Source organism: Cricetulus griseus, chromosome 7 (genome assembly GCF_003668045.3).
Source record: "Cricetulus griseus strain 17A/GY chromosome 7, alternate assembly CriGri-PICRH-1.0, whole genome shotgun sequence".
Lineage (NCBI taxonomy): Eukaryota > Metazoa > Chordata > Mammalia > Rodentia > Cricetidae > Cricetulus > Cricetulus griseus.
The window spans coordinates 77,142,120-77,214,208 of NC_048600.1; the positions used below are offsets into that span (position 1 = coordinate 77,142,120).

Below are 72,089 nucleotides of genomic sequence, written 5' to 3' on the forward strand. Positions count from 1 at the left end.
CAATGCTTTATTTGTGGGAGTTTTATAGAATATCAAGTAAATATTTGGATGATCCCAAGAAATCAAATAATTCCACTGGGCCACCAATAAATGATTATTAGAAAAGAAGAAATATTTTGATGACATCTGTGAGCCAAGAAGGAAAGAGAGCCCTTGTGTTGGCCTTCAAGAGAGCAGATATACAAGGGAAGAATCCTTCTGTTCACATTCTAGGTGGCCTAGTGGCTTTCTGTTGCTTCAATAAAATACCATGACCAAAAGCCACCAAAAGCTTGTCTTACAGCTTACAGGCCGTCACTGAGGGAGTAAGGGCAGGAACTCAAGTCAGGAACCGAAGCAGAGGCTGTGGGAGAATGCAACCTATTGGCTTGATCCTCCTGCTTTGCTCACTTTGCTTTTTTATACACCCAAGGCCATCTGTCCAGGGTTGGTACCACCCACAATGGGCTGGACCTGTCCATATCAATCATCAATCAAGGAAATGTCCCACAGGCTTGCATCTGATCACGTGTATTTTCTCGGCTGAGCTCCCCTGTTCCCAGGTAACACTAGCTGTGTCAAGTTGACACAACACTAACCAACACACAGGTGTGACCCCTGATGCTGTACAACATGTCCTGCTCTGCCGCTGTGCTTGACAAGCATGCCTTTGATCACTACAGGGTCAAAGTACTTGACACACATGGGAAATCCCACTCATGCACCTCTAGGTCTTAGGGTTTAGTGGGAGTGATTCTAAATAATGAGTCTGAATACATCCAGTTACTAAGAATTCATGACATACTGGATTAAAATTCAGTCCCTTTTAACCTGAGTATTAGTTAGAGTCCCAATGGGTAGGATGTATGCTGTGTGCTGACACCAGTGCTCATAGGTGCTCAGGTAAGACATTTGGACTCTAGTGGGCAGCAGAAAGCTAGAGAAGCTTTGGATGAACAGTAAATAGGAAGGAAGAATCTTCTAGTGGAGTTACAGTGGAAAGAAGGAAGGAGCTCACACAAGTCAGGGTGCTGGGGACAATGGTGGCCTCACAATGCAAAGGAGAGGAACTGTTTGTAAGTCCCCAGGAAGGTAGGTGATTGATTTCAGACTGGGAGGATGTTGATTTGCAGCAGGCACAGCTGTGAAAAATGTTCTGAAGATTCTTGATGACATGGGCTGTCAGATAGGTGACCTCTCCCTTGTGTGCTGAAGATCTGGAGAGAGGAAGGCTAAGTCCTGTGTGCAGGGCTCCCCCGTCACATTCCAGGGGTGAAGAGTGTACAGTAGGCATGGGCTCATGAAGAGCAAAGAGCAAAAGACAGAATCTGCCACCAGCTAAAACATCCAAGGTCCAAGGTAATAGTGGAAGGAGGGGCAAGGTGGGTCCAGGCAGTGCTGGGACAAGGTATCACATTCTGCAAGGGTCACAGGAAGTTGAAAATCAGAGACAGACATGAAAGACATGAAGAAGGTCCCTGATAATGCCTAATTGTTTTCTTTGGGAAGTGCAGAGCAACCAGATTACAGAACTTCAGGGCAGGAGAAGACTGTTGTGCAGGTGATGGATTGATGGACTGTAAAAGAAAGGAAAGAGCCAGAAAACACAGCGAGGTCTGTGGAAATTTTTCAACAAGGGGAAGTCCTGTCCTTACAAACACAGACTTAGAAGTTAAGTATATTGCAGGAGTGGGTTTGTTATAAAGGTAAGCCCCACCCTTTCTCTTGTGCTCTGCCTTCACCTGCACTACACTTTTGGACTTTAGTCTAAAAAGTCATAAGCTACAACCAACAGACCCAGGCCCCAGCAGATCTGTGATGCATAGCCCTAGCACAATCCCTGAGCACTCCACTCTGAACCCAGAGCCAGTGAAAGAAGCCCTTCCCCTACAATGAGATTGATGACTACCTTAAATGCCATCCTAGAGCCTTCACCCAGGAGCTGGTGGAAGCAGAAGCAGAGATCCACAGCTAAGCACTGAGCCAAACTCCTGGAATCCAGTTGTAGAGAGGGAGGAGTGATGAGCAAAGGGGTCAAGACCATGCTGGGGAAACCCACAGAAAAAGCTGACCTGAGCAAGTGGGAACTCATGTACTCCAGTCTGACAGCTGGGGAACCAGCATAGGGCCGAACCAGAACCCCCCCCCCCCCGAACGTGGGTGTCATCTAGGAGGCCTGGGCAGTCTATAGGGCCTCTGGCAGTGGAACCAGTATTTATCCTCAGTGCATGAACAGACTTTTGGAGCCCATTCCCCCATGGAGAGATACTCTGTTAGCCTAGATACGGGGTGGGGGTGGGGGCTAGGCTCTGCCCCAAATGACTTGACAGACTTTGATGATCCCTCATGGAAGGCCTTACCCTCCCTGGGGAGAGAATGGGGGAATGGGGTGGGGGGTTGGTGGGAGGCAGGGGAGGATAAGAGGGAAAGGGAACTGGGATTGATACGTAAAATAAAATTGTTTCTAATTTAAATAAAATTTATAAAAACAGAAAAAAAAAAGAAAGAAAGAAACACACTCTTGATTTGGGGCCTGAGCCAACAAAAGAAACACTTTATTCCTGAGCCCAGTGCCAGAGAAAAACACCCTGACTCCTAAACCAGAGCCAAAAGAACATATTTTGCCTTTAGAATCAGAACCTGTTAAGTTCTCCCTGGCTCTAAAATTGGAGCCTAAAAGCTAAAAAGGACCAGAGAAAGAAACACAGTTTGGCCCTGATTTCAGGGCCATCTCTGCCCCGACAGCAGGAAAAACCCACCAATCCCTGAGTAGGGAAGTAGTAACCTCTAGTCTAGAGCCATGACTCCCATAGATCTTAAGCCTAGGGAAGTAGTAAACCCAAGCCAGAGATGTAACGTGACATTTTCGGGAATTCTTGGAATTCCCCTCACCCCATGGAAGACAGTCGTTGCTTTTCTGCCATTGATGACTTATCTGGGATGAACAGGTATGTGTATGTCAATAATTCTAACAAATAATGGTGTCAGCTGGCTTAAAGGACAGTGCTAGCATTGAAGGATTGAGAGTGATGGTGTGGGTCATATAAGGGAGATATCAATTTCACACACACACACACACACACACACACACACACACACACACACACACACACACACACGCACACACACACGAACAATTGGACCATGTCAAAGTTAAAAATGTTTGGAAATCAAAGGATAGTATAAAGGCCCATTCCACAGGATTCGGAAAAGTATCTGCAGATAATGTATCTGGTAAGGACCTGATATCAATAATCTATAGTTCTCCTACAACTCACCAGCTACAACAAAAATCCACAACAACCCAATGGAATAAAAATGGTCAAGAGACTTGAGCTGATATTCCTTAAAAAACATGTGAACAACTAATTAGTGAATGAAAAGATACTTAGCATCTCTAATTACTGGAGAAATGCAAAGCAACATTTTAATGCAGTCTGCATCATACATATCAAGACTAAAACAAAAGTAAGTGTTAGTGAGGATATATACATTGTTGGTGGGAAGTAAAATGATGTTGTTATAGAAAGCATTGTATCTTTAAAAATTAAAATACGATTATCATCTGATTTAGCATTTCTTGTCTTGTACATACCTAAAAGAATTGAAAAGAAGGTCTTATGATATTTATACAATGATGCTTAAAGTATTTTCATGATAGCCCAAATGTAGAAGGCAACTCAACTATCAACCAATGGATGAATAAGCAAAATACAATATACACATTCAAGGGAATATTCATCTTTAAAAAGGAGTTTGTAACACCTGCTTCAGCATCAATGAGTTTTGGTGAAGTAAATCATACACAAAAGGCCATATGCTGTGTTATTTGTCCTATAACAATCAATTTAATAGACAGAAAGTAAAATGGTGATTTCCAGAGACTTGGGAGTAGGGGTGGGTACAATTTTTTTATGGTGAAATTGTCTGAGGATGGATGATGGTGACAATATTGATGTGCTTAGTATCACCAAACTTTATATTTAAACCTGGCTAAGAGGGAAACTTTTCTGTTATGTATATTTTAGCACAACTAGAATGAATGAAATAATTAGTACGGTGAGGGGCAGATTGGAGGGAGGGTCCTTGTTTTAATTTACCTGTTGTGATCAAATATTCCAAAAGTAACTTAGAAGAGGAAAGGGTTTGTTTCAGATCACAATTTCTAGCTACAATCTATTATTGCAGGGGAGATCAAGGAAGCAGGAACTTGAAGCAGTTAGTTACATCACATCTGTCTAATGCAGAGAGAGATGAATGCACACATGCTTAGTAGTCAGTTAGCTTCCTCTGTTCTTATATAGTTCAGGGCCCCCAAACAGGGAATTATACCAGCCACGTCTAGATTGGGCCTTCCTATATCAATTAAGGCAATCAAGATAACCCCCCACAGACATGTTCACGGGCTAACCTTATCTCTCAACAATCCCTCATTGAGATTCTTCCCAAATGGTTCTAAGTTATGTTTAGTTGACACTTAAAACCAACCATTACAGAAGGAAAACGTCACCAGCAATCTTATCCAATGGAAGACTTTGCATGCTACAATTACAACCTGCCAGACAGCAATACCCACTGGAACAACAATGGCATGACTATTATGGGGGTAGCCAGGTACTTTCTGGTTGGATTTGAGGCCTGTCTACAAGAGTGTATTCATGCTTAGTACTATAAACCTGGATAAGAGCCCATGGCCGAGGAGATCATAGTCCCTAAGGGGGGAACCTTCTAATTTCACTTTGCTATATGGACACATTGTCAAAGTGCCTTCCAAACACACATTTATACCCATAGATTAGTGCTGCTCCAAGCCTTCTCTAGAGAAGCTGCTTACTGCAGTGGATGGTAGGTAATGCAGAGAATCATAACTTGGTAAAGTGTGGAGAATAAACGATAGTAGAGTGATCAGCCCTAAGTGGGACATCTATAGCAACTACTCTAAAGTCCAGGGCATCACAGAAAAGGGGCAGGAAAAACTGTGAGAGCCAGAGGATAATGAGATATGTCACAGAGGGCATCACCTATACATGACTCTCATGAACTCACTGACATCCAAGCACATCCCTGCAGCCTTGATTATCCACACAAGACTGGGCTCATCAGCATTTCATCATGGACCAGGGAAGGCCCTCAAGTCCTAACCCTTGCTGTTGCCAGTAAAACGTTTTTGGGGAAGGAGGTGTCACTTTCTTCAGTGATGTAGACACTGGTAAGTTGTCCGTCTACAGTAAATGACCTCAAGTCACTCTGTTGAAACCCAGTGGGGTGTGTGCCCCCAACATGAAAGGAGGAGGGGATTTGTTGAGAAAAAGGAATTTTTTCAGTGGAAGAGGAGAAAGGTAGAACGAGAGAGGGTAAGAGGTGAAAATGATTAAAATTCATTATATGCATACATGAAACTGTCAAATAATAAAAATAAATTAAGCAAAGAGAAAGATAAGTCACAAAACAACAACCATAAATTTGAAAGGACAACAATTCTACTGAGCTTAACTTATATTTCCTTAATTTTATATAATCTTGTATTTGCCTTAAAGTCTAGACCTTATCCTGGGTGCTTGGCAATAGGACAAAGAGGAAACAGGGCTGCCCTGTGCTCGTGAGGTCATGGAAGCAACAGCGTAGAAGACCAGAAAGGAAGTGTGTCATTCAAGAAAGGAGAAACAAATTGTGTTGGGAGGGAGAACAAATGACTAAACCCAAGTGCAAGCCATTCTGAGGGGTGTGCACTCTAGGTTTTTGAGTCAGACAGTTTAAATTGGGATCTGGCAGTCAAAGGACACAGAAAATTAGTACAGTGAGAAGGCTATGGGAATAGTATGAGGGACCGAAGGTTGAGACTCCAACTTAAGAACTTTGGCCAACACAATTCATCCCACAGCCCATCCTTGCTTAGAGGAGGTGGGTAGAACCTTGGCAACTCATGAGGGACCACCAAGGGAAGAAAGTTTGGGAGAATCCGATTCCTCTTCTCCAAAGCCATCTGCTAGTGAAGCAGCTTTGGAGTTTCCGGTGGACTTCCTAGATGCCTGGAATTAAGAGTTTGGGGAAGGAAGGGGCGGAGGACATGAGTAGCAGGAACGTGGGAACCATATGGTGGAGTCATCTCAAGTTTATTAATTAGTCTATGAGGAAACATTGGTGGAGCTGACTGTGCTCTGGGGAGATTCTGTGTTGCTACTGGGTCTATGGAAGGAAGGGCTGGGCAGTGGGCTGCAGAGTTAGGGTGGGTGGGTGTGGTTTGGCAGAAAGTGCATTTGACTATAGCATAGGCTACAAGGAAATAGAATTCTTATGAGTAAAGAGGAAACCAGAAAGTAGAAGAAACCAGGCAGGCCACATGGGCTCCATTCTTTCTGGGTAAGTGTGCTTATTGCTGCTGCAATCGCGTGTGGGCATCAGACTGCAGCTTCTTCATCAGACTCCTACCAGTAAGTTTCTATGAGCTTTCAGGTCGTCAGCCTCACAGTGTGGCTGTAGCACTGGTTCTCTCATTCAGAGGCACAGCTCTTGGCCTGAGCAGCCATCAACTTTCCTTGTCTCCAGCATGCAGGCACTCCGTTGACTTTCCAACTTCCAATCCTGTAATGTAAGCCAGTGTAATAAAGCCCCCTTTGGAAGCCACGGGTGTTGCTGAATTTTCTTTTGCTCCAGGGTTTCTTTGGAAGGAGAGTGAGTCACTTTTGGAGAATAGAAGGTGGAGAACACTTGAAACTTCTATTTTCCTTCCAGAATTATGAGAAAAATTCATGTTATTTAAACCATCCTACCCAGTCTGTGGGACAGTGTTATCTGGCACCAGTATATAGACACAGGTATATGGAAAACGACCCTTACTTTGAGGTCTTACAACAGGGCTGATTGAAGCAGGCTTGTAAAGGCTGGGAGGAAGCAAAGGCAATACAAGTCAAAAGCTACATCTCTGAGCTTGTGGCTTAGGCTTCATAAGATGTGAGCTACATACGAAAGGGTCTGCCTGAGGAATCACACTGAATAACTTTGAATCCCCCTGACATCTCTTGCCTATACTGCAGCCACTGCCATGTGCTTCTGTGTGCTGAGACCAGGGCTGGGACACAGAACCACAAGCAGCCTGTGGCTGGAATTTGTGGCTACAGAAGTAGCAGCAGAGGCCAGATGTCACAACCCAGGCTTGTCCAGAAGGCAGGCTGGACATTCACGGAATCCATGTGGTCACAGCATCCTATGCATGTTTGGAGAGAGCTGGGCGATGAATGAAGTGTTTAAAAGCATTTGGGAGAAAGCTGTGTGTTCCCACATTCCCATAGCCCTGACTGCAAGCTTCGAGCTGAACAGCCTCACTCCCACCAGCTGCACATACAGAGTCTAACCAGACTCCTTTTCTGACTTGAGAGGAACATTCTCTGGCAGAGACGAACCCTCCAGAGTGCTCCAGGAAAGCCTTTTCAAGAGCTGGAATGGCCAGGTCTGGATAAACATAGTTCAGTCCCTCAGATGTTTTGAACGTGAAATATTCAGCCACACTGCACTTCATCAGAGGCCTTCAAATAGTTCATATGAAATCTTGGCTGTGATCCAGGCAGGGGCTGGTCAAATGTTAGATTTACTCTTCTAGACACCAAACACCATAGAGTTTAGCCTTACAGGATAAAAGCTAAGGTCCCATGGGGCTGTTTCTGGGCCTGGGGAAGGGGGTTCGCTGTACTTTGAACTTCATTTTCCTGTCTGAAACGGCAATAATAGTAAAGATAAGTTTTCAGTGGATCAACCCTAAATTTTAAAATTGAGAGGCAAAGATGGATCTTTGCTTGGATACTAGGAAGTTCTCCAAGTCCCTGCATCCAGACACATCCAGGAAACACTGGAGATGGTGGTGGGAATGACAGTGATGATGATGACGACCTCTTGACCTATCAATGCTGTATAATTGAAATACCCCTCAGTACTGTGAGGACAGTTACTGCATTCTTTTCTTTCATTCTTCCTTCCCTTTTTATAATATGGTCTATAAATCTAAGCACAAGAACGAATACTAGATGGCTATCATAGCAGAAGTAACGCTGGACTGCTGCAGTATGGTCTTTCTACACATAGGCACACTGCACAATCTGTAGAGGCTTGGAGATGGATTTTTTAAAAAAAAAATTGTACATTCATTTACTCAACAAACACCTATTTTATTTCACACACCCTAACTTGGCATACCCCCAAAACAGTTAAAAGAGGCCTCAGTCATCCATGAACTTTTAACCTAGAAGGGTGGCTATAATAAAGAAATAAGTGCAATATAGTACAGCTAGACCCAGCACTTGTTATTCTGTGTCAGCACTCTGTGAGATGTTCATGGGTCTGTGACATGCAGAGATGCTGATGTTTTGAGATACAACATGAACCGCTTGACTGGGCACAGACTGAAGTGTGAACTCGAGGTTAAGAAGCAGAACAAGTGGCCAGGCATTGGTGGCACACGCCTTTAATCCCAGCACTCGGGAGGCAGAGGCAGGCGGATCTCTGTGAGTTCGAGGCCAACCTGGTCTCCAGAGCAAGTGCCAGGATAGGCTCCAAAGCTACACAGAGAAACCCTGTCTCGAAAAACCAAAAAAAAAAAAAAAAAAAAAAAAAAAAAAAAAAAAAAAAAAAAGAAGAAGAAGAAGCAGAACATGTGACTAGAAAGTTGAGTCCCACTGCCTCCTCATCACCTATGCCCCAGAGAGCTGTGTGACAGATTTTTTCCTTGGGAGAAGCAACACACACGTCTACTCATCCCAGCAAAGGAACCCATGAGAGACCAAAGTATTGATACCACTCAAGTCCAATTTGATGATCCAGTGAGTTTTATTGGAGTTACTTACAAGACTAAATGAGGAGTTCTTTGCAGGAGCAGAAATGACTCAAATATAGCTGCATCACCAAGGCCCACCCAAGCATGGTGACAGCTCACAAAGCTTGGAATCTGGAGCACACTGCACAGCCTACGGCAGCTCAACAGGCTGGAGGGTGTTCTTTCCACATTGTTCTTTCCAGTTGGTTTTGAGCCTCTCTTAGGCAGCGTGGCTGATTTCTTCTTCTTCCAGACTGGTTGGATGGTCCTAGAGTTTTCTTTGTAGCTTTGCTTATCTGACAGTGACTCTCACCAGTCTTTATTATTTACTCTTGGAAGGGAGGGGACTAATTAAGTCAGTTTCAGGGACTTCCTGAAGTTATTTTTAGTTGTTTACTTTCTGTCTTAAGGGGTCTGCCCAGAAGATGGAATGTTTCAACTTGGGGAGAAACTGTTTCATGGCAGAGAAGCTTAGTTTTCTCAGTTCGGTGGTGAAGAACTACTTCAACACAAAGCTAGTAGGAATTTATATTAATAGACATGAGAAGAAACGAAGATCTTGGAGACAGAATTTCCTTCTGTCCAGAAAATGAGAAGCATTTGAGAGAAAGGACAGCATCCATGAGCACCAGCTAGGAAACTCACGTCATGCTCACAAAGCATCTCTCATGAGCATCTAGTCTGTGTGTCACGTGCCATACCAGGTGGAAGATGTCAGGAGGAGACTCACAGAGGGGAGTTTCAAAGCAGATGTATGGGGGAGAGCCATGTGCTGACCCACAATCCCAAAAGCCAGAGGGGAAACTAGCCAAGTTAATAATAGATACAGTGTTTACTCTCTTACTAGACACACCATTTAAACATAGCAGACAAAATATGTAGTATAACTGGAACACTGAGTATTTGTCACCAAATAATGGTTGCCCCCGAGAGATAAGAAACAAACAAGGTGGATGAATCTATGATGGGTTCATACCATTGAATTTCTGGTGCTACAAGAAGCCCATGCAAAACTTCCTGGAGCTGAGAAAAGTCAAGAGCCTGGGGTCACTGTGCTCATGTGGGAGTCTCCATCTCCGTCATGCTAAATCTCTGATGTCTTGGAGCATCTGGGCGGCGGGGCGGGGGGGGGCAATGCTTCTTGAAGCCCAGTCCATGGATATTCCACATTTCCTTGTAAGACCTCACTCAACATCCTTGAAGCAGCTTTCAGGGAAAAACGGAGGCTTGTGGATAGCTGTTAGAGCTGTTTCCTGTTCCAACTTCTAGCTGGCGAAGAACTAAGTGTGGAGACTTCTTGTTCCTATTGTTAAGCACCTTTTCTAAGTGATGATTCTGTTCTTCATCAACCTTTTCCTGTTTGGTTTTCCATAGGACTTGCCATGCAAATTGAAGAACTGTCAGTCGGTTCCATTTTCAAAGACTAGTGTTGACAGTTTAGTGTATGAGATAGATGTAGTGTCCTGACCCTGGGCCTGAGTCTACTACACACATGCAAACTCATCTTCAGATCATTTTCCAGCAAAACTATTCAAGATGCATGCTGTACACAAGACCTGTGAGAGTTCATAGACTGTTTTAGACACCCCCACCACTACAAAGGCAAGCAGAGATACAGAAGAAAGAAGTTAGGCATCACCACCACCACCTCTTCCTCCTCCCATCCTCTCCACTTCTTTAGCATTCTGATGTCTCATGACATTTAGTGGACGTTGCTGTCTCCCACATCCTGCAGGCTCAGGTAACTAATTATGACAAATTAGAAATAACGAACAAGCACACAGTGGCAACGATAGTTCACTGCAAAGTCTTGCTCTCCACTGAGCCCCAGAACACACCACAAACCCTCTCCAGATTCGTAAGATTCACAAGATGCTCCAGAGAATAACTAGACTCTCAGAAATGTCTAAGAGTCTGCAGAAGTCCAGCAATTACCATAGGAACTCAGGAAGCTTCTAGGTCTTTCTGCCACTCTCCATCTTTAGAGAAGCTGCTGAGTCGGCGTTTAAAGTCAATTTTGCTAAGCCTCAGAGACATAGAGCAAGAAGAAATCAGTTTGCTACTACAAGAGACATTGTTTTTGTCCCCATACAGTCCTGATTCTAAATGTAACATGGTTAGCACCTGTCCCCAGATCAAGGATTATTAATATATCGGCTACTTTGTGCTCTGTAACAAACCACCTCCAAAGTTACTGGCCTAAAACAGCACATGATTGGCTCTCAACAATTATCTGGCTTTCACTGGCAATCCCTCTGCTCCAGGCCAGACAGTTAGCAGAAGGGGCTGGGGTTGGGAATCTCTTATCCTGCCGTGTCCTACTCTCCAGAAGCCTGTTTGGCCTTCCTGTTACAGCCTCTACTGTGTTGCACTTTTAATAGCACAAAGCATGGAAGAATAGACTCCATCTTTTGAGGGAGGTGTGCAACGAGAGACGACAAACATCTGTGGCTATTTTTACATCCTAAAGAAGGTGGAGGGGCCCAACAGTGTTGTTTGTTCCTAGCTACAGTTGCTGCTCAATAAATATCTATTGAATGAATATTGTTTTAAGCGGTCTTCAGTCTTCCTTCTTTCCACATAGCTGAGCTGGAGATGTTCAAAGCACACTTGTCCCCAAGCCTGGCTCTTGGAGTGCCGTGGATGCCAGATATACTTAGTCACCATCTGGAAAAAGTCAGATCTATCTCACCCTGGAAGAAGTCACAGAGAGCAGCAACCTTAGTAAGGAGGACCATGTGGCTTTTGTTTCCCTGATGGAAGACAGCACTGGCCTGACAGGAAACTGATACTTCAGTGTGAAGCTTCTAGGAGATGGGCGGTCTGTTTCATCTCCACCTAGGAATTTGCGCACTGTGTGTGAAGGCATAAGGATTGAAGACCAGATGCTAAAGCAGCAGAGTGAAATGGCTCCTCGGATCATGGGGAGGGAGCATGCCTGGGTGTCATCGGGGTGTACTGATCTCATGGACTTCCACCAGCTTATGTACAGGTGTGTGGCCCCTGCTCATTCTTTTCCCATCCTCAGCTTGCTGTAGTGAAGGATCTTCCACTAGAACAAGCCATTAAGCAGTACCCCTCAGTGGTTTTGCTTCAGTTCCTGCTGCCAGATTTATGCCTTGGCTTCTCCCAGTGATGGAGTGTGACCCAAGAATTGTAAGATAAAATAAACCCTTTCCTCCCAAAGCTTTTTTTGCTTAGTGTTTTACCACAGCAACAGAAAGCAAACTAAGGCAGTATTCATTAATTTTTCCAGCATAGCACTGGAGGCAGACACTCTGCTGAATTATTGGAAGGAGCTGTGGGATGATAGCACCCTAATACTCAGTTCCTCTGAGAATTTCCTTAGGACATTGCTGTGCTGTTGTACCAGATCTAAGGATCCTCTGTGTATCACCACCCTATATCCACCACCACCACCCCCTACCTACCATCCCCTAACTACCAACCCTTATCCACAACCCCCTACTGACCACCACCTATCCACCACCCCGTATCCATGTGCAAGACTTCACTCAAAGGAAGTGAACCATTGTAAAATAGGAAATGTATGAGGGCAGATCCAGAAAAACCTGGCAACAGTGTCTTTCTGTGTTGATTAAAGAGGATCCTGTCTAGGCAGGAAGAGAATCATGAAGAGGTGAGAATGAAAACTCGGTTCAGATTGAGTTCATCAACCGGGATCAAGACTTCTAAAGAGCCCAATCTGAGGCGGTTTATTCCCAACAAGTTTAAACAAAGTATAATTTGGAAAAAAAGTTCTCTTGGTGTAATACAATACCCTGTGTACAAATCAAAACTTGACTCAGGGCACATGTCTTTTCTTCCAAGAAGATGGGTTCTGGAGATAGGTTACCAGTACTAGGTTAAGGGCCCAGGGAAGGGTCTGGCCTGGTCTTAGTCATAGAGATAGCTTAGAGGTCATTTGGTCTATTAGCCATCTCTGGTCCTGGTTGTGAGAGTCTGGGGGAGCCTCTGGCTACACAGATAAGGGTCATTAGACTATTGGGTAACTATGGGCCTGGTTGTGGGAGCTTGGGGAGCCCTGGCTGTAAGGGTCATTTAGATTCCTAGGCACCCCTGGTCCTGGTTTTAGGAGCTTGGAATGGCCTGGCCCAATAGATAACACAGATCACCAAGCTATTAACCACCTTCAATTCCCAACCTTCTGGATGGAAGAACTGGTATTTCCTTCTTTGAGGAGACAGCCCTGTGTGATTAACATTCCTGGTTTCTCTGGATGTCTGTGAGTGCAAGGACCTTCATACTCTTAACTTGATCACTATATGATTCCAGACACATCACCCCAATTCCACACCCGGAAATCTGGGACTTCTCAGTGCTATTTATTGATGCTCCATTTCCCATCTTGAGAAAGTTATCTGGTTGAGAGTCTTTAGCCTCCTGCCTTGAAATCTCCCTTTTGTTTTTCTGAGATGACCATAAGAACATAAAGCCTATAACATTAGTGCTAGAGAAGGTCATGTAGGCCAATGTTTTCATCAGTGACATTCAGTGATTTTGAGTCTTGGAGATATTCCTAGAGGATCACGAATGTAGCTCAGTGGTAGAGTACTTGCTTAGTGTGTGAAAGGGCCCTGGTTCAATCCTCAATACCCTAAGGAAATACAAATAAAAACCAAACAAAGCTGTCCATTCGATGGAGTTGAGTGGTCTGCAATGTGGTCTGATGGCCAAAGTTTATATTCAGACACAACTGTTTGCTAATTATGCATGAAATTATATGTTTAGCACCGACACACAGAAAATGCTCAATAAATTATGAATATAACATTGCTTATATTATGCATGTCTCTACATTTCACGATTCTCCCCTTTGTATTACTTTTAAGATTTCTACAATAGCTGATATGGCTGTACCAAAATTTACTAAATATTCATAACATTTTTCATTACATTATTACATTAATACATTTGATAGCCAGTCTTTCACATATCCAAGACTATTTTCAAGTAAACTAAAATTCTGAGCTCAGATTTTTAAAACAATCTCCATATGAGGCCCCAGCTTGCCACTGAAGTCCCATGGATTAGGTATTTCCTGGTCCATAACAATGAAGAGGAAACATGCTTGAAATGCTGCCCAATTTTCCTTTGAACCTGTTGAAAGGGTTTGACCTTTGACCTCTGCCTATGACCTTCCTGGTGTAGCTAAGGTTTCACACTTGAGAAGTAGCTGGAGTATCTTAGATGGAGAAAACATCTGCCCTCAGGTTCATTCTCAGACCAACTGCTGTTCCTCAGGTTCAGAGGTACACACAGAATGAGACACCATGGGAACAGAATGGGGTTGTTTTCCCAGGTTTGCAAATGTTCTTGCTAGAGGTGAATGCCTGACTTAAGCATCCCCTTTGGGATGAGCACCCTTTCCCGTCACCTCTCTATATCTCTTATCAAGACCAGACTGTCTTTCTAAGAACAACAGCTGGTCTGCAGGAGCCTGGATAATGCATCATTGCCCTCTTTCCTCACTTGTAAGTTATGCAGCAAGACCGCTCACTTTCCCCACCTCTAAGTGGCAGAACCCTGCCACTTAGAACTAGAATTATGGAGATACCATAATAGAGGGAGACATTTAGGTTTACAGAGAAATCAGGCACTAGGGAAATGTCTGGAGATCTACAACGATAACACCAGCTAACAATCTAAGCAACAGAGGAAAGGCTACCTTAAATGCCCTCCCCTGATAATGAGATTTATGACTGACTTATATGCCTCCCGATAGCCCTCATCCAGCAGCTGGTCGAAGCAGAAGCAGACACCCACAACTAATCACTGAACTGAACTGGAATCCAGATGCAGAGAAGGACAAGTGAAGAGCAAAGGGGTCCAGACCAGGCTGGTGAAACCCACAGAAACAGCTGACCTGAACATCGGGGAGCTCTTGGTCCCCAGACTGATAGCTGGGATACCAGCATGGGACTGATCCAGACCCCAGGAACATGGGTTTCAGTGAGGAAACCTCGGAAATCTACAGGACCTCCTGTAGTTGTTCAGTACTTATCCCTAGCATAGGTGCGGACTTTGGGAGCCCATTCTACACAGAGGAATACTCCCTGAGCCAAGACACACGGGGGTGGGCCTAGGCCCTATCCCAAAGGATACGATAGACTCTGATGACACCCTATGGAAGGCCTCACCATCCAGGGGGAGCAGAAAGGATATGTGATAGGTAGGGTTTTAGTTGGGGGGGGTGGTAGGGGAGGATGGGAGGGACAAGTGAACTGGGATTGTCATGTAAAACAATCTTGTTTCTAATTCAAATAAAAAAATCTGCAAAAAAAAGGAGAAAATCTTCAGCATTGCAAATACATGTCTGTTTCTGACCTTCTCTTGCTCAAATTGCTCTCTGCCAGCTCATGAGATATCAGAGAAAGGCGGCTTTCTCCCCTCTACTTGCATCTCTGGAATCCAGCTTCCCTAAGCAACAACACATTCGGGGACAAAGAATCTTTTGTACTCTGTAGTTTGTGTGTGTGTGTGTGTGTGTGTGTGTGTGTGTGTGTGTGTGTGTATGCGCGCATGCGCGTGCGAGCGTGCATGTGCACACGTGTGCTCGCGCAAGTGCTCGAGAGTGTCTGCAACATAATTATTCTGTGTTTTCTACCACAGGTGAAAGAGCTGAAGACACACTTTATTCTGAGACAAAACTGTGACTTGCCAGGATAGGTTTTTGTGTGTGTTGTGTATGGGGTACATATGTGTGGCATATATTGATGTGTTGTGTGTGTGTGCCATGGTGTGTGGCATATATGTATGTGGTATGTGGTGTTGTGTGTGTGTGTGTGCATGTGTGTATGTGTGTGTGTGCATGTGTGTATGTGTGTGTGGTATGTGTTGTGTGTGTGTGTGTGTGTGTGTGTGTGTGTGTGTGTGTGTGTGTGTGGCGGGCTGGTTTCTGCCTCCTTCTTTGTTTGTGTAAGACATCTTCCCATCTTCCAGGGGATTGGACATGACATAGTTTAAAACTTGTGCATTGACAGAGGGGTCAATGGAAATCACACTTACTCCTATTCCTTCCTTCCCTCCTCTCCCTTTGCTTGTTCTTCTAATAAGCTGCTCTTGCTCAAGGTCAGAACAGTATCGATGCATCCAGAGCCAGTGAGTCGACTTTTGAAAACGCTTCCAGACCAGCTGCATCCAGGTTGGGCCAAAAAACTCCCACACAGGCTGCTGTGAGGCAGCATGGGCTCCCTTTGCTGTGTGAACACTGTCCAGATAATTATGGGGGATAGATGCTTCAATGACCACTTCATCATCGGGACACATACCAAGTTCAGGCTCACCTCTACTTTGCTCTTGGGGAGTGTGTGGAATGCAAAGCCACAGGTTTGGGAGAAGGGATCTGGCCTTATGTCCCAGCCTGGCCTTTGGGAGCTGATCCCCGGAGAAAAATGTGACTTTTTCATGCCTCAGCGCCTCACATGGAAATAGTTATAATGCTTCCCTCTGGGAAGGATGCAGTAGACAACAGCATTTTATCAGTTGCCAGATGCACAAAGGGCTTCCTCCTACGGGGTCTGCTTGAGTCCTGCTCCACAAGGACGACAGTGACAGTCTTGTGGAATCAACTGTTTCTTCTGGGTGTTGCCCTGGTCCAGGTGTTAGGCAGATGTGTGTGATATGGACTTCCTTCCATGCAGAAGTACCTGTCTTTGCTGTAGAATGAGGTTGGATGCTGGAAATCAGCACCAAAGGGATTGGTATGATCTTCCCTTTAATGGAAAAAGAAGTGTGAGTGACTAGATGCCTAGTGACTAGTGACATGAAGTGTATCTTTCATGAAAAAGGATATTGAATTATAGAAAGTTGATGGAAGTCTAGTGTTAAAGATGTGCTAGGAATATTCCAGATGTAGCACAGAGTAGGATGGAAAGGGTCCTAAGTGTGGGCTCTACCGTAGAGTTTAGAGAAAGTCACTTGGTGTCAGGCTGTGCCCCTTCTTATAAAAGAGGGTGATATTGGTACCCATTTCATAAGTCACTTAAAAGATTAGTGATTTGATTCAGATGAAATGCTCAGAGTGGTCCTTGGTCTTAACAGGCATCTGGTAGATATGAATGGCTAATGTTACCATTTTAGTTCATGACTTCTGGGTAGAGCGATCACTCCTGAGAAACTCAAACTCCGGTGCAGCCGAAACGTTCAGCTGGTAGAATTAGCCAGTCTGGGGGTAAGTTCACTGTCTCCACGGTGAAGTTGCACAAGTCTTATTTTCCCTATGTGTAAAGAGAGGCAGCATCCATAATGATAAATATGACTGGGTGACTATTATAGGTGATTAGGTGACAAATGGTTCAATGGGATCTTCTTCGTGGCTGGGACGACGTCCTATTTGGCTGAGGAGAGGACTGCTTATAGGAGAGTGAGAGAACCAAAAGGACATTTTCCTCAGGTGGCTCTGGGGCTGGAGGGAAGAGTGCAGGCAGACAACACAGTCCTGATGGGTGAAGACAAGTGTGGACGGAGCAGATAGCTAGCAGGACTTTCAGGGCCCTGACTACTGCAACTGGAGGGACCAAAAGAGACAGGCTGAGAGGGTGGATCTAGGGAAGAGTGGCTTATGGAGGGGAAGGGTTAGCTGACCTGATTGGTCCAGATGCAAAAATCTATGCTGTCAGGCCTTGCCCTCACTCTTCCTCAAATTCCAGGCTTCCCTGATGTGACCATTTTGTCCTGGATGGAGGGCCAATAGGCTCTGCCTTGCAATCCACATTTTAATCATGGGAAAACAGGATGTCTGAATGAACTGTTCTCCCTGATTTCCAGAACTCTGTGCAAGCCATGTCAGAGGAGGATTGGGATGGGCTCTCTTGTCAAACCCTGCCCAGTTTCACCTGGTAAGACTATCCCATGTCTTTCATAATAAGGCAGCCCACCCCAAGCTTTGACCCAGTTTGGCCTGAACCACAGAGGGGAGTTAAATGGAAAGGCAAGAGTGCATTAACTACAGAACACCCAGCTGGGCAATGCGACATGCTGGAGAAACAGAATGTGACATGCGACGTGCCCCTGAGTCCCATCCCTTACCACTAATATCAGCATCCCTGCATGGGCCTAGGTGAGGCCATTGGCAAAGTTCTCAGTTGGTTCTAAGCAGTCAGGGCTGAGAACAGGTGCTGGGAAAAATAGATGTGGCTAAGCAAAGGGAGGAAGATATGCTTTGGGGGAACTAGAAGAATGTGACTGTGAGCAGAGCATTTGGACCATTCAGATTTGCTCCTGATGAGGGAGTCCAATGAGATGCAAGGTCGCTATGGAAGACAAGGACTTCCTCAAACTCTTTGAGTTGATTCAGAGTGGGAGTCTATGACATAAGAGGTTGGGGAGTTGCCAGGACTCCAGGAAATCTATTCAATTGAATATCTTCCCTTTATCTTAGATGAGCATCTGCTTCAAAGCAGGTGCTAGTGATGGGGACCCTTCTAATGAGGTGGAAGGGGTGGGGTGAATTAAAAAAAATGTGGGGGGAGAAGGAATGGAGGTGAGGGGAGGGAGAGGGAGAGGGGAATTACATGTGAAACAAGCCTGTTCCCTAACTTGAATTAATAATAATAATAATAATAATAATAATAATAATAATAATAATAATAAGAGAAAAAAATGCGTTGAACATCATTTGCCGAGCTCCCGACTTCCCAATTGCTCTTCCAGTGTAGCCTTCCTGGTAGGTCAGAAACCTTTTCTGTAGGGGATTGTTTACTTGAAATGAATGATCTCACAAAGGTCAATATTTAATAGTGATTAATAGGAAGACACATTTAAAGACAGCTGGAAGACACATTTCCCTAACTTCCATTCAAACACACTGGCAGTGTGGCATGTTATAGTATGTTGTTAAAACAGAGAGAGCAGGTAGCATAGTTAACAGGGCACCCAGGAAAATGGAGCTGACTTGGATAACAGGGACATATATGTTTGATTCCCTGGTGTGATGTGCTGAGGGAGTAATTTGCTGTAAAAGGATGCCAGGTTTCTTGCACTGTTATCAACTGTGTACATATACCCATTATACAGTAGATTTAAGTCCTGCAGAACCTGCAGAGATACAGAGAGCATACTGAGAATGGGCCAGACCTCTTTGCTTATACATTGGCTAGTGATTCCAGTGAGAAGAGCCCTAGGTTCTCAGCTTCAGGAACACCCCAAATTCATTCCGAGTTCTTCATTTCCTGCAGGGCCTCTTGGGATCACTCTCTTCCAGAGGATACACAGTGGACACTGTCTCTTTAAATAGTAGAGGCTGAGAACCTCTCAGGCCACCATGACATATCCCAGCATTGGACCAGCCCCTGAATAAACTGGAAAGACGCCTAGTCCAGCTTCAGTTACAGGGAGCTCCACCAGAGAACATCTCAGGGAGCCTGGCTGCAAGCAGCAGAGCTCAGATCCGTGTCAGCTGTGGGCATCTGCTGTCCTGTGGGGAGGGCTTGCCTTCCATCCTTTGCATTTGACTGCAAAGAAATCTGTGCGGAGGAAGGCGTTACACCGTTGTTCTGGTGAGTTTTATTGGCAAATGATGCCTCTGGGTAGTGTGTACATTATAGGGTGGCTCAATTCCCATCCATTGCAACCTGCAAATGGAAATGACTGTAATGGAAACAGCATGTAGGTACTGAAAATGACAGGAACTCAGGAGTTCTTACGTTCATGCTTAAAATTCAGTTGTGTATTTGTCTGGGGAGGCAAGAGAGTGGTCTGAGAGCATTTAGAATCTGAATACATCAAGATTGGAAGGGAAAGGGGGACCTAGATGCCCCTAGTGTAATACTGGTAGCAGTGTTCACAGAGATGACAAGCAGGGATGGGACATGGCCACTTCCACCTGTGGCCAGCAGGCTCTGGGTGTGGCTAAGCTTGCTCAGCACTTCCTTATTAGCATTTCCTCTCTAGGACTGGGAGATGGACAGGAAGCAAGAAGCAGCAGGGGACAGCTGGGGTCACCTTTCTGGCAGTTTGTGGTGTGGCTATGACCCAGGTGATTATTGACTGAGTGCAAAGGAAGGGGAGGAACAGGCTGTGAATGCACCTACAACCATGCCCCTTTCAAGATTTTATTAGACTACCTTTAGAAGCTCCCTTAACAGAAAGGGAGGGGAATCCAGAGTTAAATATGGTGCCATTGAGAATGCTTAGAGCAAATATGGTTTTAAGTCACTAGGAGTGCAGCAGTGACTTCTAGGACACACCAGACATGAAAATGACCCATCAAATAGAAGACTTATTTTCATTCTCCAGCCGAATACACTCCCATGCAGCTCTATAACTCTGGGTATCCTGATACATTTCAGAAGGAAGGTGGACAGGCCTGACTTGTAGGGTTGTGAACGTTGTATGTGGTATTCTTATAATAGCGGTGCGTTTGTGGCCTGGGCCTGTATTTTGTTCCAGACCCACCACTAAGGGCTTTGAGCATATCTTCTTGAAGGATCGCCACGCCCTTCAGTGCAGGCACCAGTAACTCTTCCCAGTAACACTGAAGACACTGACACTCAGTGAATGCACACAACAGGAGGGAGCTGGCTGATGAGGTGTGCCTGAGTGCAGGGCCCTGACCTCAACCACCACACCACATATCCTCTCATCCCCCTGTGTGCCAAGCCCAGGTAAAACACCTGGCATAGACAGGTCACTGAATAAAATTTTCATGAGTATTCTTTTTAACATGATAAGAAAAATTTAAAAGATCGTTGTCTGAAGAATCCTTCGGATTTATTTTTTATTTAGTGAGCAAGAGTATACAATCAATTAAAAGAGTAGCTACTTTGTAAATGCAAAATGATATGGAACTATCTGAGTCATCTAGGACTTTATGACACACTACTCATAATAGGTAGGGGGGAGTGTGCATGAGCCGGTAGAGACTTTTAACACATTGGCTCCTTGCTCAGTCAGCCAATGCAGGTGACCTGATGGCTACTTGGGCACATCTCCAAGAAGAGCTGGCTAGCCTCTCCCTCTACAACTCTGGGAGGGCCACACTCAGGCGGCTATGAATCAGCTAGTTTCTCTGGCGGCTCTTCCGCACCTCAGATGGCCAGTTCCCTTACCCCCTACCCCTGTGGCCAAGATTCCAGCCAAGGCTGGGAGCCAGGCCAGATTGCCTCAGGCAAACTTCGCCTAGAGTTTATATGCTGTTGTAATCTGGCTCTGCCAAAGCTAGGAGAAGCTGGATCCTAGGGCTCCCTGTGTCTTTTTCAGCTTATCTCCCCACTCGAATTCTGGTCCCAGCAGGATCCTCTGGCTATGCCCCTGGAATCCAAGAAGGCCAGCACACGTTCTAGACGCAAATAAGGATAGCCGGGATGGGTGCTTTGAGAACACGCCCAGTTAAGACCCCAGCGCAGGCAAGCCAGTTGTGCAAGGTCCCAGAGGTCCCGGTTGCTGGTAGGAGAGAGGATCCAGCCTCAGTCCCCGCAAGGACACAGTCCGCTTCAGTGTGCCCGGAAACTCAGCACTGTGCACTTGTGGCACGATGCCTGACAAACTTCACTCATGTAGCCTGGGAATGAGAGGAGAAGGTACGATTTATTGGTCAACAGGGTCCAAGTAGCACAGAGCTAGGGGAGGTGGGTGGTGAGAAGCCCAGGGGCCTCCAGTTTCGAGTAAAAGTTGAGGTTTTGCAGAGATCTGCTTTTTCCGGAGGTGTCTTTAAGTCCAAGTAACTGTCTGGGCAGTCGGCGCCCCGCCCGCCTGCCCCCTCTCCTCGGGGAGGCCCGCCCTCCCGCACACGCTGACCCCGGGACACACCCTTCTGCTGCGACGCAAACAGGGCGTAGTTCCCGTTAAAGGGGAACGTCGGGAGCCTCCCACTGCCCCCTTACTTTGCGCGCGCAACCCCGCAGCACAGCTGTCTTTTGGGGACGCCAGCAACCCAGAGATCGCGCTGGAGTTTGTGCCTGAGGCCACTCTGCTCTGAGACAGCTGTCCCTTTGAACTGCAAGTAAGTTGGTAGGGGAAGTGAAGGAGGGGGATAAACCTGGGCATCACCTGGAGATGGTGCGCCTAGAGTGGTGACCTGGCTCCAGCCCTCCACAGGGCCTCCTTGTGGCAGTGGCGCTGGGACCCTTTTGCCTGCTTCTTTCCTAGCCTACTAGAGGGACACGTTCAGACATCAGGGTAGTGGCGGTGTCTGGATAAAGGGTGGCTGGGGGCAGCCATGCAATTCTTTCCAGAGGATGATGCACTGTTAAAATACCTAGGATGGTATCCCAGACCTCTGGACCTTGAGGTCCTAACCACAGGTCTTATCTGCTCTTGTTCCCTGCTACTGGAAGCCATCCGATGTCATTTTAACTTTCTGGAAAGCATGGGAAAATCCTATTTATATCTTCTGTGCATCCCTGGGGTTTTGTTCTTGATGTGTTCCTTGGGAGGAGAATGGAGGTATATGGGATAGAATACTTGTCAAAACTATTTTGAAGTCTCCTTGGCCCAAGGTTCTGTCCTTAACTGGTCCGCCCAGCTGCAGCCAGGTCTTTCACAGATTCGCTTTCAGATCACCCAAACTTTGGCTTCCTAAAGTCTGTGAAGTGGGGGGATAGGATCTCCAGACCGCAGACCTTGCTAGCCCTGACCTAGGGGAATTCTCAGATTCAACCAGCCCCTTTACATAGTCTCCTTCCGTCAGTCAGCGGCACCCCCGTGATAAGACTCCTGGCGCATCCACTGGGGATGAAAAACTGGACGGGGTACGCGTGGGGGCCCTGAGTGTGGTAGGCTCGGCCTGGCTGTCCGTGGAGCCATCAGGGCGAGGACAGGTCCTAGAGCTAGTGGATCTGAAGGCCCTTAACTCCCTGGGGCGCAGGGAAGGCGCGGAGCCTGGCGCGCGGGAAGCTCGGGAGCCGGGCAGACCTCCAGCCCGCCTGCTCTCCCGATCCCGGAGCTGCCAGCGTCTAGGCCGAGCCCGGGGCGGGGCGGCTCCTCTCCGCTGGCAAAACCCGGTGGAAAGTTGGAGGCAAGTAACGGAATGCGAGGCACAGTGGGGTCTGGGAAACCAGCCTCGGGCGTTGGGCGACCCCAGGCCACTGACTGCAATCCTGGCGCCAACCGCTGAGCCTCCCGCCCCCGGGGGAATCCGCCCTGTGACTCGGGTAGGGATGTGGCCTCTGTGGCCTCCCGAGTCCCACGAGCCCCGAGAGGCGCCCGGACTGGGCGGAGGCTTGCTGTGTCCTCGGCTCATCCTTCTGGAAACTCCTCTCCTCCGCGCGCCTCCCGGGGTGATCGAGACGTGCGTACCACTTGCTTGTTTTGTTCCAAAGGCAAAAGATGTTAGATCGCGGGCGGGCGGGCTGGCGCTGGGCGGGGATAGGGATGGCGGCTGCCGCCCCCTCCCGGCCAGCTGGGCCCCCCGGCCAGGGCCAGCGGCCTCACACACCCCTCCCTCTCCGTACAGGCACCGCTCCACCGATCCCGAGCCCAACTCCCAGCCACCATGCTCCTACTGTTGTTGGGGATCCTGTTCCTCCACGTCGCAGTGCTAGTGTTGCTGTTCGTCTCCACCATCGTCAGTGTGAGTGCGGCGGGCAGGGGAGGCTCCCTGCGGGGCGGCAGCTATCCCTATTCTGGGTTCCAAGGAGCTTTCTCCATGTGCCAAACGGGGATGATATTTGCAGACAGCTGAACATCTTAGAGGCCCAGGGACATTTGGTTTTGCACTTTCTGGCCACTCGCTTCTTTTCAGTCCTTTGAGAAAGTCGGGCCAGAGTCAGGGGTAGAAAGTGAGCAAGGACTGGAAGAACTTCAGCTGCTCAGGCTTCTCAGCCAAAGGACTGACTGCAGGGCAGATCCACGGTTCTTGGCTGCCAGTTGATGAGAGTGGACTGATTTCTTTTCCTTGACGTAGCCTCTTTTAACTAAGTGGGCAATTTATAAAGCTCCTCATCCCCATCATAGCTCAGAAAAGTTGTTTCATTTAAAAAACTCGGTAAGACTTGGAGTATCAACTTAAAATAGACTTACCTGGAAAAAATTGCGAGCCTCTAGCCAGTATTGCAGCAGGACCTTAGGGGACTGCCCTCCACTGACACGAGCTGGGCAGGGAAGTAACAGGTTATGAAACTTTCAAACATATTGGATTAATTCATTTTAAGTTTACTTTCTTGCCAGTGAAGATGTATGCTTCTGGCTTCCATGTCTTAATGTAAGGCAAGGTGGATATGTGGTTTCTGAGAATAAGTTTGGGATTTGTAAATTGCTTTATTATTTACAAGATCTTAATCATGACTATGGTTGTTGGTGATCTTTACAGCAGTAGAAATGATAAGCTCAGTTGGCTCAGTGCTTGGATAGCAAGCATAAAGCCTGGGTTCAGATCCTAGAATGGCATCGACCTGTGTATAGTACTGCATGTCTGCAATTTCAGCCCTTTCTGAGGTAGAGGTAGAAGGGCTGGATGTTCAAGGTTGTCCTTGACTTCATAGAGAGTTGATGACATCCTGGGCTACATAAGACCCTGGCCCCTCCACACTCGCCCAAGAAATATGTATGTAAAGAAGTAGGCTTAGAGAGGTCATGACTAGGAATGACACCCAGAAGGTGTACATGTGGAGGGGGTAGAGACTGAGTGCAGTTGTCCCTGGTTCCTGCTATGCCACACACCTCTTCCTGTAGCAGCATGTGTATGCATGTGTGTGTGTGTGTGTGTGTGTGTGTGTGTGTGTGAGAGAGAGAGAGAGAGAGAGAGAGAGAGAGAGAGAGAGCATTCTATTTCCAAAGTGCTTTTCACACACAAAACGGTGCTATCTATATCAGATGGTCACCTCTCCTGGATCACAATTGTTCACATTACCAGGGAGTGACTTGTGCTGAGGGCAGGAGGTCTTCGGGACAGGCCTCTGGGTGATGGGACTAGGGAGTGGCCTATGCTGATCTCCCTGGGTAGGGGGGCGGGGCAGGCCTCCAGGTGATGGCTGCTCCACCATCCTCCCCTGTTCTCTCCTTCCTTCTTTCCTTCCTTCCTTCGCCACTTCACTAACGGAGATGTCTGATTGTTTCCAGCAATGGCTCACGGGCAATGGACACACGACTGACCTCTGGCAGAACTGTACCATGTCCTTCTCTGGAGCCGTCCAGCATTGCTACTCATCGTCAGCGAGTGGTGAGAGACTAGTTTTCTGCTCTGCTCAGAGTGGTCCAGAGGGCTCTTCTTTTGCACCTGAAAAATCAACTCTTGAGGTTCTGGTCTAGAAAGCCCCTCCTGGGTGGGGTGGAATGTGTCACAGAGCCACGAAACCAACAAGTGAGGCAGGGGACAGTTGTCTCAAGGGGGAGTCTTCAGTTATCACCGTGACTCTGCCTGAGCCATGCCTTTAGCTTGTCCTAGCCACTTGGTGTAATGCTCTTTGGAGGTAAAGAAATATGGACACAGGTAAGCAGAGGAGGTAACATGCCAGTTCACTTAAATAGATCCCATGGCAACAGGTGATACTGTGGACATTTTTGGTTTGGTAACTATCTCTATCAGAAATGTCCTGCATCTTCCCACTGCAGCACTAGGCAGTTGAGACTTCCTGAAGATGGCCTGGCCAGGTTTGTCCTCATCCTTATTACCAGACTGCCTTCCTAGGTCTCGTGCCTCAGTGTTCATTTAGCATATGGGCCCTTCTCCATAGACTGTATTTCTCTTCTGCTGTCATCATCTTTGGCTATGGGGTGTTGGGCTGAGGTTGAAATCAAGGGAACACTAGGAATACCCAGGGAGCCTATGTAGAGGTGACTAGGTCCTGGTGGATGTGTAGTCATGAGATCTCTGCCAAGACTTGGTCTTATGTTCCTAAGGATGGGTCCTGGGCCCAGGAGGCCTGGAATTCTGACTTTGAAAGGCCAGTGAAGGACAGCTTCCAATCTTACTGTAAACTGCCCTCTCATATATAGTTGAAGATGCCACACTCAGTGAGAGGGACAGGTTAATATCCAGCCCCACAAAGCAGGTAGTGAAGTGACTCTGAGCTCGGTGCAATCCAGTTCCTTGGTTGATTGTTTTTCTTCCTCTAGACTCTGCAAGAGTATCATTGGAATGTAGCAAATGAAAGACCTTAGAGTTAGCAAAAACGGGAACTGGTAACATAGTCATAGGGAGGACAGGCAAAAGCTGTTTTAAAATTTCACCATTCTGCTGCTAGGGATAGGGCAAAGACCCCAGTCCTTTTGAAATGGGTAGTTCTTCATCTGGGTGTGTGGGACACACTAAATTGAAAACATTCTAGAGGTTGCATGGTGAGTTGGCAGCCAAGTTGGCAACACGAACACTGTTCACGAGTGCTTGAGAATGTGATGGGAGTGCTCTTGGTCCCCCCAAGCCACAGCATCAGATTTCAGCATTAGGGTCTGGCAGAAGTTCCCTGCACTTTCAGGATGTGCGTCTTTTGGCTCACCACTGACACCTAGTGGTCACAAATGGCAAGACAGCTTGCAAAAGTCAGCTAGCTTCTCCTGGGGCTTTGGGCCTGGTGTCCACAGGCGCTGTCCCCAAGTGGCATTTGGCCACGTGGGGTTGGCACAGAATTCTAGACTCTTAGGCCCGGAAGGGAGAAGTTTTGGCAGGCATATTAAAACTGCCTGAGTTCCAGCTGAAACGAGGAGGCAGAGGAATTGCTAAGTTGTGCACAAACTGCCTCCAAGAGACAATGGTACAGCTGGTAATCAGCCGAACTCCTGCAGAGTAAATAGCTGTTCCTTGATGCCGGAAGCACACGTTAAAGAGACACTAGTGCGATTTTTAAGAGGAAACTTGCCTCTCAGCTTCTCCATGTCTGGCCAGTTCAACTTCCTAGGCTAGACTACAGTGATTCTGCTTAGTTTGTAAGTGTGATTCCAAGTCTGCTTGATGGCTTTTCTGGGAACCCCAGGTCATAACTCTGATAATAATGGATTTTCGAGGCATTCAGGAAAGGCCCCAAAGAAGCCAAGCTTGCTTCCACTGAGTTTATTCTAAATTAGAAGTTTCCTTTTAAACTTTCTGGGAGGTAATTACCTCCCTGACATCTTCCAGTGTGTCACCATGTTACAAACTAATCTCTGAGTGATCAGTCCCCTGGGCAGGCTTTGCCTGTTCCATAGTGTTCAACCGTGAGTTGTGCGGTAATAGAGTTAAGTTACAAAGTTACTTTTAAAGCAGCGGGCCACTTTCATGAATAAACAGTGCTTAGTTGTTCTCTGAATTAAATGAACTGTGTTTGTTCTTAGAATGTTGGAAGCATACTCTTTGAAGTAATCATTATTTGCAGTGATTTGTAAAGAACATGTATGGAACATGTACTTTCGTTGACGTGGTAGGCTTCCTACCTCCCTTGGGGTTTTGCTGTAGCCAAGGTTGGTCTTGATTTCTTGGGTTCAAGGGATTCTCTGTGCCTCAGCTTCCTCCAGTAGCTGCAATACCATGGCTACATGCCACTGTTTAGCTCCAACCTGCTCTTTCTCTGAAGGGACACACACAGATGCTCTTCTCCTCTCGCGGTGGGAGGAGGGCTGCTTTGTTGTTATAGAAGCCACTGCTGTGTGGATGTGGACTGCCAGTGTGTTCTCTGAGGCAGCCTAGTATCTACACTATCAAGCCCAAAGATTTATCAAGTCTCTTCTCGAAGCTATTTCTTTGCACTGGATCTAGTTATACGTATCCTTCTCAGGCCCTCAACCTCTTCCCACCCCGGAGTTTTTTCCAACCTGATTGACTTTCTTTCTGGCCCCTGCTTAATTCCCGAAGTAGGCAGAGGTGAATCCACTCTGTGGGGCCCACCCCAAGGCTTGGAAGCTGTTGGCTTTGACAGTCAGGGATCTTGCCCCCTGATGATGCTGAATTTCACTGAGGTGTGGCGGTATATGTGTGGGAGCATGAGTCACTCACTGTGACACACACTGGGCCAGATGCCCGAGGAGGGGGGCAGAGGGTACCAGAGTTCAGGAGGAAGTGGAAGGGCTGTCTACAGTGGGAGGCAGAATATGATCCCTCTTCCAAAGGCCAGGCAGGATTTAAGTAAATACAGGCAAGTGGGGTATGCTCTGTCTGGACAGTGACCTACTACAAGAAGATGGGGCATGGTAGAACAGTTGGCTGGTGTTCTGGTTAGTGTTAGGACTGACTCTGTCAGGCAGAACCTCTTCAAATGTTAGCTCCACAAATGAGTTTGTTTCCCCCTTTTTTAACGAAGTCAGAGCATGGCAGCCTGGGAGATGCATGGGTTTCATGACATTTCTAGGGAATGAGGTCCTTTCTAGCTCAGTTCTTTGTCATCTTCTGGAGTTAGTTCTCATCCTCCATGATGGCTCCAGCCATCCCATCCATGCCTTCAACAAAGCAGGAAAGAAAGAATTGCTCCTCCCCTTTTAATGGAATGTTCCTAGAAGCACACATTTTATTTGTTCCTTCCTTTTCTTGGAGCTTAGTTACTAATCATACCTTACTCATTTACAAGAAGGCAGAGAAATGGAGTGGAATTGTGTCAAAACTCTCTCTCTCTCTCTCTCTCTCTCTCTCTCTCTCTCTCTCTCTCTCCTCTCTCTTCCTCCCTCTGTCCCCTCACTTTCCATGCTTTCTTCTCTCATTCCCCTCTCCCTCAAGCGTAGTGAAATCTTGGAATCCTTTATCAATGCCCATTCATCTTCATTTCCTTCCAATTCCGTCTTCTCTTCCAAATGCCAGACTTGTGTGTTCGGCCACCTGTCACAGAGTTCTAGGCTGCTTAAGAGGCCCCATCCAAGTCACCACCTCCAGCGTCGCTTTCTACCTCCCTCCTTGACCATTCTTTGCCAGCATCCAGTGTCTTAGTGAACAGTGCTCCACCACCCAGCCTGCCCAACAGCTGGAGTCTGCCCTGTGCTCACTTCTCCTCCTTCTCAGAATCCAGTTTCATAAGGCATCCCATCCTTTCATGTCTATAGTCACAGTCCCCCACTTGTCAGAGCCACTGAGGCAGCTTCTGACTAGATAGCATGTATCTGTTCTTGATTTTCTGTGATAGGTTTTCCAAGATGATGAATCCAGGATACAGTTTTTTTTTTTTTTTTTTTTTTTAACAAAATGTGGCTTCGTCACTTAGTTTTCCAAGCTTCCTGAGGCCCCATTGGCCTTCATTTCCAAGTGATAGCCTGGCCATGGCCAAGGCAAATTGATTGGAAGAGCCTTTTCTTTCCTCATCATTCTTCCTTTCTTCATAGAATTTCAGCACTCCCATTGCCCCTCGGATGTAAACACCCCACTTCAGGATTCTCCTTCCTTCTCTCCACTTCCTGCCTCTCTTCCTTACTATTCTCCCTCCCTAGTATTTCACCAGAGCTGTTTGTTGCACCTATGGTGGGACATAGAGAAGAGAGCATAAGGCCTCATGGTATGTTGGGCAGCCATGCAGGGATCTTGAGTGAGGTGGGTTAGCATCGGGAGCCATGCAGGCAACTGAACGGTGCATTGGGAGCATGAGGGGCTGCAGTGTGTGCTTGAGTGTGGGGGGCTCTTGGGAGTTGGAGAATGACCCTTGAGAATGACAATGGAGTAAGCTGTGTGAACATCTTGGAGAGGCTGTAGGCAGGGGGACCACTGAGCACAGGGCCATGGGGGGGACGGGGCGGAGGAAGAGAGCAGAGTGGGGCCAGAATGAGGTGTGTCCAAAGATCCTTCCAGACTCTGGCAAATAGCTGTGCCTCTGGAAGCTCTTCCACCTCCCCATCCTGTCTAAACCCTGTCTGCTCTAGACTCTCAGGGAGCTGTTTTCTTCTAGAGGGGTTTATCAGGCAGAACCTGCTGGGATCTTACAAGAACACCAAATGTCTGACTGATGATTCTTAAAAAAATTTTTTAAAAACCTTTTCTGCCTTACATATTTTCCTCCTGGAGACCTTTATCAGAAACTTTAATCAGAAACTGGTTACAGAATGGATTTTATATTAGAGGGATGAGTCTTAAACTGTAGGCATGGTGGATAGGACCAGAGGGTGGTGTCCACCACATCATAGCATCATTGAGAGGCAGAGGTGACTGGGGCCTTGGCTTTCAAATAAGTAAGGGCTGTAAAACCCAGGCTCTGGTGGGTGCTGAGCCCTCTCCTGAGCCCCTGCGAGGGAGCTGAGGAGCCACTGCCCCATGTCCAGGCAGCACATCTGCTTTGTCATTAAGTGACTCTGTGCCTTGTGCATTTTTTTTAATGCATAGAAGTGACCTCAAACTCTAGATTTCACCACTGTGGACCTGGCCTGGAGCAGAAGGGTCAGATCCCAGGCCACCTGAGTGCCTAAGGGCTAGAAGGGCTCAGCCTGGTCTTAGTTTCCTCTTTGGCTTCAGAGAACCCAGCTGAGGTCAGACACAGAAGAACTTGGCCTTTTGTGCGACTTGAATCATACCCCATCCCCACTTACAGATTGCTTTGTTGTGTTGGAGGATGAGGGCCATGGCAACAACAACAACAAAAATGTGTCTATTCTTTCTACTCAACCCAGAACATGAAGGGAACAACCATGCCCCCAAGGCATACTTTGCCTTCCCAGTGGTTGGAGATGCCTTATAGGCCCTTTGGTAAAACTGGACCTCTTAACTTCAGAGGACCTCTCCATCTCAGAGGGTGGGTGGGGCTCAGACCAGAAGCCAATAAGACTTCCTTGTCCTTCTTTTCCATTCTAAACGACAGCAGCAAACTCATGACAGTCAGTAGGTTGTGGATGTCATTGCTTGGGCTGGAAACAGGAAAACATCTATCTTGCCAGCATTGGTCCCACCAAACACTTTTGGTGGTCTCTTTTGTCTCTGTCTCCACAATGATACTAGACTTTATCTCACTCTTCCATTTGGTGACACTGTCATTTTGGCAAGGACACCAGACTGTTTCCTTGCTGTGGCTCAGCTTCAGGTCAGACTTCAGGAAACCCAAAGGCCCTCTGCACTTATGGGCTCATGTTTCACAGCTTAAAATCTTTGTGGCTCCCCAGACCGACCCATAATCCCACTTCGGAAATAGATCTTGATTTTACAGAATCTCTGGGTTCTCTGGCAGGAAAAGGAATCTAGGGGATGGAATGTGACACTTGAACTCTTGAATTTCTTATCAGATGTCAGTATCTAGGCATTAATAAGGAACATTCACGGGCTTTGATGTTTAAAAGCTTTAGCTGTTTGGCTGAAGCAAGAGGATCACCTGAGCCCATGAGTGTAAGACCTGCATAGATAACAGTGATTCCTTGTTTCAAAATAACCAGTTATGGTTATTCTGGTGCTGCATCCTAGGATATGATATCACCTGGATCCTTAGGATTTCCCTGGAGCCCAGAAAGCATCTTTTGCGTTTTAGGAGCAAGGAGAGCTTGACCATGGCTTGACTTGAGGGCATGCTGGCCTGAGAGGAGGATTGTGGACCTAGGGACAGAAAATACATTCTGTGGCATGCAAGATCCTCCAACTATCTACTGCTTTTCCAATCAGTCTAGAGACACCTCTGCAATAAGCCCACTGTGCCTTTTATCCTATTGGTGAAATGCAACAGCCAGCCTCCAAGAAAGCTTTTCCTTGAAAAAAAAGCAGCAGCATATGTGAGCGGCAGCCATTTGTTTTTCACACATGCAGAGGCCATCCTGTACCATATGTATGTAGACTTTGTTCCAGAAATCAGGCACACACATGTGTAAGAGAGACCAGTCTCTGCCCTATGGAGCTCACTGTTAGTTGGGGGACCCGGGTTAAAATCAATAAACAATGCTGAGAGTAGAAAGTGGAGTTCAGAAAGTTGTAGAAATAAGGGTAGATTGTTGTCCCTGGGGAGGAAGGGGCAGGTCATAGGAGGCCTCCTTGTGCACAGTGAAGGGTGCGGGAAAGGCAAAGGACCAGTGAGGAGCCGTGGTGATGGTCCAGGCTAGGAATGATGAACAGTGACAGTTCTGATGACAAAGATGATACAAGCATTATGCCAGGCATTCTTTTTAGAGTCCAGCACTCAACCCACATTAGAACTGAAGGACATTGGTAGAGGCTTGACTGGTTGGGAGGAGTGGAAGAGGAGGCACTGATGGTAGCTTTTGCCGCTGCATTAGATGTAGGGTTTGTGGAAACAGGATTAGAAATGATGTTTAGGTTTGTGGGAGCAGGAGGTAGGTATGAGTTTGGGACTTGGACTGAGCTTGTAGAGTTGGAGGAAAACAGGGCATCAGAGGATAGAAACCAGAATCGGATTTGCTCACCGGTGGCTTCTCGGGAGCTAGTGAGATTGTTCCAGGGTCCCACTGTATGGTCTGGGTAGGCAGCAAGTGTGACATTGAGAGCCTCTCTGAAGTGAACCCATGGGTTTGGCACAGGTGACTGACTGGTAAAAGAAGCAAAGCCGTCTCTCCATGCCACATCATCTCCCCCTTCTCTACCTTTTGTGGATTCAAAATCCAAAAGGTGCCAGGGAAGACATTGACTGATTTTCAAGTACATTGCTGACCTAGTGCATTGTGGTGGAAAATCAAGTCAGTGAGACTCCAGGAATCCATGCCCTCTTACACTGGTCTACCTCTAGCAAATGGGGCAGAGTGGCAGGTGCCTGAGGTCTTACTAGTCATGTGTGCTAAGGTAGGGCACACAGTCAGAGTCCTCACTGCACAGAGCCCAGGACCTTGGCACATCCAGGGTTAAATTGTTATACAGGTGGTCCCAAGGAGGTGGCTGCCCCTGGAGCTTGTTCTTGGGAATTGGATGGAACATCCAGGGGGACCTGGGAAGAACAGAAGAGCTTTTGCATAGGAAAGGGTGGGTGGCATTCTGTTCCTGGTGAGTGTGGGGCTGTGTCCTTTCTAGCTCTTAATCTCCATGATAGCCTTTTTGTATCTGGTGGGGGAGGTAGAGGACTTTGGTTTTTCTTGTATGGAGAAATCCTGTAAACCCCAAAGATCTCCTAGGTAGCCCCGCCTGTCCCCCTGTCCGTTCTCCATTCAAGTCGCTCACGCTATGTAATGGAATCTGCCTCTCTATCTCCTGTGGCCAAACTCAAGTGTTTTCAAGCAGGCTGCTGTGGTCAATGATTTTAAAAATACTACATTTCAGAAGTTAATCAGCTTTTCTTATTTTTTAAACAAGAGCATAATTTCTTGTGACCTGTAACAATTCACTGCACATTGTGAGTGTCTGGAAAGGGAGGCCAATACACTGGCCTATGAAGGCCCCACCCTCTTTTTGGTATCACCTTGTGGATTGAGTCTCAGAATAAACATTTTCTGCAGATCTGCCTGTTTCTGCAGCTTTCTAACAAGGTACAAAGGAACCCACACACACACAGCTTCCCCTGTTCAGTAACTCAGGGACCCAAGGGAATGCATAGGAATCCCTGTGCCAGTCCAAGACCTAGTGCGTGGAAGAGCACTGGTGGCAGAGCAGGACAGCTAGACTGAGAGACTAGATTGTGTGTCTTCCACAAGCCTCTTAATTGGGAGTGCAGTTCTCTAGGTGTCTGCATGAATTGAGCATTTTAGCCAAAGGGTCTGCAGCTGGAGGCAGCTTTGATTTGGGGTGTTTTTAGTTGTTGTAACACTTGCATATGCATTAGCTGTGTCTGGTGAGGGACTCAAGTCTATACATGAAATGTATTCATATACAGCTTATTTTCGTAGATGTGTTTATATTCAGTGCACCTATCACTTTGGGTCAGGTGAAGAACTTTCCATGGTGTCAACTTCCAGATTTTTTTGAACACTATATTTTTGTATTGGTGTCACTCAACCTACTATTGTGTCACTGGAATCCCTTGAGGTGAGGGTTCTTTCTACCCTCCACCCACACCTCTGCCTGGGTACTTAGTGTTCACCTTGTCCAGCTGCAGGTTGCTCCCACTAAAACACCTCCTTAATAACCAGCTGAAAAGGCCTCAGCAGAGATGAGCCTTCATGGTCTCTGTGTGCCCCAGGGCCCTGCCTTGCTTATCTATGTGCTTGCTGTAGGAGTCATGGGTAAAGCTAGCTTGAGCCTGATTCTTATCTTAAACTGCTGGGGGAAGGGGTGGAGGCCCTGGGACAGGACCTACATTGGACTCTGGGCCACAGAACTGGTGGGCGAAGGGTAAGCAGAAGCCACATTGTTCAGGGTGGAGGCTGCTTGGAAATCCAGCTATTTCTGGAATGACATTCATACTGAGAAATAAGGGAAAATGGTGATTTTGTGTGATGGTGGTGGGTTGGAGATTTGGGGGCGGGGAGGTCCTGCTCTAGGGGTTGTCATGTGACTTTGAAAATAGTTCAGCTCTGTGCCTATGGGAGGCACTAACTTCTGCCTTTGTGATTTACCCCTCTGGTAGCTTTCTTCCAACTCCTCAATTTGTGTTCCATCTTATCTACCTTACATTTTCAACATAACTACTACTTACTATTTATAATTTTTTGGTATCCCTGAAGATCAAACCCATATCATTGAGAATATGCTAAGCAAGTCACCGATCTACTCAGCTGCAGTCTAGACTCCCATGTGTTCTTTTTCTTGAATCAGAAAACCATTCACGAATTGCCCAGGGGGAGCCAAAGGTCAGGGACAGAGGCTGGCTCAGTGCTGATAATGACAGAGGCAGATGAACTGGTGGTGTTTTCTGAGCCCTTAACCATCTTGACTGTAGGCCTTGGGCTAAGAATATAGCCGAGGGGGCAGATGTATTTCCTTCTCTGCTCAGCTGGCTCTGGGTAGGAATCTGACCTTGACAGGGAAGTTTGAGTGAGCCTGCTCTACCATCCCCTGTGTGTTCTGGGGGATGGGCCTGTCTACAGCCACAACCCCAAACAGACTGTTGTCTGTAGCCCTGGAACCCGGCAGTCTCATTGGAGCAGCAGGCCTGCTGAGAGCATGCAGGCTTGTGCATCCTGGTTCAGCACCAGGGGTTGATATTGGCTTAGACCTGGCACTGAGGAAAATTCTAGTGACATCCCCCAGGTATCCACTTTGTATTCCATACTAAGTGAGCTCTGCAGAATGACAAGAGGTCTCCTTGGATTATATACTCAGTTGTTGTAGGCTTGCATTTAGTGGGGCTTGTTCGCCATTCTCTCTCTCTCTCTCTCTCTCTCTCTCTCTCTCTCTCTCTCTCTCTCTCTCTCTCTTGATTTTGTTTCTTGCTACTGTCATCACTAGACTCTTGCTTTGCTCTAGCAAAAGTGGGCAAACTAACTTTAGAGGCCAAAGTAAAGCCATTACTTGATTTACTGAGTAAGGATTTATCGGATAAGTCAGCCACACCCAGTTTTACACGCTTCCTGATTTTGTCCTACAAGAGGCAGCTGAGTAGACACTGCTGAGGTCCGGTGACCCCCAAAGCTCAATCTACCAGCTCACTGAAGTCAGCTTAATGTGTAGACAACAGACAGTCTGTATGAGAGCTTGCTATATAGACAGACACAGTGCTGCCGTGCTGGGGAAGAGAAACACAGGGAAGCCCAAGTTGTATCAGAAGGCTTGTATCTTGGAATTGTGGTTGGTGCGCCCGCCATATCACTTCTGTGAACTCTGTGGTCCCCAGTACAACACTTGTGCCTAGAATGGAGCTTCCAGTTACTACATGAAAGGTTGTTTCTCTGCTGCTAGCACCGTCTGGGTGAGTGGGGTTGACTTTCTTCCCCAATGCTCCTTCCTTCTTTCCCGCTGCTTGTTCCTTCCTTCCCTTTCTCCTTCCTTTTATCTTTCCTCCACTCTTCCAATGAGATTGAACCCCAAAGTCACATGAACCAACTTCTGCACCCTCCTTTAACAGGGTTTTCACTGCAACCGGAACCATTGCTAACCCTAAGATCTGGGACAGTAAGTCAGGCTAAAGAAGGGCGATTCAGTTCTCCAAGACTCAATGTCAGGTTTAATAGGGTGGCCAGCAGAGCCACTTCAGAGCTCTTCCAACTAGAGCACACACTCATGACGGCTAGGGAGAGCCTGGCTTTGCTCATCATTGCTTGAGCCTGTTTTCACATGGCTTCAAGCATCCACCCTTCTGTCCTGGCCACCCTTCAACTCTAAGCCTGAGAATGATTCTGGCTGGAGAGAAATGTTAGGGTAGCTGAGCAACCCCTTTAGGACATCATTGCAGGCTTCCCCTTGAGCAGCCATCAGGATAAGCCAGTCTTGGGCCTGTCATGGAGTCTTTCTCCAAGACCTGGCTCTCTGTTTATCCTCTGCTGTCCTCAGTTAGCACCTGATGGATGGCCCTTGATGGAGAGAGGGGTCTCTTTTCTCTATGCTGGGAACCCTGCCGTTCTTTTAAGTTTTGGAAACCCAACCCTTACTATTGACACTGCCGTAATTTCTTTGCCTTGTAATTTTTAAACGTGTTTAAATGTTCACATAATTCATGAGAAGTTGCCTTTCATTATGAAGTGTGGATTTGTTCCCAGCCCAATGCCCAAATCCTCATAAATGCAAGTTCCTCACATAATAGGGTAGTTAATATTTGTGTGTAACCTTTGTACATTCTCCCGGATGCTCTGTTAGCTTAACAGTAGTACAGTGTGAAGCCTGTGTAAATAGTTGCCGTTGTATTGTTCAGGCCCTGTGGGGAAGAGAAGCTTTTCAAAGCAGCTTTGGCCTGTTTGGTTGAGTGTTGTGGATGTGAAAGCTTCAGATAGGTGAAGAGTACACTTTCTTTTTACTGCAATAAATCAGAAGATACAGATCCAGTGAAAGGAGTTTTGACCAAACTCCCCCTCATGACTGAAGTTCCTGGGGGTCCCCTGGGCATCAGATTGACAGATCTTTGCTTCCTCTCTGTAGGGATGCACTGCAGCAAGTACTCTCCTTTGGAATGGTTACATAGTGGCCCTGTGCTGTGTGCATATTTTAATCCTTACTGTCTTGAGGTTTTATAAAGGCACTGCTGTCTAATTCATCATTTTTCAAGTGCTGCAGGCCCATTGTAGGTAGATATCCTAGTTGATTATTGTAGGGCACTATAGGCAAGACATTATAGGGAGATACGCTAATTCATTATTCCTTATGATAGAACTGACACCACTGTGAACATCCTGGTTGATTTCCTGAATCTGTACTAACTCAGTTCATTTTGGGTTTATTTCATTTTTGTTTTTCTTGCCTCTGGAGTTGACAGTTAAATCCCCTTCTCTCTAGTGTTTTTCTAGGAAAGGCATACGAGACAGGCATTGTCCCCTGAAGGCTGATGTGGCCACAACTCGTGAGTCTGGCTTGCTCACTTTCAGTGTCGTTATTTGCTGATGAAAATTTTAAGAATACTTTTGAGTATATGTTCAAGAGCTTACTTCCAGAAACAGATATTAAGTTATTGAGTCATTATATCTTCTTTAAATTAATTTTTTTATTCTTTAACATATCTTAAGCATTGAAAGTTTTAAATACATTCCTTCAGATCTCTAGGTATGCAAGGCTGTGTTGCCATCATTCCTGTGAACAGTGTATCGTGGTGATCCAGGCGATGTGATTGACTTTAAATTCTGTTTGTTATTAGTGCCTGTGCTCACATGTCATGATGCCTGTGTGGAAGTAAGAGGGTGACTTTTGGGAGTTGGTTCCTCCTTCTGCTATAGATTCTTCGAGGGCTTTTACCCACTGAGCCATCTCACCAGAACTGATACTGTCTTTGAAAACTCTTTTTTTTTTTTTTTTTTTTGACAGTTGGGTAGATAAAAACTGGTATCACATTCTTCATGAGTTCCCCACACACCATCTGGTTATCTAATGGGGTTGAGCATCTTCATACATTTACCAGCTTCACAGTTTTCATTTGTGAATCACGTATCTACGTGGCTTTTTAATTTAACATTTGGCTCTTTGATCCCTCTGCAGCTTAGTCTTGCAGATCTGTGAGCTAGAGACCTGACTTCAGCCGACACAGCACCTATCATTTCCTTCGTTATGGTTTGCAGACGGCATTTAATGTCTACTAAATTCGTGTCTAGACATGCGAGTCTTCCTTCTGCCCTGCTCTGACGTTTTCTTTCACTGACTAGAACATACAATTTGACTCGCTCAAACTCTATACACTTTGCACGGAAAATATTTTAATTATATATTATAGATATATTTTATGAATTTTATATTTTATGAATTATATTACTAATAGGTAGCATGTGAGGTAATAAACATACACTGGAAGTCTTTAGTATCATTCTAGTAAAGGCAGAAGAGGCAGACATAGGTCTCTTTTTAAAAACTGTCTTCAGATTGCTGTTTGTTGGGTGTATCTCTTAGGTAATCAGTTGGAATGATTTGACTGAGTGAGCTGTTTGAGTAATTTGAACTCATTTCACACATACTATGGCCAAGCATAGAGTTGTTCTTATTATATGGATCTAAGTGTTTCATCTATTGTACTTATTTTTTTAAAGATTTATTTATTTATTATGTATACAGTGTTCGGTCTGCATGTATGCCTGCAAGCCAGAAGAGGGCACCAGATCTCATTACAGATGGTTGTGAGCCACCATGTTGTTGCTGGGAATTGAACTCAGGACCCCTGGAAGAGCAGTCAGTGCTCTTAACCTCTGAGCCATCTCTCCAGCCCTATTGTACTTATTTTTGAAGACCCCTTCTTCATCCTCTTATCCCCACAGCCAGTGTAGATTCTCAACAAATGCTCATTGAATAGATCTCCCTGATGCCCAATTCTGTTCTGATTTGAGAACTAACTTTGGGTTAGATATATAATGGGGTTCAAAAGTCAATAAATGATGGCCAGGGTACTTTCCCTACTTGTATAAATTTAACACATAAAGATTTAGAGTTTTATCACAATGTGTAATTCACACTGTATTAGTGAAAGATCTTAGAACTGGAGAGTGGGGCCCAGTGTAGTACCTGCTGCAGCCTTGCTCCATAGGACAGCTCACCTTGGAGGACATGTCCCAGCCACAGTTGAGTCACAGCTCTAGGCTCAGATTGGGACCTTAGATTTGTGGCCTCTGCTTCATCTCACTGAGCTAGATAGTGTTTTCATGTGTTATGGTAACATCAGCTTTATTGCAGAATGATCCGTCAGAAAAGCCACACTGCCAGGAAAAGATGCATACCAATGGCACACGAGTTAGTGATGGTTGTGTGACGTGAATTTGGGCTGCTCCTGACCTCTCAGACATTGTTTTCTTTCTCCAACTGAGGAAAAAAAAAAAACAAAACAGAGAAAGCAGCAGCATGTATTGCTATGGTGAAACAGCGCATGTCTGGAGTCAGGGCCTCTCAGATAAGGATGTGATACTTGGGCTCATCAAACCTCTCTGGAAATCTCTTTCAGTACAAACAAACTAGATTAGTTTCACATGAGTGTCTTCCATCTGATAATGCTGCCAGTGTGAGTCTGCAAAAGCCTTATTGGAAGTGGTTCCTGGCTGTGCATCTGAAAGGTTTCTCCTGAGCTACTCGGGACTCACAACAGGGTCATCTTATTCAGTTAGTCACCACAAGTTCCATATCCCGTATCTGAAATGCCCTGGACCAGAAATATTTAAAATTTATGCTTTCAAAATCTTTAATGTTTGCATATATGCGGTATTGACTGTGAGACTCAATGTAGACTTCATTTCACATACTATGATGTCTGTAGCTTGAAAATACTTTTATATAGTAATAATTTTGTGCACAAATCAGCATTTCCTGATACAGCATTTTCTGCTTGGGGAAGTATGTTGGCCTTTTAAGTTTCCATGTTTCAGAGCATATTTTTGTGCATGTTTTTAGGTGAGAGTGCTCAACTTCTATAAATAATCCAAAGTCCATAGCTTTCGATGTTGTGCTAAGCTTCCTTGGGTGGCAGGGTCCTTCTGTGTAGCCCAGGCGGGTCTTGAACTGCCCTTGATCTTCTTCCCATGTTAGAATTATAGATGGCTGCCACCACCAGGTGATGTGTGCACTTTTAAGCCATTGCACATCAATTAGTTACTGCTTGAGAAGATAAAACTCTGTCAGTTCTTTTCTTTGGTGAGAGTAGGGTAGGCATGGTACAACCCATCTGGTAGACACTGTACATGTGCCCCTGTCACATTGAGCTCAGTTTGCTTCCTCCTTCATTTTTTAAAAAGTCAGACTAACTTGCAGCAGATGTGGACATGGGGATAACCTCCATTGCCTGAATTTCAGTTGGGTGTTTAGAGATTTGCTGAAAGCATGGTGGTATTGGTGGGAGGGGCTTGACAACAATGAGAACATAGAAGCCATGATTCTTCCTATCTGGTGATTTAACTGAGCACAGACAGCTCTGTGCTAAAGCCATGGGCCATGGTCAAGGTTGACCAAGAAAATGATGGAACTGGCATAGAACATGCCAAGCTCATCATCTTTCGCACTTTATATTCCTGCTTTCTGTAAGAGTCTCTCTCTCTCTCTCTCTCTCTCTCTCTCTCTCTCTCTCTCTCTCTCTCTTTCTCACACACACACACACACACACACACACACACACACACACACACACACACAGCCATTTCTAGGATCTCTTTGGGGGATGCTAACCTACTAAGTATTGGTCATGAACTATTATTTTTGGAATATAGTAGAGAGGATCCAACAAACCCTTCAGAAACCCATATGGGGAGGGGGGTCCTTGAATATTATTAGGAAGCAATAGACATGGCTCAGACCCTCTAACACATATACACTGAGTCGCTCCTTGGTTACCATGGGATTATGGTTTAGTACACTCACTGTAAGTTGAAATTAATGTAAGTCAAAGATGTGTTCCACACACAAGCTAACCAACAGCTGAACAGCCTGCACACTGCAGTATGGACTGTTTTTGCTCATGTCAGTGGCTGGGTAGCTGGCTGGGAGTGCCTCTCACTGTCATTCACTGCTGCCATCCCCCTTGTGAGAGAGAACTATGCTACACACAGCCAGCCCAGGAAGAGCTCCAAATTCCAAGTATGGACTACAATTTTTACTGGCTGTGCATTACTTTTTTGTTGTAAAGCCAAAAATTACAACTTGAGACTATACAAGTCGTGATTTGCCTGCTAGCTTAAGCAGCGCATTTGGCAGAAACATTGGAGGGCAGTCCAGTGTATTTTAAATGGCACTTAACTCCTAGTGACACATATTTTGCCTACAGCCTTTTCCAGAAATGTCTATGGTTCAACAAGAAAAGGTGACTTGACGATGTTTTAAAGTGCAGAAGTGAACTGTTCCCACCAGGTTCGGTGCTCTCGGGTACAAGACCCTCTTGGTCTCACCTGCCCCAGGGTAGGCCCTCCCTGGCCATTCCCAGCTTTTCTAACCAAGTGTTCCTTCCCCCAGAATGGCTGCAGTCTGTCCAGGCCACCATGGTCCTGTCTGTCATCTTCAGTGTCCTGTCTCTGTTCCTGTTCTTCTGCCAGCTCTTCACCCTCACCAAAGGCGGCCGGTTTTATATCACTGGATTCTTCCAAATCCTTGCTGGTAAGTTGTGGATGGTGACGGCCATATGGAATATGGGCCTTTTGAAGTCCGTGGCACCAGAGTGATGGATGTTTGTGAGATGGACTATTGGATGTTTATCCTGAAGTTTTTTCCCCCTCTCTGTCTCCGTGTGCCTTTTTCTCTTTGCACAACTCACAGTGTGTGTGTGTGTGTGTGTGTGTGTGTGTGTGTGTGTGTGTGCTTCATGTGCATATATATTTGAACTTGGGAGCATCCCACTGCTCTATGGAATGAGACACGCATAAGAGTCTTAGGGACTCAAGAAGAAATGCCTCCAAACATGCTAGACCCATCACCAGGCATGAAGCTATAATATGGGCACATCATTAGAGGTAAATGCTGAGGCTACCCACTGAGCCAAGGATAGCCTAGAGGACTATTTCCTTTGGCTTATGTGATACCCAAGAAACTGTCTTGGCTCTGTTTAGAACATGGCCCAGTTCAGAGTGCTGGCAAGGGTGTTCTCAGGAAAGCATCTTGTGCCTGTAAGTGGAGATAGTCATACCGACAGACTCCCTGGACTTTGATTCCTGCTGTGTTCTCTACTGTCTTCACCAGCATCCCATGCTAATGTTTCCAACTATGAGACTGTGGTAACACGTCCCCTCTCCCTGTGGTCTGCATGTATGGTGTCGGTCTGTCACAGGGGTGAATACCTTACAGCGTTGTCTCTGGCTTCTGGTCAGTGTCTTGCTTCATTGATGCCTACCATTCTGCCTGGTGTTTGTCAATTGACTGAGACTGGCGAGTACTGCAGAGAAGTGAGAGGCAGAGAGTAAACTCCAAATATGTCTAGGTACTATGACACAACCCCTATCCTGGCCTTCTATATAGCCAAAGATGTAGTGCCCATGTTTAGCCAGCTATGAGAATGTCAATGGGGGCTGTATCAACACCCATGCCCAGAAGCAGCCTTGGGCCATTAGAAATAACCCACACATCCTTGGTGGATAGTTATACGGAGAGACATGGCCTGAGGCCGACTGTTGATACCTTTTCTAGAAGATCTGCCAGTCTGAGTGCTAGGATAAAAGGTATGAACCACCATACCCAACCCTGCACCTGACTTCTACTGGTTGCTAAATTTGAACTTACACCTTTTGGGATTCATAAGCTTTGAAGCATCTGCTGTGGGCAGCCACTACAGAATGACTCAATTGAAAACTGGCTGGGTGGAGCTGAGTTAGGACGTGGCAGCATTGTGATCTGCATTGTTTCCACTTAATTATTGCTGCTTTGATCATTCAGAATCTTTTTTTTTTTTTTACAATGTCATCCCAGGGAAAGCTCACTAAGTTACTACACTTGATCTCAGCCAAAAGGCTGAGGAGAAGAGCTGCCAAGTTCAGAGATAAGGACCCAGGTGGCCCAAGTGGCCTCTGGGTTAAGGCCTTTCCATCCATACAGACATGGTCAGGACTTCCCTGACTGTTCAGAGTCTTGTCTACTGTGCTACTTACTTTACACTTTTGCTTCTCCTCTGAACTCAATGTGAACATTCTAGAATGCTGCCTCAAATATCTCTGGCTTTGAAAGCATGTGATTTGCTTCTCATTAGGCCCTTCAAATCTATCTGCTCATCTCTCACAAGACTCTTTTTCAGTCATGAGTCGTCAGCTGAGTGGCCCATATTTAAGTAAGAAGCTATGCAGAGTTAGAAATGCTGCAGGGAACCAGTGGCCAGCGTTTCCTAAGAATGCTCTGTGCCCGATTGTCAACTCTAGTAAAGACGATTTGATGGGAGGTCTCCTAGGAATCTCCCACCTCTGGAATGTTCATTTGAAAATGCTGGCAGGTCTTTCTGCTCAAATTGAAGGCCAATAACCAGGGCTTCACCCAGAGACCTCCTGATTCTTACGGAGAGTGACAGTTCTCAGTCAAGCTTGTGAGCTTTCCCCAGGTTGTGGTGTTTTAGAAGAAGGTAGGCTCTGGAGAGATGATGAGGGGAGGAAGGGTAGTGTGGTCGGAGGTGAGAATTAGTGCATTCTTGAGACTTGACAGTTCAGCAGCAAGGAAGAAGTCAGAAAATAAAAAAGCAGCTGGGGAAGGGAAGACGGGGAGGAGGTGAGCAGGAGGAGGTAGATGGGGAAGCAAATCCTTCTCATGAGCTGTGCTTCCTTCTTAACTTCATAGAGGAGAATGTCCTGGTCCTGTTTCCATATTTTGGAGTCATTTCTGTTTTCTGGGTACCACTGTTCCTACACATTTGTTATGCTTGCATTTACTGTGTTGGATCAGGTGTACTAGGTGGGAGAACATGAAGAAAACCACACAGACACCAAGTTAGAAGTAGAGCTGTGTGTTTTAATGTCCTGCAGCTAACCAGCTCCAGGCACAAGGAAAACCTTCAACCTTCACTGGTTTCCAGCTCGACTCACATAGGGAGGTATCTTATCAAACTTGGGGACCACAACTTGTCTCCCAAGTTGAGTCCAGCCACCTTTCCTCAAGATGCCAATTTAAAAAGGACTACATTAAAAGTGGAAGTCAGAAAAAGGAGATTTAGTCAATGTGGTCACACTGGGGAGAAGGACAAAGAGATGAAGAGCTGCTTTCACCGGAGTCCATCTTCAGGTCCTGAAGTAACATCCAGAGTTCAAATAGAATGGCCATGGATGTGCACACCTAAGCAGCCCCAGTCAGGGTGTGGCCCCACCCACCAGTCACCCATCATTATCTGGGTTTCAGACTCATCTTGTAAGTTGTTCTAACAAGTCGATAGAACCCTGTGAAATCTCTTTCCTGGGAGACAAGTTCTTCCCCTCCTGGTGCCCTTTCCTTCTCTCAGCATGAAATTTCTAGGGAAATTCCCATTTCTTTGGGTCCATTGTTTCAACAGTCTGATAGGCAGATCGAGAGATTCAGTTGTCTCTTTAGAATATCTTCATTTCTTCCAGGCTGATCCCAGTTACTGTGATTAAGGGGGACAGAAAGGCAGCAGAAGCAGTGGACTCCAGCGTGAGTCTTATCTTTCCTATTTGTTTTATTTCATGACGATGGGAATGAGATGAGTCAGCGCTGTGCCTTCAAATATTCTGCCTGGGCTTTCTGAGTCCACTCTTTATCCAGCTTCACTGTGGCTCCTGTCCCTGCCTCTGCAGTGGAAATGCTCTGCACAGGCCTCCCAGGTCTTTTGGAGTCTTTCATTGGTTGGCTGTCACCACTGCTTTCTGGACTGTTGGTGACTTGTACTGCTAAGTTGTCTCCCCTCTCTCAGCTGCTGAGATGTCAGGTCCTGGGTGCACGCACAACAGTTGGCCCTGTTTCATCCTCCCCCCTCTTCCTCCCATGTGCAGTCTACGACCTGCTACTTCTGTGGTGTGGCTTCCTTCGTGGGTGTTGGGGCAGTTCTTTTCTCTGTACTCATTGACACCACTGTGCCAGTGCACAAACCTACCCCTACACCCCCTCACCTCATGCCCTCCACTTACCCGTAAATCCCATTTCCGCTTAGCTTCTGGAGAGATCTCTCTTCTGCCTTTTTAGTTTTTGCATTAAAACTTTTTGTTATTATTATTGTATGTATAGAGGTGGTTTACCTGCATGTGTATCTGTGCCCCACTTACAATGTCATGACCATAGAGGCCTGAGGAAGACATTGAGTCCCCTCTGGACTTGGAGTTAAAGATGATTATGAGCCATCATGTGGGTACTGGGAATCGAACCCAGGTCCTCTGAAAGAGCAAATGCTCCTACCCTTGTTTTTATTTTTGAGACATGATGTGACTCAGGCTGACCCTTGGCATCCTTCTGTGTCAGCCTCCTCAGTGCTGGGATTATTGACCTGTGCCATCCCATCTGGCATGAGGGAAGTTTCCTAGAACCTGAGCCTGCTCATATTCTTGCCACACTGGAGATGCATACAAGACATCTGTCACTGTCCCCTTGCATTGCCACTCAGGCCTTGGATGATGTCCAGCCTCCTATCATGTGAGGCTGTTGTCACCTCCTGCTGGTAATTTTCAGTGTTTTCTCTCAGTCTTAGCTTGGCCCTGCTCCTCTTCTTGGAGTTTCCATCCTGCTCCTCTTCTCCTGGCCCCTTCTTATATATCTCTGGGACCCGGCTGGACTGCCATCACCCTCAAGGCTTATATTCTGTTGTGTGGAGCTCAGCCTATCTAATCACTCAGAGCCTAGGGGACATTCCTGTCCTTCCAACATCATTTCATATTGAAAGGGGGGTCTGTCTTCTGCACAGGCATCTCTTGAAGGTTGGAGCCTTGTCTCCTTTATCCTGGTGCTTTCACTATCCAGGACAGTATGAACATACAGTAAGCACTCTGTACTTACTGAAAGAACCCAGAGGAATGGAGCTGATGAGGAGTTACCAGGGGTTTCTCAGCTGGCCCTGTACTGGCTGGTTTGAATTGCTCGGCCAGGATTACCATTGCCATTCAAGAGCCTGAGACCTTCTCTTTCAGGGAGCTTCAGGGAGCATGTGCAAAGGGGTGCTGCAGACCTAGCCATTATGAGGCAGGTACAAACTGCTGTGACTTGAATGCTCAGTCTCATTATGTTGGCTTTAATTTGGATGGACTTGGCACTCTTACAGGGGCATCACTTAGCGATAGGTACCAGCTGGGTAATGAGTCACTCTTGGTCAGGGATGGAAACTGAAGTTTTCTCTATGCTAGGGAATGGAAACACAGTGGATTCACATGGCTACCGAGGCATCACTCATGCCCATGGCCAGGAGATGTCCCAGGAAGCCGTGTTCTTCCTCCTGTGGCTGTCTGTCTCACCTTGCTCTCTTCTGTGGTGTGCTTCCCTCGTTATGGCCCTGCCCTCAGTAACATAGGTCACAGGAAGCTCAAGACAATGTCAACCTTCTTCCTTCCTTCCCAACTTCATTTCATCCCCTTCCTTTTCTGTCCCCCTTTGTCCGTCTCTCCTTCTTTGTCCACTTCCTGTCTTGGTTTTCTTAGGTCTGAGACAGGGTCCCACATTGTATCCTAGGCTGACTTTGAACTCAAAATCCTGCTGCCTCAGCCTCCCAAAGTGCTGAGACTTCACAGGCCTGTGTCACAAATGCCTAGCTTGTATTTTCCTTTCTTTTTGTATTTGTGGAGCAGGAGATGGGTCTTGCACACGCTAAGTGAGCACAACCCCACTGATTCACACCCCTGTCCCTGCTATTTCTTAACAAGAAGGGGTGCCCAGGGAGCAAGAGGCCAAGAAAAATGAGGACCCTGGATCAAGGCTGGGAAAGTGTGTCTAAGGACTCCAAACTGCTGCTGTCCTTCAGCAGAACTATGGCTTCCCGTGACATGGCCAGCTTTACTGTCTCTGCACTTTCTGTAGGTAGTGGCAGGTCCTAGGTCCCACCCTACAGCAGTTCCAAGAATATTGTTAGACTTTTCCAATGGGGGCAAGCTGAGTGGGCATATTCTCCTCTGGGTTGCCAAAGGACAATCTGTCAGAGTGATTGTGTGACATCACCCACTTCTTCTGTTTTAGTCAGACAAAGTTGAACTATCCAGCATGTCAGCAGCCCAAATAGCAGTGAGGTTAGCTGTAGGTGGCCCAGGGGCTGGAGCCCTGGAACTGCATAAATCCCACACAGCCTGCTGCTTTATAATAGTCTTTCATAGCTTGTCAAAGGCTCTGTTTTCAGTAGGGAACAGACCTGGCTTTGTCCAGCTCTAGGCTGGGGTACTGATGTCATTGGACTGACCCCTCTCTGTGGAGGGACACTACTGTCACATGGGCATAGGTGCTTGAGCATGGTAGCTGCACCAAAGAGTTGGGGTGGCCTGACCCACCTGTGTGTCTGATATTCTTCCATCTGTTTTGAGCTTCAGACCTGGCCTTGGGGGTCACCAAATGGAATGGAGCTATCTGTTCTTTATCTGTGTCCTCTGCAGCTTTGGTTTTCACCCTCCTTGTCATCTTCATTTCCTCCTTGTCTCCCTTCCCCTCTCCACTGCAAGCCTTTGTCTGCCCTGTGTCACCAATAGGTACTGCTCACTCCATTCATGGGATAGCATTACTAGGGGAACCTGGTCCCCTGTGGTCAGCAAGGAGTCAAGCCTTTGTTGTTATCTCATGACACCACCATTGGTGCAGTATCACTTCATTTCCACTGGTCTCTGGTCACACATAACACCGCCAATCTCTAGAGTGGGTCACACAAGCCTATCCACACCCAGCCACTTCTGGGAAGAGCTAGGCGGGCCTATCTTACAGCCTGAGTCCATCTCAAATGGCCTGGAAGAGAGTGACAGTGAAAACGTGTAGAGGAGCCTCAGAAGAGATCTTAGCATGGGTGGCTAAGATTGGAAGTGGAGAGCTGTTCATTTTCCTTTCACTCGTGTGTTTTCCAGCTGTCTCCTCCCAGGTCTGTGCTGGGAGGCCCACCTAGGTGAGGAACATTCTCCCTGCCTAGCACTGTGGATATCCAGGTGGCAGAGAGCCACTGCCCCACTGTGAACCTCCAGTTACCTTCTGTCTTTCTCCTCCCAGGTCTTTGCGTGATGAGTGCAGCAGCCATCTACACGGTGAGGCACAGCGAGTGGCATGCCAACACTGAGTACTCCTATGGCTTCGCCTACATCCTGGCCTGGGTGGCCTTTCCCCTGGCCCTTCTCAGTGGCATTATCTACGTGATCCTACGGAAACGTGAATGAGGTGCTTGACGAAGCACCATCCGTCTAGGCTCTGAGTGCTCATAGGGTACATGGGGAGGGAGGAAGGAAACCAGAAAACAAACCGAACAAACCAAAAAGAGCTAGCCCCAAACCCCAACTCAAATCAAACCAAACAGAACGCAGTTGAATGGGGAATTGCTGTCAATTGAAGATGTATATACTATCTATGGTTTATAAAACCTATTTATAACACTTTTTACATATATGTACATAGGATTGTTTGCTTTTTATGTTGACTGTCAGCCTCGTGTTGAATCTTAAAGAACTTTACATCTTAACACCATAACCAAGCTCAGTATCTTTGTTTTTGTTTTTGTTTTTGTTTTTTCTTTTGTTTTGCTCAGACATGAAAACTCCCGTGTGGCCCCTTTCATCTAAAATCAGATACCTCCCTCCCACTCAACCTCATAGGATAACCAAAGTGTGGGGACAAACCCCAAATGGCCAAAGGCCTTCACACTGTGGGTGACCTGGTGCATTTAGCAGGAATATCCACTCCCCGAATTGCTGTGTGGAGCCCTAAGCACTCACAGACAAAACACCCTGACCAGAGCCCTCTGCAAAAACATGGCTGGTGGCTCTGGAACACTTGTCCTTGCAGGCAGAGTACCAGGGCCACACATTTAAATAGGAAGTCAGAGACAAGGAGTCTGTGAAATGGTGCTATAGATTTACCATTCCTCGTTATTACTAATCATTTAAACCACTCACTGGAAACTCAATTAACAGTTTTATGACATGAGGTAGAATGGAGACCTGAATAATTGTGTGTGATATAAACGGTTCATAACCGCTTTCGTACCTAGCTAGGCTATTGTTATTACTACGATAAATAAATCTCAAAGCCTCCATCACTCCCACAGTTTCTCCCGGTCGGAGCATTGGGACAAGTGTCTAGACCCCTGGGACTGTGAGTTCCCTGGCTTGCTGGGTCTAGAGTGTCCGTTGCCTCCAAGGACTGTCTGGCAATGACTTGTATTGGCCACCAACTGTAGATGTATATACGGTGCCCTTCTGATGCTAAGACTCCAGACCTTTCTTTTTTTGCTTGCTTTTTCTGATTTTATACCAACTGTGTGGACTAAGATACATTAAAATAAACATCAGAGTAACTGACTTGTGTCTTCTGGGTGTTTGTGGGCCCTGGGTATGGGTGTGTGGCACAGGTGACTGAGGTGAAGAGCTTCTGGGGAAAGGCAGGTACAGTTAATGGTGTGGCACTTGAGGAGTGAGAACATAGCTGTCACATAGGTAGAGGGAATATGTGATGCCTTTAGTGTCTATACAATGTCTGCCAATTGTACAGAGCTGGGGAGTGGAGCCAGAGGGCAAGCTATAAGTGGCTGGAAGGGTCTTCAGTGTTCCTTTAGTCCTACTCTTTGATGTCGAGTATAGGGAACACATGGGCATGACAGAATTGTGCTTGTGTGCAGAGGAGGTTGGCATGAGCAGCTTCGGCCTCCGAATCATCTGAGTGGTGTTTTGAATAGTAATGGAGGTAAAGTGGGAATAGCTGAGCTTTTAATCCCATCAAGAGGGCAAAGGTCATATGTATCACCCAGCTCCAGGCTTCTGTTATTCCCTAGCCTTTTGCAATGGTGCAGTGTGTTGGGCTATGTTGTCATTCATGTTTATTGACCCATTATTTTGAACTACACTGAAGGTCAAGAAAGAATGAGAAAATTCCCATTGTTGAATTTTAGTAAGTGAGGTAACCCAGTGTGATGGTGTATGACCATGGAAAGTAGGCAGCCCAGGAGGGAGCCTGCCCTCTGCTGCTTCCCAATAAGAGCACGTTTTCTACCTTGTCAGTAAGACATGGATTCTGGTGTGATGGCTCTAGGGTTGTGAGAATCAAAAGGAGGTGATGGGAGCAAAGTTCTTGACGTAATGACTACACTCCAGAAAACACCCTATGAGGTAGTTACCACAAGTCATCATAGAGGAAAATGTGAAGGAGCATGGCAGGAGATCCTAATTGCATATCTGGGTCTTGATCCCAGCCTGCACACTAGACCCTGTTGTACAGGGGTACCACCCAGGATGGCAGCATCCCTTCATGATGAAATGGAAGAAAAGGAAATGGTGGCACACAGAAGGGGCCAAATGTGTGAGGTGGCTAGACTGTATGACAGACAACCTGCTGTCTTGAGGGCTGATTGGTTGTTTAAGACGAGCATCAGTCCCTCGAGAGGGTGACACCAGGGCCATCAGACCTTAGTGTGATCCTGAGTCACTTGGCAGCCCTGGATGATGCCTTCTGAGATCCACTTACTAGTAGGGCCTGAGATCCCGCCTTTCCAACTAGTGCCTGGGTGAGACTGGTGTGTAGAGTGTGTTTTGAGTAGCAGGAGTCTACATGGCAACCACCTGAAGCCACCTGGTACTTCTGCCTGAACACCTGTGGCAGAATGTAGTTTGCCTTCATGTTAATTACCTGGTAGGGAGGGTACCAAGACAAAGGACAGTCCCATCCGGGGTTCTGTGGTGACCTGTACTTATGTGTATGACGCAAAGACTTTGGCTGCATCTCCACAGTCAGCCATGGGATACAGGTGGGAGTGATGGAGAAAACCAGGACTTCGGCTCCACAAGCTTGCAGTCTGTGAACACTCTCATTCCATAAAATAAAGACACATTTAAATAAAACATGAATTTAAATTAGTGTAAATAGTACACAAAGAAGAAAGCTAACTATGCTCCCCCACTCTCCCACCTGAGTGATTCTGTTGATATATATATGTATATATATATATATATATATATATATATATATATATATATATATGAGATACATACAAATCTAGGCTTATAGCATCCTAGCCATATCTAGACAGAATAATAAAATTTGAAAGCCTTTCCCCTACTTTATACTCTCTTGATATAAAGAGGTTCACAAAACCAACAACTGGGATTCTAAAACAAGGTAATTATTGTGATTTATTCCAGAAAAAAAATGTTGAGCATATGTTGGACACTGATGTCTATAAAGTGGACACCAAGTCATCAGACTACACATACTGCTCTGTATCTTGCTTTCTGGTAACAACTGGAGCTCATTCTATGTCAACGTGTACTCCATTTTACTGAGCTCTGTTTTAGACTTTTACCGTAGAGCTGCGTAAACCTTTACTTAATATCCCCTGTTGAGAGGTACTGAGCCTGTGTCCTGCTTTTTATCATTACCCCCAAATGTTTCAATGCACACCCTCATGCCTGGATATTGTCAAGTTTTTGGAGTTTGCCCTCATGCTAATTACCTGGTAGGGAGGGTACCAAGACAAAGGACAGCTGTATTTTAAAAAACTTAGTTGACGTAACCTGTTTTGTGTCCAGAACGCTTGTACCAACTATGGTTGAGAGTCAAGAGTTACTTTCTTCTCTTGGCTCTTGGGGTTCAACAAGATGAGGAAGGCTACAATATAGGTGCTAGAAATGGCTTCTCTTGTCATCAGTTCTGCTGGAAAGGTTTGTGGCTGCCCCATCCTGGGGCAGTCAGTCTCACTGCCTTGCTCACCTGCTTGTTGCCTGCCATGTGTTGAGTCTGATCTAGGATCTCACTTACAGCAGATGGAGTCTCAGAAAGGGACTGGACACCAAGGCATAGCATAGACAACTCTAAGAACTAAATGCCATTACGTTTTATGTGGTTTTGTCTTAGTCCATTTTCTGTTGTAGTAACAAACACCTGAACCTAGGTTCTTCATAAAGAAAGGAGATTTATTTAGTTTGAACTGTAAGACTGGGTGATTCTATTTGTGTTGTCTCTGGTCAGGGCCCCACAGCTGCACCACATCATGGTAGAAAGGCAGATGACTGCATAAAAGGGGGTGAGGTGGGTAAGTAGCACAGACTTACTTTGTGGCAACCTGTAGTCTTGAGGGCTGACTCACTGATCCTGACCAGCATTAATCTGTTGAAATAGAGATACCTCCATAGACATAACTGTCTTCCACTGGGCTCTACTGTTTAAGGTTCTGCCACCTCTGAACAGCGCCATTTGGGGGCTCTTAACCTTTGTAACCTAACCACACGGAAATCCTTACCATCTGCTCAGCAATCGCCCTGAGCACAATATGCCTGTAATCTCACAGAGTTGTTCTTTCCTTACTCAGAATACTAAGTTTGGCAAGAGCAGAGACTTCCATCCAGTCCACAGGACCAGGAGCCCCACCAACCCACTCCTCGGTCAAACCAGAAAAAGAACACTCTGAAGATGGTATCAAGAAGGTAGCAAGGAAGGTTACACAAGAACACTCAGGAAGTTTTGGTGACCAAGTTGAGAGAGTCTGCTGTTGGAGATTGCTCTCTGATACCTCATTTATCCCAGTTCACTGAGGCTGAGATTACACTGAATTACAAGAGCCAAACACAGGGCTCCACCTCCCCAGCATCTAGCCAAAGATCTTTTTTCTTCCCTGGGGAGCTGGTCTTTGGTATTTCTCATCTACCCTCCTACCCACTCCTGAGATCCAGCTCCCACTGACTTCAGTGTGAGGTGGGGCTTCCTTTCCTCACTCAGGCTCACTTTTGAGGTGGAGTCAGGGGAGTTCAATGCTGTTATTACAGGGGTCCTGTTCGTTCTTGTCCTGTTTCATCCAGGAAGACAGGGCCTCCTACTGTTCACTGTGATCAGATCCTTGAAGGAATCTGGCTGGACCTGAGAGCAGTGGGTTCATTCTTTGGTGAGAGAAAAGCTGAACTGAGCGTGACCAAGGCATGAAAGTAGGGAATGATGGGTTCCCTGCAGAAAATAAGGAGATCTTAGGAGTCATTTCCATAGCAGCACCTTCCGTGATGAAACAAGGCATTGAGATTTTCTTCTGGGAGCCTTCACACATTCACATCCAATCCACTGTGGGGGCAGGGGAGGGCACATTTCTGAGCATGCTCAGTTAAAGAGTAAGTTCTAGCTCACTCTCAGCTTAATGGTGGTAATTTAAGAAGACAGAACATGATTTTGTTTTGTCATGTTTAGCTCAAGATCGTAGAATACTGCTTAAGAGACTACAATGGTGGGCAGGAATGCCTCTGGACACCCTCAGTTTATGAGCGTTTAGTTGAAAACAAAGGGGGTGCCACATTGAAGGCATTAATATAAGAGTTTGTCCTTCAAGGCACTGCTGAGGAGCCATCTGAGGGAAGCTTGCTGGTGTTCCTACTCCAAACACCAGGGCCTTGGCTTTAAGAGTGCCAGAGTGAAGAAAAACTGGGCCACAGAGCAAACAGATCCTATCTTCTCCCCAGGGAACTGACTGTGTTTATCTCAGAGTGAAGAAATTGAAGACCAAAGGCACTGTCAAGGAAAATGAAGGTTATGGAGAAGACATTTGGGAGGGATCCAAGCTGCAAATTAGAGCTCAGGCACCCTGGTTTGTGAGAGAGAATCAGGCACATGTACAAGGAGAAGGCTGTGGGTCTGAACCAAACCCACCCCTTACCATGGAAACTATTCATTCAAAGAAGTCAGGAACTGGGCCAGTTCATGGAAGAACAATTTATAACCCAGGATGACATTGTTGGAAACAGTAGAGGGTTGATTTGGTAATGAGTAGAGTTTAACAACTGGGTGTGGTAACTGAAGAGAGTCCTCCCACACCACTGTCAACAAGGGCACCCATGGACACACCCAAGCTGTGCTTCCTCCCGAACCACTGGAACCACTGTGGACACGGGCGCCTGTCCACACACCCGAGTTGCTCCTCTCTGAAGAACATGAGAGGTGGAGCACTGAGGTGTCAACTTTCTGTCACTGTGAAAAACTGGCTTGTTTGGACTCCCTTTCAGAGGGTTCTGTTCCTGGTTGTCTGGGACCATTGTGACTAGCCCAGGCCTCTGCTAAGGTAGAACATCAGGGCAACATTGCCTGTTCGAGAATGTTACAGATGTGGATTTGAGTCCTGGGCACCCGCTAAAGTATCCAGGCAAAGAACGGGACCAGGGACACATTGTTAGAAATAGGTCTAGAGAGATTGATTAAGGAAGGGACAGCGTTCTGGAGAATGGGCATGGACTGGTGAGCTAAGGAAAAAGCCCCAAAGTGCTGGGCCATAAGCCACATGAGCTGTGTAGTATCCTCCATAGCCTCTGCCTCACTCATGTTTGTATATTGCAGGCTTTCTTGAACCTGCTCCACTTATATGATAAGGTGAGGAAGGGCTTCCAATCTTTTTCTACCAACTGGCTTCTTACATATGTTAATCTTGATGTAGCTTTCTCCCCTCTTGTCATAGGAAGCAAAGAAGGAAAAATAAGGGACAAGGGGCAAACTATAAAGCCACAGCACCAGTGTGCAGTCAGATTATTCTTTGGGCTTCCAACTTACAAATAATGACACTGAAACTTCTTATTAATTATGAAAGCTCGGCCTATAGCTTATGCTTGTTCCTAACTAGCTCTTATAACTTAAATCAACCCATTTATATCAATCTATGTTCTATCACATGGTGTTACCTATCTTCCTCTCACACCTCCTATTTCCTCTCCATGACTCCTGGTGTCTTCTGTGCAACTAGATCCTCCCCTCTTCCTTTCTCTCCCTGGAAATCCCACCTATACCTCTTGTCTAGCTACTGGCAATTCAACTTTTTATTACAATAATCATAGCAATGTATCTTCATATAGTGTATACATATCTCACAACACCAATGACCTCTTTCCAGAAATCAGGCCTCACTTTCTAGTAGTCCAGTTAGCTATGGACTCAGCTGTGTGTTAATCTGTTGATGGTTAGTATCCTTATGGTTCAATCACCCTCCAGGAGCACAGCAACATGAGCCTTGGGACATGGGGGATGAAGACACTTTATATCCAAACTACAGTCAGCAAGAAACAGACCCACCAAAATAATTCAGCCAGTCACTGAACAAATAAACATGAAAATAATGACCAAAAGCTCAATGTGGTAAAAGAATATACTCTTCTCAGAGTTGCTGTCATATACAAAGTAAAATCTAGTTTCTCACACACAAAAAATGTATGAGATGTGAAAAGAAAATGAAAAATACAACCCTTGCACTTTGGAAATGAATCTGATAATGTGTGTAATAGTCTCTTCTTACCAATGGGGACTATTGCCCAGGACCCCTAGTGGACACAAGAAGACATTACCAGACTAATGTATACTATGCTGCTCTCCCCTGTAAATATATACTCACAACAAATTTTATATTATAAACTATGTACAATGTGGCACTAATAATAATGTAACTAAACAATATTAATAGTTACTATAACAAAAATTCCATGAATTTAGGCCTTGTCTCAAAATATTGTCCCATAGTCAGCTTTTCTTAATGGTGTGCTATGATGAAGAATGCATGGTCAGACATAGTAAATGAATGTAAACCAGAATCAGATCACCATGTAAAGGTAAATGAAAATAAGTACTGTGACACTGGGATGAATGAAATAATAGTGAAGATGACTCGAAGTGACTTGTAGGAGGATAGGATATACAGGGCGGATATTCTGGACAAAAGACAGATTTGTAGCTCAGAAGAGACAGAGCCATACACTGTTAGATTTCATTACATGGCTCAGAGTGGCACCTAACTAAAAATGCATGAACTTTTCATTTCTGGAATTTCCTATTTAACATTTCCAGACTGCGATTGACAACAAGTAACTCAAATTACATAAAGGGAAACTTTGGTCAAGTGCTACCCATTCTATATCTAAGAAAACGAATGAACCAACACACACACACACACACACACACACACACACACACACACACACACACACTCATGCACACATGAACACTCCAGCGACTTCTAAGCAGCCATCATGAAGATGCCACAGAACAAAAGTTAAACATGATTGAGAAAGGAAGACATTATAATATAACATTAAGTAAAGACTATAAATACAGGGACTGGAATTATGAAAGAGAACCAAACAGATAATGTGTTGTTAAAAGTATAATTTTAATAAAATGTTTTCCCAGCTTTTCAATCAATAAATTCCAAACCTTTGGGAAGTGGAACAAACTAATTATGATAAACACACACACACACACACACACACACACACACACACACACACACACACACACACGACACAGCACTCTGAAATGTAGACCAACAAGAACAAGGGGGAAATGCTGGAATCTGTGGGGTAAAAAGAATTCCTGGTCATCAGGTGGTATTTAGCTTTAGTTGTTACCAGCATAGCCTAGGGCAGTGGTTCTCAACCTTTCTAATGTTTCAATACTTTAATGCAGTTCCTCATGTTGTGGTGACCTCCAACTATAAAATTATTTTCATTGCTACTTCATTACTGTGATTTTTGCTACTCTTATGAATTGTAATGTAAATTTCTGATATGAGGATATGTGACATGTGACCCCTGCTCCCAAGCGGTAGAGACCCACAGGTTGAGAACTACTGGCCTAGACTAACCTGAGAAAGGCATCTACTGAGGACTGTTGGGATCAGGAAGACCTTTGAACTGTTAATTGATGTAGGTAGGCCCAGTCTACTGTGGGTGGTACTATTTCCTGGGCAGGTAGATCTGTTCTTCATCTCACTCAGCATGACCTATGTGAGAAATCATGATTTCTACTGTACTTCCTCAGCAGTTAAGTGCCTTGTAGGGAGGTGATGTTGTGTGGAATAGCAAGCAGGCTGACCTTCAGGTTCCTGCCTGAGTTCCTGTTCTGACTTCCCTCAGTGATGTAAGCTGTACCCTGTGAATGGAAGCAAACCCTTTCATCCCCTCAGTTGCTTTGGTCAGAGTGTTTTATTACAGCAACTGAAAGGAAACTAGACCAACAAGGAGCCCTGAAAGGTGAGGTAATTGGGTAGCCTAGCGAAATTCTTAAGGAAAAAACAAAACAAACAAACAAAAAATCTGGTGCCCAAGAGTCTTCCATCGACAAAGCTATGTTTCAAAAATTAAAGCAAAACACTTTCTCATATAAAGAAAACAAAGGCAGTTTTATGCTGGCAAGCTGCCTTACAAGACATACCACCGAAGCCTTTAGGGTAAAAGCAGTTAACCCTAAATGGTAGCTTCAATCGAAAAAGGAAAAAAAATTAATTATAAGGAATAGCCCAAATATGTAATTTACTTCTTCTTTAACTGATCAAGAAACCAAGTTATATAACTCATTCTGGGTCCCATACCATGAAAGAAAATGCATTGTCTACAAAATAAAACCCCAAATTATCATTTCAATAATCTCAGAAATTGTTTTATAAAAAGATAATAGGAAGAATACTGCTAATAATAATAAGTTAAGAATGAAAGAATTCCCTCAATCTGATAGAATTAAAAACTCAAGCCTAACTATGGGTTAGTAGTGAAATATTGGATGCTTCTCCAAGATCAGAAACAAGATGGGAATGTCTATTCTCATCAACTCTATTTACTGTTATTCTGGAGAGGGCTTCACCATGCAAATTCAGCAAGATAAAAGAAATAAAAGGCATTCAGATAGGCTAGGAAGATAAAAACTAACTCTATTCCTAGTTGACATGATCTTATATTTAGTCAGTGCTGAGGACTCACACTAATCCAGCAAGATAGCAGGCAGGCTATGATATTGATATACATACAGAACTTTCCTATTCAAAAGCAAACTTAAGATGACAGTTCCACTTTCGATGGTATCAAGAGCATAAAGGTTTATGAGCAAGTATTTCACAATCAAATGAAATTAGAGAATATACTGTGGATTGCAAAACATTTGCTGAGGACATTAATCAAGATTTGATAGCTGGGAAACCACTGTGGGGCACAGCATTGGACATTGTAAAGAGGGGAGTGTTTCTGAACTCTTCCTCATTTTCAACACAACCTACCTGAATTCCAACTAACGTCTTTATAGACACGGGCACACTGACTCTAAAATCGTAATGAATGAAAGGGCCACAGGATAACCTAACCAAAGTAATCTCACAAAAGAACAAAGTACTAAGTTTCATACTTCCTGATATCAAAACTTACTCTAAAGCAGTGGTAATCAGGGGAGTGAGGGGCTGGTGGGCCAGACACAGGTCAATATACTGAGAAAATGCCCACATGTCAATGGGGGTCTGATGGTCCCTGCCTGGAATCCCAGTACACAAGGGGCTCCAAAGCCAGCCTGAGAAACATAATGAGATTCTCCTCTCAAAAAGTCCAACAGTGATAATTACTAAATAGGAAGGTTTTAGGGCCCTGGGTAAAATCATACACAAAAATTCATTTGAAGTCCATCTAAATAAAAGGACTACTGTGATGATAAGACTTTCAGAAGAAAACATCGGACATTGAATTTGTCAAAGATTCTTAGATATTTTACACAAATAGTGAAAAAAGGTTAAAATAAATAGGATTTTATCAAATCTTAAAAAAAAAACCTATTGTGGTTCAAAAGACATAATGAAAATAGGGCAATCAATGGGTTAATAAAAATATTTTCAAATCATGTATTAGATAAGGGACTTATGCCTGGATTATATAATGAACTTCTACAATTCAATTAAAAATATATAACACAATTAAAAATTATCAAAAGATCTGTTCACACCTATAATCACCACACTCAGGTGACTGAGGCAGGAGGACTACAGCAAGTTGGATACCAGCCTGGGGTACAGAATGAGATCCTTTCTCAATCTCTCCTACCCCCGGCAAAATAAAAACAAACAAAAACCAAAAACAACCCCAAAACAATAATCCATGATTAAATATTTGTCCAAGGAAAGTACAAAACTGATTCTGAGGCACATGAATAGTCTTAGTCATGGGGAAATGCCAGTAGAACAGTGAGATATTGCTTTATACTCATTAGGCTAGTTAGAATCTAAACTCCAACCTCACACTTTGGCAGGAACCCTTACAGGCTACCAGTGGGTATATAGACAGTGTGTCTACTTTGAAAATGTATTTTCAGTTCCTCCAAGGATTAAGCAGGGTTACTGTTTGGCCTAGCAGATCCTGTCCTCCTATAATTCCAAGAGAAACAGCCACAGTGTCCGTACTGAAACTTGCACAGGAATGTTATAACAGCTCCAGACAACCCAAATGACCACTAAGAAATGGGTAAGATATGGTCTGTTCATGACAATGTTTACCTGTAAAAAGGTGTAATGCAGCTTAACATGCTATCAAATGGGTGAACCTTGAACACATAATGTTAAGTGAAAAAAGCTAGGCACAAAAGCCTGCCTGCTGTATGATAATATTGACTGTGAGGTTGAAAACAGAGCTAAGCGGAGAATGGGTTAGTAGTTGTTTACGGCTGGGGAAGGCAGAGAAGGATAAAGGATTGGTGGAGGGTCTAATGCTTCCTTCTGAGGTACTGAAGATGTTCTAAGATGGAGGGTAGCAGTGGTGACACACTGATTTATCAAAGCTGAATGTACTAAAAACCAATGGATTTCATATGTGTGGTGGGTCACTCTTATGGAGTGAAAGCTCTCACTAAAGACATATTAAGATGCAGTTGTGTGCTCAACTGTTCCTCATTGTCTCATTGAACCTGTACATTAAAAAAATAAAACCTTTTATATATTATTGTTTTGGTGGGTTTGATTATTATTTTCAAAAAGCCACTAAAAAGATTTTACTTTTATTTTTAAAAATTATGTCCTGGCAGTGGTGGTGCACACCTTTAATCTGAGCAGAGGCAGGAGGGATCTCTGAGTTCAAGGCCAGTGTGGTCTACAAAGCAAGTTCCAGGACAGCCAGGGCTACACAGAGAAACCCTTTCTCTAAAAAACAAAACAAAACAAAACAACAACAACAACAAAAACCAGAACAAACAAAAAGGTATTCGTGCCTCTGAGTGTGGGTTTCTGCACAACTGTGTAGTGCCCCTGGAGGCTGGGAGTGGGTGTTGGGTACCCTGGAGCTGGAGCCACCTGACTTGTATGCTGGGAACCACACTCAGAACAGCAAGTGCTCTTAACCAGCTGGAACTATCTCTCCAGCTCTTGGCTTGTTTATTTTTATTTTTTTAAAGGGATAACATTCAGCAGTAGAAAGCCAAACAGAACTACGGAGATGGACAGTTAGCTTTTTTTTTTTTTTTTTAAAGCAACAGAATCTTGTGTCTTCCCAGGGGATCAATTTGTGACATTTTCTTTCCATCCTGAGCACTTCTGAGAAATACTTCAACTTTAGGAATTTACAGCAGACAGTTTTGGTTAGAAACTGTCCTTTTAGTCACTTCATCCCACCCTGCTTTTTTGACTGTCTACAGACTGGCAAATATTCCCCACTACAGCTTTTTAGGGCACATATCCTAGTAGCACTGAGATCTATTTACCTCTTTTCTTTCTTTGCTTAATTTTTCTGCCTTTAGCACAGATTTTACACAGCCTTATCTGCTGTCCATGGATCAGAAAATTCCAGAAGGTGATATCAGAAGAAACTATTGGGCTAACTAGTGTTAGTAGGGATTTTTCATTTTCTGATTGGCTGGTCCTCATACCCTGAGGGTCTTGATCCCATTTAACATGCCCCCCCACCCGACGTCCAGCTCCCCCCTCATGTTTTCAAGTGAGTTTTGGTTTTGGTTTTGGTCTTGCTTTTAATCCAGATTTGAGGGTAGATTTTAAGTAAATGAAGATATGAATTCAAGGGTTTTGTTTTGTTTTCTATTATTGTAAGCAGGTGAGTAGGGCTGGTTTTCTTGAAGGTTTGACAGGATGTGGTGATGCTGAGAGGTCATCAAGCAGGGGCTGGTACCCACCCCTTTCTCAAATCCTTGCCTAATCATCTGTGCCTGTGTATTTCAGAGGAAGCAGCACTAGGTCTTGACTGCATTTCCAAGTTTGTTTTTGTGGAGCATCGTAATGTAGGCAACTGTAACAGTAACCCTAATTTCTTGTGTCAATTTCCTTGGTCCTAACTGTGCACGTTTGTGCTTTCTCGTCTTTAAGTTTTCTCCAGACTGGGCCTGGTAGTGCTTTATTTCTCTCATTTGATATAAAAAATGTTAGGTTAAGAATCATTTCTGCAGTTTTAGCACTGGTATTTTCTTGTTTTCCTTCAGTTTATGATCATTTTTGCTTATTTGTCCTCTGATCTTAGTATTTTTGCTTTATACAAGATATTCAATAATATGTCATGAATATAATGAGTATCATGATACATCATGATATATTCATTATGCTAAGAATTTCTTATTTAACTGAATTGTACCTTCAGAATGTAGTCTGGTTCTGTCTTAATCAGTGTTTTCTGCACATTTGCCTTCCTATTTCTTTTGTTGTTGGCATTTCTGCAGTGTGACTTTATCCATGCCTTTACTTTTAACATCTTAACATCTTTTAACATCTTTACTTTCGCACGAACTATAGAACTCTCTCTGTCTCTGTCTCTGTCTCTGTCTCTCTGTGTGTGTATAAACATTTACAAACGTTTTGGGGGGTTTTGAAAAATTACATGTCTGTGTCTGGATGTGAACATAAGAGTGCAGCTCCTTGCAAAGTCTAGAAGAAGGGGGTCAGATGCCGTAGAACTGGAGTTACTTAACAGGAAGTTGTGATTAACCACTGCATTGGTTAGCTTTTTGTCAATTTGACCCAAGCTAGAGTCATTTGGGAAAAAGACTTCTCTCTCAGTTGGGAGAGCATTAGACTGAAGATTGGCCTATAGGTCAGTCTGTAGAGCATTTTCTGAATTAGTGATTGATGTGGGAGGGCCCAGCCCACTATAAGTGGTACCACCTCTGGCAGGTAGTCCTGTGGCTTGTATTAAGACAACAGGTTGAGCAAGCCATGAGGAACAAGGCAGCAAGCAGCACTCCTCTGTGGCCTCTGCATCAGCTCCTGCCTCCAGCTTCCTGCCCTGACTTCTCTCTGTGTTGGACTATGACCTGAGAGTTGTAAGCCAAAACAAACCCTTTCCTCCCTAAGTAGTTTATGGTTATGGCACTTTATCATAGCAATAGAAACCCCAACTATTGCAAGCAATATGGATAGCCAAACTTGTGTTCTGAAAAAGCAGCAAGTGTTCTTAACTGCTAAGCCACCCTTCTAGACCCTAGATTCTTTTTAATTTTAATGTTGTATGTAAGTAACAAATAATCAACATACTGTAACATTTAAAAAAGGACAGATGTAGCCAGGTACTTTGTAAGAGAAGAATTATAAAAGGGAGTGAGCAGTTCAAAAATACAAATCAAAGTAAGATGTTTCTCCTCTCACTGAAGAGCCATGTATTCAAGTACACATAATGTGTACTCAATTGGAAAAGAGACGCCAGTATAAGATTGTAAATTGATATAGGGCAATTCATGAATATGTATCAGAATTATTAGATATAAAAATATCCTCAGGTCTAGAAAGCCTACCTTTGGGGGTTTATTCTAAGGAAATAAGGCCACAAGCAAGGATTTAGCTGAGTCAAAAATACTTATCCCATCTCCTGTTTAGGAGAAGAGAGCCTGGAAACAATAATAAAATACTTTTTAAAAGAAATTATATATATATATATATAAAATATGCATATTATATATACACATATATACATATATGTGTGTGTGTGTGTGTGTCTGTGTGTGTGTGCATGCAATGGTACTTCCATAAAATGATACCAAACAGCACTTAAAAAGTGTTATTAAAACAGCTAGATCCCCAGAACCCACATGGTTCGAGGAGAGAACTGATTTTCTCAATTTTTCCTCCATGCATGCACCATACACTATGGCATACTCCTGTGTGTGTGTGTGTGTGTGTGTGTGTGTGACTAAATGTATAACATTAAACTGTTGTAAAAGAAGTTGGCAATATGATCTCAGAACATCATGAAATTATAAAAGCTGGCTACTAAAAGCATTTCACTTTCAAATTTAATTTTATTTACGTTATAACTATACATATTCATTGGGTTCAGGTTTGGGGCTGGAGAGGCAGTCACCTTGCTCTTGTGTAGGATAAGGACCATTCCCTTAATCTTTTTACTCTCTTGAGTTCTGTTCTGAGTTCTATGACGATTTTATGGCTCTGCCAAATTGGGAATAGTAGCAACAACAAACTCGTTCCCTGAAAACACTTTTGTGAGGCACACAGCACTGTTTATATTAACCCTGTTCATTCCAGAGCAGATGTGAGCTCCTTCCACACTCCAGCATGGTAAAGGTTTCACTAGCCCATAGAGACGGGCTGCTGGCCTTTGAAGCCTGCACTATGGGTATTTTATTCATTCCACTATCAAGTAGATTACTTAAGAAGGTGTCACCTACAATTTATAGAGTTTGTGACTGATTTCCAGATGGGGAAGTCTCTGGGTGAGGAGAGAGGATGGATGGATCATTTACCTCTTTATTCTTGTCATCTACATTTGAGCTCACAAGGAAAGGATTTGGAGTAGAATTCATTCCCAGAGTTCAAGCTTTACTTTAGTAAAGATGCTTTTTTTTTTTTTTTTTACACAAGATGCTTTTTTTTCCCTTTAGCCACTTATTATTTTTCTTTGTGTATATGACTGTTTGGCTTAGCATGTCTGTCTATGTGCATGCCTGGCGCTTACAGAGACCAGGGGAGGGCATCCGATTCCTTGGACTGGAGTTACAGATAGTTGACAGCCACCACGTGGATACTGGAATGATAACCTGGGTCCTCAGGAAGAGCAGCCAGTGCTCTTAACTGAGCTATCTCTCCAGCCCCAGCATGCTTTTCTTTTGTGCTAAGTAGATCAGATTTCTGTATGTTTCTAGATCGCAAAGCAGAAACATTCTGAAGGTCTCCCCCTGGTGGTTGGCAATTGACTGGGAAACACTTAGAAACATGAGGTTCTTCATCTATCCCACGGTCTTTGCCCCACTGCATATATTTTGCAGGTGAAGATGTGTGTTTATTCATAGACAGAGAACTCGGTGAGCGTCTGGTGCAAAAACTCTGTGTTTCTGTGACCCAAAGTCTCTTCAAGCTTCCTGCTGTTTAGAAAAGTCTACAAATGTGCAGAGTGAGGAACCGGATGAAGGCTTACGGGGCTGGGCCTCATCTAGTCCTTGGAGGGGTAGACACTCAGAGGCCTGCCTTTGTAAGGACAGAAAATGTTTCCTTAGCGATTCTCTAAACCAATGGAATAAGCATTGTTAGTATTTGTGTGTCTAATTCTGTCATTGTTTCCGCAATGCCTAACAATGGTGAGTATGTATGTATGTATGTATGTATGTATGTATGTATGTATGTATGTATACATATTCATTCTTGAATTGACTCATTTTAGAAATATGTCTAACTTGCAATGAAAAGCCACATAGACTTAGGAGGTGGCCCCAGGTGGAGTTAGAACTTGGGCTTCAGGAATTGGGCCTTCAAATCATGGCTCATTCACTCACCAACTATACAACTCACATGTATTCAGCCTTTCCAATATTTTATGGCACATGTATCATAAGACTGAAAATTAAGTAAGTAACAGGGGTATATGCCCAGCCATGGTCAACACTGTACCTCATTGCTATGGTTACCTCATTACAGCTTATCTTTGGAATTTAAAGTTATTCAATTTTAGTACTTTAATTCTTTCCCTGTTCCCTCCAGCTCTGCTTCATTCTTGTAGCAGGATGGCACCTGTAGAGCATGCGATAGGCAATTGTTATACATCATATACTATAGAAATACCATAAAATTATCACCTACATTAAATCACTTTCCATTATTAATACATTTAGCTGTAGTATCACTAAAATGTAATTGCTGAGACTTGAGCAGAGCAGACAGCTAAATTGATTGTAGACTGATAATCATTTATTTACTTATTTATGAACAGTGCACTACAGCTATCCAGGCAGATGTCAAATACAGGTATAGCTCTTCCATACAGGAATTTGTGAACTTGAAGATAAGGCTTATTTATTGAAAGTGTATTGGTATAAATAAGAGGACTTATATTTGTTTTTATTTTGTTATTTTGTGTGCAAGGGTGTTTTGCCTGCATGTATGTCTGGGCCACACAGTCTAGAACGTGCTCAGGCACAGACGTAGTTCAATGTTTCCTGTTACGGTTGACTGCAATCTCTGCTGGCACAAATGTTGATAATTGCTCCTCCGAATGCAGATCTCCAGGGTCTGGCTTCTAAGGGCAATGATTTTAATCACTTCCCATCTCACCCTCTGTCTTCACTCACAGGTATCAGCTGGTGACAACATACTGACTTTTGCCTATCCAGATGTGTGTGTGAATCAAGTTCTTTCTCCCTGTTCCTCAAATTTCAGGGGGTGAGTATAAAGCCATCCAAGTGGTTCTTTTGAGGCAGCATATTAATTATGCTGGCCTGTCAGTTATTCTTGGTAGAAATCAGGCTAGAATTGAGAAGAGACTGGGTATTGACTCCACTCAGAACACCTGAGTCTTCAGGGTACATGCACTCTCAGATTTGAAGTCTACAAAGGAAGAGGGGAAATTTCAGGAGGTCTTTGGGTTAGGTTGTTTGGGAGTGGGCTTGAACTCAATAGATAACAAAGCTTTCACTCATCCTCCTTCTTGCTTTCCCTTCCTATTAATTTGTTCTCTGTTCTGTATGTATTTTTACCATTGAGTTTTAGTGGGAGGTGCTGAGAGACAATGGGTTATGGAAACTGCTGAATTAAACCGGTACACACACAAACACACACCACACACACACACACACACACACACACACACACACACACACACATATATGTGTGTGTGTCAACTTCAGAATGGAAGTCAGAAAATGTGTTGCATTGGGGGAGAGGTTATGCTTTTGTTTCCACAGAGCTGTGGATTTCTTCAAAATTAATAAAGATCAAATTTGATTGGGAAGACCTCCTGGAAATTTTGTCTGCAGACATGAAAAAATAAACCAAGAAAAACTACGAGACAGGTGATGTATAGGCTGATGAAATCATGGGAACAGCTCTGAGATTGGGTGAGACATGACAAATCTTGTTGACTACAGAGTCCTCATGACAGTTTGGTTATGAAGTCCAAACAGACTTATAATGTTAACAGATGCCTTTTATCTGCTCAAACATAGAACAAAAATAATTTTTAACAGACTTGTGCACACTGCACATTCCATATTTATGTAATGTAGATATGTATGCTACCTTAAAAAGTTTGTGTATTTTCAGAAAAAAAGGAAAAAAAAACACCAATGAAGACAAATAGCCCAAGTGATTCAGCCTCTCAGAATGCTTCTGTTGAAGTTTCCTCAACAATCTGTATTCAGAACAACTTCAAAGCTGGTAGCTGAGATGGTCCAGCCTCACAGACTGTTCTAGCCATGACTTAAGATAAGCTTTGCACTTTCCCATTACACAGAGACTGGACAGCAAATGAGACACCTAGCTCTCCTTGGACTTGACCATTATCCCAGTTTCCTCAGGGTCCTCTAAAGATGTCATTGCCCCCAGACAAGAGGAAGCTTTCTAGAAAACATGATGCCCACATTCTCAAGATGTGGGCTGGTTGGTTTTTGATTGTTCAGTGAGTTACAGATGTTTATCATCGTTTAGGGGGGTTGGTTACAAGTTGATATGGGTCATGGTCAGGGAGGAAACTAAGCAAAGGAGGTCAGATTCAGGGATCTCTTTCTGAGAAGATAAGAAAGGGGGTATAGGAATGATAGGCTGAAAGGGTAGATTGTTGAATCTACTTTTAGACTAAAAGGCAACTATTTTTTTTGCAGATTTTTTATTTGAATTAGAAGCAAGATTGTTTTACATGACAATCCCAGTTCCCTTCTCCTCCTGTCCTCCCCTACCACCCCCTCAACTAAAACCCTACCTGTCACATATCCTAAAAGACAACTATTAATCTCAAATATTTTATATTAGTATGGATTTTTTATGTTGATATAAATTTAAGATTGTTTTTGTTATAACACACTATATATATGTTTCTACTCTTATTTAAGGTATTGTACCTATGCAGCTCATTTAAGAATGTAATGTACAGTTCTAGTCCTTGAAAGCTATTATTATAAACTATTTAGGATAATTAAGAATGCAGGTTAGTAGTTAGTCATCTATAACAATCAAGCTTGTAGTCATATTAGGTATGTTTTCAAGGACAAAGAGATGTATTTTAGATAGGCAGTCTTCAAACACTTCAGAGATCTACAGAATATGGCATTTAAGATGTTTTAATAACATCAGGCTTTTCATTCACTCCTTCCCATCCTCCGGTACTGACATTCTTTTTGCCTCCCCTTCTGTGGCAGTCCCCGAGCCTTGGTGTGTGGAAGTGACATAGATGCATTATTTAGGGCTGAGCACTCTGTTTCCTCCTCTCAGCGCTGTGACCAGTTATTCTTCTGTCTATTGACTGCTGCCCACAGCATGAAGAAGCTCCTCAGATCAAGGATGAGAACACTCCAGAGGTTTGTGCATAAACGTAAATATTTAGAAGGAATTTGACAACATGACCATTTAGCAAAATAACAATGGCAGGTTCTTTACCAGGATTACAGCACTGGGGATGAAATTCTTTTTTGGGGAGTAGGCCTCAAATCCAACCAGAAAACAGTTACTCCTTAATAGTCATGCCACTATTGTGGGTGAGGGCGAAAGGGAGTAATGGGTGGGTGGATTAGCCGAAACTAAGGGTTATAAAAAAGTCTTGTGGAAACCACTAGTCAGTTGGCTAAGTTTCAAAAACACAATAATAAAAGGGATCTCCAATGGGGTAGCTTTTCCTGTAACAAGTTCCCTGTAGTGGGGATGGAAAGCCTCTGTAGGATTGTAAAGTGCCTCTGAAGTCACTTTCCACTGAGCTGGGAAACCACAACTCACAGAAATAAATGGCCATTCTCAGGGACCTTGGGGCCCTTCCAGGGGTGGGGGAAGATGAGTCTCAAGAACCAGGACCAGCTGAACACACCCAGCTGCTCCCCACATGCCCACTGCAATCTCTTTCTAAAAATGAGGTGTTAAGACACGGAGAGGAGAAAAGATGTGGCTGCCTCACTTTTAGCTGCTATGTATGGAAGCTTCTGTCATCTGTGGTGGGTGGTGAAGGGCCACGGGGCTTTGTTTTTGCATCAATACAGATGACACTATGACTCCCAAGTGTTCTCTCATGGCTTAAATCTGCATTCTCTCACACAGTGGCCATGCACCTCGTGTGAACTGTTGGGGAAAGTGGCTCACATGACTGAGGAGCAGGTGTTGGACTTTAGTCATAATTATTCATGCTCAGTTTATATTGGTAGCTTGTGTATTTGTTGTATGTAGAAATGAAAATGTTTTAGATATATTGGGCTGAGTATATTCTTGAAATTAATTTTATATGTTTTATTGTACATCCTTGAAAAGCAAATTTTTGAGTGTAGCAGCAGTCCAGAAGCTGAGGCAGGAGGATGGCAAGTGTAAGGCCATTTGGGCTAGATTATGAGCTCCTGCCCCAAAACAAAAACAAAATTAGGAAGTGAGAAAAATGTCTGATCAAAAATTAGTTTGTTTTTCTGTTGCTGTGATTACACACTGACCAAAAGCAATTCTGGTCAGGAGCTACTTTCACTTATAGGTTGTAATCTCTCATTACGGGAAGCAAAGGCAGTAATCCAGACAAGAAACTGGAGGCCAGAACTGAGGCAGAGACCAAGGAGGAACATAGCTTACTGGTTCATTTCCCATAACCTGTTCATCTTACCTTCTTATACAACCCAGGACCATCTGCCCAGGGGTGACAGGTGCCACAGTTAGCTGATCCTTCCCACATCAATCATTAATCAAGAAAATGCTGCAACTGGCATGCCCAGAGACCAATCTGATGGAGGCAACTTGAGGCTCCCTTTTCCCAGGTGACTCTAGATAAACAAAAGAGATAACCATCACACCAATGATATCCTGGCTGCAGTATTTTATATACTTTATAAATACTCAAGATACAAAAGAGATACATCATCAGTCAAGAAAACTGAGGGCTGTTGCAGAGGACTGGAGTTCAGTTCCCAACACCCATAAATGATAGCTCACCACTGCCTGTAATTCCAACTACAGGAGGTCCAACCCCTCATCTGACTTCTGTGGGCACACACTTGTATATACATGTGCTAATACACAGAAATGCACACATACACACAAATAGAAATATAAATCTTCAAAAATGTTAAATGTTCAATGTCATTAGTCATTCAGATGATTGAATGAAAATTACAATGATTTACTACTGTAAACTCTTAGGTGACTAGAGTCAAAGATGGGCAAATGATGATGTTTCCAGAAGAAGTGGAAGTCTTCTATACTGAGATCACACTTGGAATACTACATGCTACAACCACTTCAAAAATAGCCTGACAATTTCTCCCAAAGTCAAGCTTACACCTGCTGGAGGAACGATTGATGATCTCACAATCAGTTCACCTACACAGGCTTATATACAATGCTCACGGCAGCTCTACTATAGTAACCCCACACTGAAACACCCACTTACACAGAATGTGACTAATGGGATGGAGTATCCCTCAATAATTAAATGGTGTGTAATTTTAAGATTTATTTATATATTTTGATTCAAGTAGTTTGTTGGAGTCATAAAATATTTCCCTCTACGCTGCAGCTTACCTTTCCATTCTACTAACAGTGACTTTCAAAAAACAGAAGTATTTAATTTTGAGAAAGTTGTGTTTACAAATTAAAAAACACATCACTAATATATTTTGTTGTTTACATCTGAGAAATTTTGGTCAAGTCAAAACACATAGATTTATTTCTCCTATGTTTTCTTTTGGAGTTCTATAGTTTTGATATTTCATTTAGGGAAGTTTTGCATGGGGAATTAGGAATGGACCAAAGTTTTGTGTGTATGTGTCTGTGTGCGTGTGTGTGTGTGTGTGTGTGTGTGTGTGTGTGTGTGTGTGTGTGTGCGCGCGCGCGTGTGCGTGTGTGTGTGCGTGTGCGTGCGTGCGTGTGTGTGTGTGTGTGTGTGTGTGTGTGTGTGTGTGTGTGTGTGTGTGTGTGCTCGTGTGGAGGGTGTGGAGTTGTTCATCTGGACTGACTGTGCATATCTACTGTTCAGCAGGATTTGTTGAAAAGTTAGCCTTTTCTAGACTGTATTACCTGTGTGTCTCTATGAAAGTTCAGTTTTCCGCTAATACATGGGTCTCTTTCTTGTCTTTCAATCTACTTGTCTATTTTGATGTCAAAAGTCAGTTTATTTATTTGCTTGCCAATTTATTTATATATTTATTTATTTATCTCTCATACAATATATCCTGACAGCAGTTTCCCCTCCCTCCACTCCTCCCAACCCCTGCCCAGATCCAGTCCTCTGTTTCCTTCCAGAAAAGAGCAGGCCTCCCAGGCATATCAACCAAATACAGTATAACAACATACAATAAGTCTAAATACAAACCCTCATATCAGGGTTAGGCAAGGAATCCCAGTAGGAAGAAAAGGGTCCCAAAAGCAGGGGGAAGAGTTTGAGATACCCCCACAACCACTATTGGGAGTTCCATAAAAACACCAAGCTAACAGCTATAACATATATGCAGAGGTTCTATGTTAAGATCCATGCAGGCTCCATGATTGCCACTTCTATCTCTGTGAGCCCTGCTTAGTTGATTCTGTGGGCTGTGTTCTCCTGTTGTTTTCCACCCCTCTGACTCCTACATTTCTTCCTTTTTCTTTTCTGTGCAGGTTCCCAAGTTCAAAGGGTAGGGACCAGATGGAGGTCTCCAGTTTGGGCTCTCTCTCTTTCTGCCTGATGTTTGGCTGTGGGTCTCTGCATCCGCTCCTTGGGGGCTTCCAACACCAGAAAGAAAAGGAGACTGTGGAATGTTGGCGGGTTTATAAAAGGTGATTTTATAATTAGTAATGAGATGGGATCCCTTCCAATCTTGTTCTGTTTCTGAGTTCTTTTGGTTTTCTGTCTCCTTTGTATTTTCATGTGGCTTTAGAATCAGCCTGTGAATTTCTACAAAACTTTTTGGAATTTTGATAGAGTTGAATTTATAGATCAGTTTGGAGATAATCAATCTAGTCTCCCAATCTATAAATAAAGGTATTTATCTACTTATTTAGATCTTTTAAGTTTCTCTCAGTTATTGGATTTTCATTATATAGATCATAAATATCTTATTGCTCAGATATATTTTATATTCTGGTGCTACTGTAAACATCACTGGCTTCTTAATTTTATTTTTTAAGTACTTCTGTGAGTATATTGAAATTACAAATTATGTTTATATGACCTTTTATTTTCTTTACTAAACTCACTAATTCTGGAAGACTTTTATTTTTTGTAGATTCCATTGTTTCAAGTCATGATATGTTGGTGTAGTTTTCTTACCTTATTGCACTGGCTAGAATCTCTAGAATTACACAGTTGGGTTTTAAGTATTACATCAATCTTACATTTTTTAAAAAAGGATTTTATTTATTTATTATGTATACAGTCTTCTGCCTGCATGCCAGCAGAGGGCACCAGATCTCATTCAAGGTGTTTGTGAGCCACCATGTGGTTGCCGGGAATTGAACTGAGGGCCTCTGGAAAAGCAATCAGTGCTCTTAACCGCTGAGCCATCTCCAGTCCTGGATTTTTTAAGAAAGGAAGAAAGAAAGAGAAAGAACAGTCAAAGATGTAAGGGAAAATACCAACTTGCCTACAAAGGAATATACATCAAAATAACATCAGATTCCTCATCTACAATTCTATAGGAAAGCATGGAACAGTGTATGCAGGCAAAAAATCTGCCAACTAAAGATTGCTGTATCCAAAAAAGCAATCTTCAAAAACCCACAGTAAATGAAGGAAGTTTCAAGATAAGATAAACTGAAGCAGTTCCTAACCACCTAGCCATCATGCTGCAGAAGATACTTAAAGGAATCCTATTCATGGAGGAACAAGAAAGGGCATCGATCAGGAAAGAAAACATTTCATAAGAGGAATGCATGAACAAAGGAGATCCAGGAAGGAATCTATTGTTCCAACACAGTAAACATCCACAACTAAGGAGATGAACAATGAAAGACCCAACCAACCAGAAAGCACATGCAACAAATTAACAGGGGTTAATAAACATCACTCAACAATAACCTTAAATATAAATGGCCTTGATTCATCAGCAAAAGATTCAGACTGGCTAACTGCATCTAAACACTATGTCCAAGTATCTGTTGTTTTCAGTAACCACACTTCACTGGCAAATACATCCACAGTCTGAGATTCCAAGGATGAGGTCAATCTTTTATAATGAAGATGATGATTATGACATTGCCTTTAAAAATATTTGTGCATGTGCTATTGTGCATGTGTGGAGGTCTTGGGTCAACTCCTTCTAACATGTGGGTCCCAGGTATCTAACGCAGGTCACTGCAGATGCTGCTCTCACTGATCCTAGCTTACATGGCTTCCCCACTCTATTCCCAGCTCTATTCTGCAGCATGGGTAGAAT

At 44.5% G+C, this 72,089-nt stretch overlaps 1 protein-coding gene across 1 annotated transcript; it reads left to right on the plus strand.

Moving 5' to 3' along the window:
* Positions 1–21,588: 21,588 nt before the first annotated feature.
* Positions 21,589–48,895, plus strand: Pmp22 (peripheral myelin protein 22). The gene is made up of 5 exons (XM_027427155.2): positions 21,589–21,746; positions 23,199–23,315; positions 24,803–24,902; positions 40,971–41,111; positions 47,595–48,895. Exons 2-5 carry the CDS (start codon positions 23,238–23,240, stop codon positions 47,756–47,758), a joined length of 483 nt encoding a protein of 160 aa, XP_027282956.1. The 5' UTR covers positions 21,589–21,746; positions 23,199–23,237; the 3' UTR covers positions 47,759–48,895.
* The last annotated feature ends 23,194 nt before the right edge of the window (positions 48,896–72,089 follow it).

Bases quoted from the DNA above. Each gene is read 5' to 3' on its own strand.
- Pmp22 (XM_027427155.2), top strand. From the start codon at position 23,238: ATGCTCCTACTGTTGTTGGGGATCCTGTTCCTCCACGTCGCAGTGCTA. The intron at 23,316-24,802 runs GTGAGTGCGGCG...GATTGTTTCCAG, and splicing joins TCGTCTCCACCATCGTCAGT to CAATGGCTCACGGGCAATGG. The intron at 24,903-40,970 runs GTGAGAGACTAG...TCCTTCCCCCAG, and splicing joins CTACTCATCGTCAGCGAGTG to AATGGCTGCAGTCTGTCCAG.